The sequence below is a fragment of the Castor canadensis genome, chromosome 6 (genome assembly GCF_047511655.1).
Source record: "Castor canadensis chromosome 6, mCasCan1.hap1v2, whole genome shotgun sequence".
In the NCBI taxonomy this organism is placed as follows: domain Eukaryota; kingdom Metazoa; phylum Chordata; class Mammalia; order Rodentia; family Castoridae; genus Castor; species Castor canadensis.
In genome coordinates this window covers 50,135,855-50,207,943 of record NC_133391.1, presented here as the reverse complement: position 1 = coordinate 50,207,943, position 72,089 = coordinate 50,135,855, and positions in this window count along the sequence as shown.

The window sequence follows — 72,089 nt, the reverse complement described above, 5'->3', positions numbered from 1 at the left end:
CAGCAGAGGTGAATAGGCTTGTTTGGAAAAACATCAGCCTTTCTCCACTTAGAAAATTCTGATTTCCTGAATGTATTCCTTTCAAAAACTAACTCAGTTCTCACAGGGAGACAAGGTGCAAGATGCTGCTAATCTAACACACATGGGTTTCTACCCAGAGATATATGTGTTTCATGAGCTCAGCTGTATATAGCTGGAACAAAGAGAGCCTATCTCCACTTTGGAAAATGCATATAGCAGGAAGTATTCCTTTCAAAAGCTACATCAATTCTCACTGGAAAACAATGTGCTAGATGCTGCAGCTTCTAATATTGATAGATTTCTTTCGAGGCATGCATGGGTTTCTTCAACCTAAATGAATGTACCTATTGGGAGCAAACAGAGCCTAACTCCACCCTGAAAAACCTAAGTTGCAGGACGGATTCCTTTCTAAAACAAGCTCAATTCTCATAAGGAAACAATGTGCTATATGCTACACCTTCTAACATAGATAGTTTTCTTTGGAAAGATACATGTGTTTCTTCAACTCAGCTAAATTGGCCTATTTGGAACAGAGAGAGCTTATCTTCACCTTGAAACATCTAAGTTGCAGGAAGTATTCCTTTTAAAAACTAACTCAATTTTAATAGGAAACAATGTGCAAGAGGCTCCTGCTTCTAACACAGATGATTTTCTCTGGTGAGATAAACGTCTTTCTACAACTCAGCTGAATAGGCCTACTTGGAAAAAAGGAGCATTTCTCCTTTTTTGAAAATGCTTATTGCAAGGATATATTCTCGTCACAAACTAACTCAATAATCAGAAGGAAACAATGTGTTAGATGTTGCAACTATGCGCATAGATGGTTTTCTTTGGAGAGGTACATATGTTTCATCCACTCAACTGAATAGGCCTATTTGGAACAAAATGAGCCTTTCTCCACTGCGAAAATTATGATTAGCTTGGAGTACTAGTTTCAAAAGCTCACTCAATTCTCCAGGGAAACAATATCCTAGATCTTCCTGCTTCTAACACAGATAGATTTCCCTCAAGAGATACATGTGTTTCTTCATCCAATTTGAATACCCTGTTTGCAAGAAAATGACCCTTTCTACATCTTAAAAACTATGATTTGCAGGAAGTATTCATTTCAAAAGTAACTCAATGGTCACGTATAAACCATGTGCTGGATGGTGCAGCTTCTAGCCTGGATAGTTTTCTTTGGATTGGTACATGTGTTTCTTCAACTCAGCTGAATAGGGTTCTTGGAGTAAACAGAGCCTACTCACACCTTGAAACCCTGCTGTTGCAGGATGTATTCCTTCCAAAACTGACACAATCATCGGAGGAAGACAATGTGCTTGGTACTCCTGCTGTTAACATGTGTGGTTTTGTTTGCAAGATACACATGTTCCTTCAGCTTTGATGAAGAGTCCTCTTTGGAACCAAATGAACCTTTCCCCACTCTGAATATTGTGACTTGCAGGAGTTATTCCTTCCAAAAGAGACCCACTGCTCACATGTAAATAATGAGCTAGATGCTTTGCTTCTAGCACAGATGGTGTTCTTTTGACAAATACATAGGTTTCTACAACTTAGCTGAATAGGCCTACTTACAACAAAATGAGCCATTATCTACATTGAAAAGTATGATTAGAAGGAAGGATTTCTGCAAGAACTAAGTCAATTCTCAAAGGGAAACTACGTGCTAGATGCTTCTGCTTCTCACAGGGATTGTGTTCTTTCGAAAAATGCATGTGTTTCTTCTACTTAGATGAATAGACCTATTTGGAACAAAATGAGCCTTTCACCACCTTGAAAAGTGTAATTTACACGAGGTATTCCTACTAAAACATACTCAATTCTCACAGAGAACAAAGTGCCAGATGCTCCTACTTCTAAATAGTTTTTTTCATTCGTGATATACATGTGTTTCACCCTAGCTGAATAGGCCAATTTGGCACAAACGAGCCACTCTCCACCTTTAAAACTTTGATTTGCAGAAAGTACTCCTTTGAAAACTAACTTTATTCTCACAGGGAAAGAATGTTCTAGGTGCTCCTGCTTCTAAGACAGTTGGTTTTCTTGTGAGAGATTCCTGTGTTCCTTCAACTTACTGAAATGGCCTATATAGAACAAAATGAACCTTTCTCCACTTTGAAAATTCTGTTTTGCAAGAAGTATTTCTTTCAAAACCTAACTATAGTCACACAGGTAAACAAAGTGGTAGATGCTAGTGCTTCTAACTCAAATGGCTTTCTTTCAAGAGATACATGTGTTTCATCAACTGAGCTGAATAGGCCTATTTGCAATAAAGTCAGCCTATCTCCACCTTAAAGAACCAAAGGGGCAGAAAGTATTCCTTTCCAAACCTAACTCAGTTTTCCCAGGGAAACAGTGTGCTAGATGCTCCAGCTTCTAACATAGATTTTTTTTGGGGGGGGATATATATGTGTTTCTTCAACTCGGCTGAATAGGTCTATTTGGAAATAAATGAGCCTTTCTCAACCTTGAAAATTCTGATTTGCAGGAAGTATTCCTTTCAAAAATTAACTAAACTCTCAGAGTTAAACAATGAGATAGATTCTGCTGCTTTTTACACCCATGGGTTTCTTTGGAGAGACATGCGTGATTCATCAACTCAGGTGTATAGGCCTACTTGGAAGAAAGAGAGGCTATCTGTACCATGGAAAACCCACCTAGCATGAAGTATTCCTTTCAAAAACTAACTCAATTCTCAAAAGGAAACAATGGGCTTGATGGTGCAGCTTCTAACAAAGATGTTTTTCTTAGAAGAGGTATACTCAGCTGAATATACCTATTTGGAGCAAACAGAGTCTAACTCCACCTTCAAATACCTAAGTTGCAGAAAAGGATTCGATTCAAAAACTAAGTCAATTCTTACATGGAAACAATGTGCTAGAGTGTGCAGCATCTGACATAGATGTTTTTCTAAGGAGAGGTACATGTGTTTCTTCAACTCAGCTGAATTGCCTGTTTGGAACAAAATGAGCCTTTATCCACCTTGAAAATTATGATTGGCAGGAAGCATTCCTTTCAAAAGTAACGCAAATTTACATGGAAGCTATGTGCAAGATGCTTCAGCTCCTAAAACAGATGGCTTACTTTGGATACATACATGTATTTCTTCAACTCAGGTGAAGAAGCCTTTTGGGAGCAAACTGCGCCTATCTCCCCTTGAAACAGCTAAGTTTCCTTTCAAAATCTAACTCAATTCTCACAGGGAAGAAATGTGCTACATGCTGCTGCTTCTAACACAAATGGACTTCTTTTCAAAACTAAATGTGTTTCTTAAACTTAGCTGAATAGGCCAACTTGGAAAATATAAGCCTTTCTGCATGTTCAAAACTGTGATTTGCACTATGTACTGCTTTGGAAACTACCTCAGTTCTCACAGGGTAGTGCTAACACACATGGTTTTCTTTCAAGATATATATGTGTTTCACCAACTCACCTGTACATGCCTATTTCTAACAAAAAGAGCCTGTCAATACCCTTGGATAACCCACATAGCAGGAAGTATTCCTCTCAAATACTAGCTCAAAGCTCACAAGGAAACAATGTGCTTGAACCTGCATCTGCTAACACAGATGGTTTTCTTTGGAGAGATACATGGGTTGCTTGAACTCAGCTGCATATCCCTATTTGGAGCAAAGAGAGCCTATGTCCACCTTGAATCACCTAAGTGGCAGGAAGTCTTCCTTTCAAAAACGAACTCAATTCTCACAGGGAAACAATGTGCTAGATGCTCCTTCTTGTAACACACATGGTTTTCTGTCAAGAGATATATTTGTTTCTTCAACTTAGTTGAACAGGCCTATTTAGAAAAAATGAGCTTTTCTCCACCTTGAAACTTCTGATTTGTAGTGAATATTCATTCAAAAACTAACTCAATATTAACAGGGAAACAATGTGCAGGAGGCTCGAGCTTCTAACAAAGATGATTTTCTTTCGTGAGATACAAGTCTTTCTTCACCTTAGTTGAATTGGTCCATTTGGAACAAAATGAGCCTTTTTCCATCTTGAAAACTGTGATTAGCAGGAATTATTCCTTGCAAAACAAACTCAATTCTGACAGGGACATAATGTACTAGTTGCTACTGCTCATAACACAGTTGGGTTTCTTTCGAGAGGTATACTTGTTTTTTCAACTCTGCTGTATGGGCCTATTTGGAACAAAGAGAGCTTATTATTATCTTGGAAAAGGCTCATAGCAAGCAGTATTCATTTGAAACACGGTATCAATTCTCCCAGTAACCAGTACACTAGATGCTGTAGCTTCCAACATAGATTGTTTTCTTTGGAGAGATGTATGTGTTTCTTCAGCTTAACTGTATTGGCTTACAAAATGAGCCTTTCTCCACCTTGAAATTTCTGACTTGAGGGAAGTATTCGTTCAAAACCTAAATCAATTCTCACAGGAAAACAATGTGTTTGATGCTACTGCTTCTAACAGAGTTGTTCTTTTCAGAGATACATGTGTTTCTTCAAGTTAACTGGATAGTTCAATTTGGAACCAAATGAGACTTTTCCAACTTGAATATTCTGATTTGCAGATAGTAGTCCTTTCAAAAATTAACTCAATTGTCACCGAGAAATAATGTGCTAGATGCTTCAGCTTCTAATACAGATAGTTTCTTTCTGGATATACATGTGTTTTTTCAGCTTAGCCTAATATGCCTGTTTGGAACAAAGTGAGCCTTCTTGACCTTGAAAACGATTTTAAGGAGGAAGTATTCCTTTCAAATAATCACTCAGTTCTTACAGGGAAACAATGTGCTAGATGCTGCAGCTTCTTAACTGGATGATTTTCTTTGAATAGATGCATGTGTTCTTCAACTCAGCCAAATAGGCCAATTTGGAGCAAACAGAGCCCATACACACCTTGAATCACAAAAGTTGCCGGAAGTATTCCTTTGAAAAATGAACTCAGTTCTCACAGGGAAGCAAAGTGCTTGATGCTCCTGCTTCCAACACAGGTGGTTTCCTTTCAAGATATACATGTGTTTCTTCAACTAACCTGAGTTAGGCCCACTTGGAAAAAAATAAACCTTTCTCTACCAGGAAAACTATGTGAAGCAGGAAGAATTCCTTTCAAAAACTAACTCAATTCTTACAGAGAAACAATGTTTCAGATGCTGCCACTTCTAACATAGATGGTTTTCTTTGGAGAGGTGAACATGCGCTTTAACTCAGAAGAATAGGCGTATTTGGAGATAACACAGCCTATCTCCATCTTTACGCACCGAAGTTGGAGGAAGTATTTCTTTGAAAAACTAACTCAATTCTCACAGGGAAACAATGTACTAGACGCTACTGCTTCTAGCACAAATGGATTTCTTTCCAGAGATACATGTGTTTCATCAACTTAGCTGAATACACCTATTTGGAACAAATAGAGCCTATGTGCACCTTGAAAAACACAAGTGGCCGCAAGAATTCCTTTCAGAAATTAATTGAATTGTCCCAGGGAAATAATGTGCTTCTGCTTCTAACACATATGGTTTTCTTTCAAGAGAGAAAGTGTTTCTTCAACTCAACTTAATAGGCCTATTTGTAGCAAACAGAGCCTCTCATCCACCTTGAAAAACCTAAAGCTTGAAGCATTCGATTCAAAAACTAACTGAGTTCTCACAGGGAAAAAACGTGCTATGTGTTCCTGCTTCTAACACAGATGGTTTTCTTTCAAGTGCTACATGTGTTTCTTCAGCAGAGGTGAATAGGCTTGTTTGGAAAAACATCAGCCTTTCTCCACTTAGAAAATTCTGATTTCCTGAATGTATTCCTTTCAAAAACTAACTCAGTTCTCACAGGGAGACAAGGTGCAAGATGCTGCTAATCTAACACACATGGGTTTCTACCCAGAGATATATGTGTTTCATGAGCTCAGCTGTATATAGCTGGAACAAAGAGAGCCTATCTCCACTTTGGAAAATGCATATAGCAGGAAGTATTCCTTTCAAAAGCTACATCAATTCTCACTGGAAAACAATGTGCTAGATGCTGCAGCTTCTAATATTGATAGATTTCTTTCGAGGCATGCATGGGTTTCTTCAACCTAAATGAATGTACCTATTGGGAGCAAACAGAGCCTAACTCCACCCTGAAAAACCTAAGTTGCAGGACGGATTCCTTTCTAAAACAAGCTCAATTCTCATAAGGAAACAATGTGCTATATGCTACACCTTCTAACATAGATAGTTTTCTTTGGAAAGATACATGTGTTTCTTCAACTCAGCTAAATTGGCCTATTTGGAACAGAGAGAGCTTATCTTCACCTTGAAACATCTAAGTTGCAGGAAGTATTCCTTTTAAAAACTAACTCAATTTTAATAGGAAACAATGTGCAAGAGGCTCCTGCTTCTAACACAGATGATTTTCTCTGGTGAGATAAACGTCTTTCTACAACTCAGCTGAATAGGCCTACTTGGAAAAAAGGAGCATTTCTCCTTTTTTGAAAATGCTTATTGCAAGGATATATTCTCGTCACAAACTAACTCAATAATCAGAAGGAAACAATGTGTTAGATGTTGCAACTATGCGCATAGATGGTTTTCTTTGGAGAGGTACATATGTTTCATCCACTCAACTGAATAGGCCTATTTGGAACAAAATGAGCCTTTCTCCACTGCGAAAATTATGATTAGCTTGGAGTACTAGTTTCAAAAGCTCACTCAATTCTCCAGGGAAACAATATCCTAGATCTTCCTGCTTCTAACACAGATAGATTTCCCTCAAGAGATACATGTGTTTCTTCATCCAATTTGAATACCCTGTTTGCAAGAAAATGACCCTTTCTACATCTTAAAAACTATGATTTGCAGGAAGTATTCATTTCAAAAGTAACTCAATGGTCACGTATAAACCATGTGCTGGATGGTGCAGCTGCTAGCCTGGATAGTTTTCTTTGGATTGGTACATGTGTTTCTTCAACTCAGCTGAATAGGGTTCTTGGAGTAAACAGAGCCTACTCACACCTTGAAACCCTGCTGTTGCAGGATGTATTCCTTCCAAAACTGACACAATCATCGGAGGAAGACAATGTGCTTGGTACTCCTGCTGTTAACATGTGTGGTTTTGTTTGCAAGATACACATGTTCCTTCAGCTTTGATGAAGAGTCCTCTTTGGAACCAAATGAACCTTTCCCCACTCTGAATATTGTGACTTGCAGGAGTTATTCCTTCCAAAAGAGACCCACTGCTCACATGTAAATAATGAGCTAGATGCTTTGCTTCTAGCACAGATGGTGTTCTTTTGACAAATACATAGGTTTCTACAACTTAGCTGAATAGGCCTACTTACAACAAAATGAGCCATTATCTACATTGAAAAGTATGATTAGAAGGAAGGATTTCTGCAAGAACTAAGTCAATTCTCAAAGGGAAACTACGTGCTAGATGCTTCTGCTTCTCACAGGGATTGTGTTCTTTCGAAAAATGCATGTGTTTCTTCTACTTAGATGAATAGACCTATTTGGAACAAAATGAGCCTTTCACCACCTTGAAAAGTGTAATTTACACGAGGTATTCCTACTAAAACATACTCAATTCTCACAGAGAACAAAGTGCCAGATGCTCCTACTTCTAAATAGTTTTTTTCATTCGTGATATACATGTGTTTCACCCTAGCTGAATAGGCCAATTTGGCACAAACGAGCCACTCTCCACCTTTAAAACTTTGATTTGCAGAAAGTACTCCTTTGAAAACTAACTTTATTCTCACAGGGAAAGAATGTTCTAGGTGCTCCTGCTTCTAAGACAGTTGGTTTTCTTGTGAGAGATTCCTGTGTTCCTTCAACTTACTGAAATGGCCTATATAGAACAAAATGAACCTTTCTCCACTTTGAAAATTCTGTTTTGCAAGAAGTATTTCTTTCAAAACCTAACTATAGTCACACAGGTAAACAAAGTGGTAGATGCTAGTGCTTCTAACTCAAATGGCTTTCTTTCAAGAGATACATGTGTTTCATCAACTGAGCTGAATAGGCCTATTTGCAATAAAGTCAGCCTATCTCCACCTTAAAGAACCAAAGGGGCAGAAAGTATTCCTTTCCAAACCTAACTCAGTTTTCCCAGGGAAACAGTGTGCTAGATGCTCCAGCTTCTAACATAGATTTTTTTTGGGGGGGGATATATATGTGTTTCTTCAACTCGGCTGAATAGGTCTATTTGGAAATAAATGAGCCTTTCTCAACCTTGAAAATTCTGATTTGCAGGAAGTATTCCTTTCAAAAATTAACTAAACTCTCAGAGTTAAACAATGAGATAGATTCTGCTGCTTTTTACACCCATGGGTTTCTTTGGAGAGACATGCGTGATTCATCAACTCAGGTGTATAGGCCTACTTGGAAGAAAGAGAGGCTATCTGTACCATGGAAAACCCACCTAGCATGAAGTATTCCTTTCAAAAACTAACTCAATTCTCAAAAGGAAACAATGGGCTTGATGGTGCAGCTTCTAACAAAGATGTTTTTCTTAGAAGAGGTATACTCAGCTGAATATACCTATTTGGAGCAAACAGAGTCTAACTCCACCTTCAAATACCTAAGTTGCAGAAAAGGATTCGATTCAAAAACTAAGTCAATTCTTACATGGAAACAATGTGCTAGAGTGTGCAGCATCTGACATAGATGTTTTTCTAAGGAGAGGTACATGTGTTTCTTCAACTCAGCTGAATTGCCTGTTTGGAACAAAATGAGCCTTTATCCACCTTGAAAATTATGATTGGCAGGAAGCATTCCTTTCAAAAGTAACGCAAATTTACATGGAAGCTATGTGCAAGATGCTTCAGCTCCTAAAACAGATGGCTTACTTTGGATACATACATGTATTTCTTCAACTCAGGTGAAGAAGCCTTTTGGGAGCAAACTGCGCCTATCTCCCCTTGAAACAGCTAAGTTTCCTTTCAAAATCTAACTCAATTCTCACAGGGAAGAAATGTGCTACATGCTGCTGCTTCTAACACAAATGGACTTCTTTTCAAAACTAAATGTGTTTCTTAAACTTAGCTGAATAGGCCAACTTGGAAAATATAAGCCTTTCTGCATGTTCAAAACTGTGATTTGCACTATGTACTGCTTTGGAAACTACCTCAGTTCTCACAGGGTAGTGCTAACACACATGGTTTTCTTTCAAGATATATATGTGTTTCACCAACTCACCTGTACATGCCTATTTCTAACAAAAAGAGCCTGTCAATACCCTTGGATAACCCACATAGCAGGAAGTATTCCTCTCAAATACTAGCTCAAAGCTCACAAGGAAACAATGTGCTTGAACCTGCATCTGCTAACACAGATGGTTTTCTTTGGAGAGATACATGGGTTGCTTGAACTCAGCTGCATATCCCTATTTGGAGCAAAGAGAGCCTATGTCCACCTTGAATCACCTAAGTGGCAGGAAGTCTTCCTTTCAAAAACGAACTCAATTCTCACAGGGAAACAATGTGCTAGATGCTCCTTCTTGTAACACACATGGTTTTCTGTCAAGAGATATATTTGTTTCTTCAACTTAGTTGAACAGGCCTATTTAGAAAAAATGAGCTTTTCTCCACCTTGAAACTTCTGATTTGTAGTGAATATTCATTCAAAAACTAACTCAATATTAACAGGGAAACAATGTGCAGGAGGCTCGAGCTTCTAACAAAGATGATTTTCTTTCGTGAGATACAAGTCTTTCTTCACCTTAGTTGAATTGGTCCATTTGGAACAAAATGAGCCTTTTTCCATCTTGAAAACTGTGATTAGCAGGAATTATTCCTTGCAAAACAAACTCAATTCTGACAGGGACATAATGTACTAGTTGCTACTGCTCATAACACAGTTGGGTTTCTTTCGAGAGGTATACTTGTTTTTTCAACTCTGCTGTATGGGCCTATTTGGAACAAAGAGAGCTTATTATTATCTTGGAAAAGGCTCATAGCAAGCAGTATTCATTTGAAACACGGTATCAATTCTCCCAGTAACCAGTACACTAGATGCTGTAGCTTCCAACATAGATTGTTTTCTTTGGAGAGATGTATGTGTTTCTTCAGCTTAACTGTATTGGCTTACAAAATGAGCCTTTCTCCACCTTGAAATTTCTGACTTGAGGGAAGTATTCGTTCAAAACCTAAATCAATTCTCACAGGAAAACAATGTGTTTGATGCTACTGCTTCTAACAGAGTTGTTCTTTTCAGAGATACATGTGTTTCTTCAAGTTAACTGGATAGTTCAATTTGGAACCAAATGAGACTTTTCCAACTTGAATATTCTGATTTGCAGATAGTAGTCCTTTCAAAAATTAACTCAATTGTCACCGAGAAATAATGTGCTAGATGCTTCAGCTTCTAATACAGATAGTTTCTTTCTGGATATACATGTGTTTTTTCAGCTTAGCCTAATATGCCTGTTTGGAACAAAGTGAGCCTTCTTGACCTTGAAAACGATTTTAAGGAGGAAGTATTCCTTTCAAATAATCACTCAGTTCTTACAGGGAAACAATGTGCTAGATGCTGCAGCTTCTTAACTGGATGATTTTCTTTGAAAAGATGCATGTGTTCTTCAACTCAGCCAAATAGGCCAATTTGGAGCAAACAGAGCCCATACACACCTTGAATCACAAAAGTTGCCGGAAGTATTCCTTTGAAAAATGAACTCAGTTCTCACAGGGAAGCAAAGTGCTTGATGCTCCTGCTTCCAACACAGGTGGTTTCCTTTCAAGATATACATGTGTTTCTTCAACTAACCTGAGTTAGGCCCACTTGGAAAAAAATAAACTTTTCTCTACCAGGAAAACTATGTGAAGCAGGAAGAATTCCTTTCAAAAAACTAACTCAATTCTTACAGAGAAACAATGTTTCAGATGCTGCCACTTCTAACATAGATGGTTTTCTTTGGAGAGGTGAACATGCGCTTTAACTCAGAAGAATAGGCGTATTTGGAGATAACACAGCCTATCTCCATCTTTACGCACCGAAGTTGGAGGAAGTATTTCTTTGAAAAACTAACTCAATTCTCACAGGGAAACAATGTACTAGACGCTACTGCTTCTAGCACAAATGGATTTCTTTCCAGAGATACATGTGTTTCATCAACTTAGCTGAATACACCTATTTGGAACAAAGAGAGCCTATGTGCACCTTGAAAAACACAAGTGGCCGCAAGAATTCCTTTCAGAAATTAACTGAATTGTCCCAGGGAAATAATGTGCTTCTGCTTCTAACACATATGGTTTTCTTTCAAGAGAGAAAGTGTTTCTTCAACTCAACTTAATAGGCCTATTTTTAGCAAACAGAGCCTCTCATCCACCTTGAAAAACCTAAAGCTTGAAGTATTCGATTCAAAAACTAACTGAGTTCTCACAGGGAAAAAACGTGCTATGTGTTCCTGCTTCTAACACAGATGGTTTTCTTTCAAGTGCTACATGTGTTTCTTCAGCAGAGGTGAATAGGCTTGTTTGGAAAAACATCAGCCTTTCTCCACTTAGAAAATTCTGATTTCCTGAATGTATTCCTTTCAAAAACTAACTCAGTTCTCACAGGGAGACAAGGTGCAAGATGCTGCTAATCTAACACACATGGGTTTCTACCCAGAGATATATGTGTTTCATGAGCTCAGCTGTATATAGCTGGAACAAAGAGAGCCTATCTCCACTTTGGAAAATGCATATAGCAGGAAGTATTCCTTTCAAAAGCTACATCAATTCTCACTGGAAAACAATGTGCTAGATGCTGCAGCTTCTAATATTGATAGATTTCTTTCGAGGCATGCATGGGTTTCTTCAACCTAAATGAATGTACCTATTGGGAGCAAACAGAGCCTAACTCCACCCTGAAAAACCTAAGTTGCAGGACGGATTCCTTTCTAAAACAAGCTCAATTCTCATAAGGAAACAATGTGCTATATGCTACACCTTCTAACATAGATAGTTTTCTTTGGAAAGATACATGTGTTTCTTCAACTCAGCTAAATTGGCCTATTTGGAACAGAGAGAGCTTATCTTCACCTTGAAACATCTAAGTTGCAGGAAGTATTCCTTTTAAAAACTAACTCAATTTTAATAGGAAACAATGTGCAAGAGGCTCCTGCTTCTAACACAGATGATTTTCTCTGGTGAGATAAACGTCTTTCTACAACTCAGCTGAATAGGCCTACTTGGAAAAAAGGAGCATTTCTCCATCTTGAAAATGCTTATTGCAAGGATATATTCTCGTCACAAACTAACTCAATAATCAGAAGGAAACAATGTGTTAGATGTTGCAACTATGCGCATAGATGGTTTTCTTTGGAGAGGTACATATGTTTCATCCACTCAACTGAATAGGCCTATTTGGAACAAAATGAGCCTTTCTCCACTGTGAAAATTATGATTAGCTTGGAGTACTAGTTTCAAAAGCTCACTCAATTCTCCAGGGAAACAATATCCTAGATCTTCCTGCTTCTAACACAGATAGATTTCCCTCAAGAGATACATGTGTTTCTTCATCCAATTTGAATACCCTGTTTGCAAGAAAATGACCCTTTCTACATCTTAAAAACTATGATTTGCAGGAAGTATTCATTTCAAAAGTAACTCAATGGTCACGTATAAACCATGTGCTGGATGGTGCAGCTGCTAGCCTGGATAGTTTTCTTTGGATTGGTACATGTGTTTCTTCAACTCAGCTGAATAGGGTTCTTGGAGTAAACAGAGCCTACTCACACCTTGAAACCCTGCTGTTGCAGGATGTATTCCTTCCAAAACTGACACAATCATCGGAGGAAGACAATGTGCTTGGTACTCCTGCTGTTAACATGTGTGGTTTTGTTTGCAAGATACACATGTTCCTTCAGCTTTGATGAAGAGTCCTCTTTGGAACCAAATGAACCTTTCCCCACTCTGAATATTGTGACTTGCAGGAGTTATTCCTTCCAAAAGAGACCCACTGCTCACATGTAAATAATGAGCTAGATGCTTTGCTTCTAGCACAGATGGTGTTCTTTTGACAAATACATAGGTTTCTACAACTTAGCTGAATAGGCCTACTTACAACAAAATGAGCCATTATCTACATTGAAAAGTATGATTAGAAGGAAGGATTTCTGCAAGAACTAAGTCAATTCTCAAAGGGAAACTACGTGCTAGATGCTTCTGCTTCTCACAGGGATTGTGTTCTTTCGAAAAATGCATGTGTTTCTTCTACTTAGATGAATAGACCTATTTGGAACAAAATGAGCCTTTCACCACCTTGAAAAGTGTAATTTACACGAGGTATTCCTACTAAAACATACTCAATTCTCACAGAGAACAAAGTGCCAGATGCTCCTACTTCTAAATAGTTTTTTTCATTCGTGATATACATGTGTTTCACCCTAGCTGAATAGGCCAATTTGGCACAAACGAGCCACTCTCCACCTTTAAAACTTTGATTTGCAGAAAGTACTCCTTTGAAAACTAACTTTATTCTCACAGGGAAAGAATGTTCTAGGTGCTCCTGCTTCTAAGACAGTTGGTTTTCTTGTGAGAGATTCCTGTGTTCCTTCAACTTACTGAAATGGCCTATATAGAACAAAATGAACCTTTCTCCACTTTGAAAATTCTGCTTTGCAAGAAGTATTTCTTTCAAAACCTAACTATAGTCACACAGGTAAACAAAGTGGTAGATGCTAGTGCTTCTAACTCAAATGGCTTTCTTTCAAGAGATACATGTGTTTCCTCAACTGAGCTGAATAGGCCTATTTGCAATAAAGTCAGCCTATCTCCACCTTAAAGAACCAAAGGGGCAGAAAGTATTCCTTTCCAAACCTAACTCAGTTTTCCCAGGGAAACAGTGTGCTAGATGCTCCAGCTTCTAACATAGATTTTTTTTGGGGGGGAATATATATGTGTTTCTTCAACTCGGCTGAATAGGTCTATTTGGAAATAAATGAGCCTTTCTCAACCTTGAAAATTCTGATTTGCAGGAAGTATTCCTTTCAAAAATTAACTAAACTCTCAGAGTTAAACAATGAGATAGATTCTGCTGCTTTTTACACCCATGGGTGTCTTTGGGGAGACATGCGTGATTCATCAACTCAGGTGTATAGGCCTACTTGGAAGAAAGAGAGGCTATCTGTACCATGGAAAACCCACCTAGCATGAAGTATTCCTTTCAAAAACTAACTCAATTCTCAAAAGGAAACAATGGGCTTGATGGTGCAGCTTCTAACAAAGATGTTTTTCTTAGAAGAGGTATACTCAGCTGAATATACCTATTTGGAGCAAACAGAGTCTAACTCCACCTTCAAATACCTAAGTTGCAGAAAAGGATTCGATTCAAAAACTAAGTCAATTCTTACATGGAAACAATGTGCTAGAGTGTGCAGCATCTGACGTAGATGTTTTTCTAAGGAGAGGTACATGTGTTTCTTCAACTCAGCTGAATTGCCTGTTTGGAACAAAATGAGCCTTTATCCACCTTGAAAATTATGATTGGCAGGAAGCATTCCTTTCAAAAGTAACGCAAATTTACATGGAAGCTATGTGCAAGATGCTTCAGCTCCTAAAACAGATGGCTTACTTTGGATACATACATGTATTTCTTCAACTCAGGTGAAGAAGCCTTTTGGGAGCAAACTGCGCCTATCTCCCCTTGAAACAGCTAAGTTTCCTTTCAAAATCTAACTCAATTCTCACAGGGAAGAAATGTGCTACATGCTGCTGCTTCTAACACAAATGGACTTCTTTTCAAAACTAAATGTGTTTCTTAAACTTAGCTGAATAGGCCAACTTGGAAAATATAAGCCTTTCTGCATGTTCAAAACTGTGATTTGCACTATGTACTGCTTTGGAAACTACCTCAGTTCTCACAGGGTAGTGCTAACACACATGGTTTTCTTTCAAGATATATATGTGTTTCACCAACTCACCTGTACATGCCTATTTCTAACAAAAAGAGCCTGTCAATACCCTTGGATAACCCACATAGCAGGAAGTATTCCTCTCAAATACTAGCTCAAAGCTCACAAGGAAACAATGTGCTTGAACCTGCATCTGCTAACACAGATGGTTTTCTTTGGAGAGATACATGGGTTGCTTGAACTCAGCTGCATATCCCTATTTGGAGCAAAGAGAGCCTATGTCCACCTTGAATCACCTAAGTGGCAGGAAGTCTTCCTTTCAAAAACCAACTCAATTCTCACAGGGAAACAATGTGCTAGATGCTCCTTCTTGTAACACACATGGTTTTCTGTCAAGAGATATATTTGTTTCTTCAACTTAGTTGAACAGGCCTATTTAGAAAAAATGAGCTTTTCTCCACCTTGAAACTTCTGATTTGTAGTGAATATTCATTCAAAAACTAACTCAATATTAACAGGGAAACAATGTGCAGGAGGCTCGAGCTTCTAACAAAGATGATTTTCTTTCGTGAGATACAAGTCTTTCTTCACCTTAGTTGAATTGGTCCATTTGGAACAAAATGAGCCTTTTTCCATCTTGAAAACTGTGATTAGCAGGAATTATTCCTTGCAAAACAAACTCAATTCTGACAGGGACATAATGTACTAGTTGCTACTGCTCATAACACAGTTGGGTTTCTTTCGAGAGGTATACTTGTTTTTTCAACTCTGCTGTATGGGCCTATTTGGAACAAAGAGAGCTTATTATTATCTTGGAAAAGGCTCATAGCAAGCAGTATTCATTTGAAACACGGTATCAATTCTCCCAGTAACCAGTACACTAGATGCTGTAGCTTCCAACATAGATTGTTTTCTTTGGAGAGATGTATGTGTTTCTTCAGCTTAACTGTATTGGCTTACAAAATGAGCCTTTCTCCACCTTGAAATTTCTGACTTGAGGGAAGTATTCGTTCAAAACCTAAATCAATTCTCACAGGAAAACAATGTGTTTGATGCTACTGCTTCTAACAGAGTTGTTCTTTTCAGAGATACATGTGTTTCTTCAAGTTAACTGGATAGTTCAATTTGGAACCAAATGAGACTTTTCCAACTTGAATATTCTGATTTGCAGATAGTAGTCCTTTCAAAAATTAACTCAATTGTCACCGAGAAATAATGTGCTAGATGCTTCAGCTTCTAATACAGATAGTTTCTTTCTGGATATACATGTGTTTTTTCACCTTAGCCTAATATGCCTGTTTGGAACAAAGTGAGCCTTCTTGACCTTGAAAACGATTTTAAGGAGGAAGTATTCCTTTCAAATAATCACTCAGTTCTTACAGGGAAACAATGTGCTAGATGCTGCAGCTTCTTAACTGGATGATTTTCTTTGAAAAGATGCATGTGTTCTTCAACTCAGCCAAATAGGCCAATTTGGAGCAAACAGAGCCCATACACACCTTGAATCACAAAAGTTGCCGGAAGTATTCCTTTGAAAAATGAACTCAGTTCTCACAGGGAAGCAAAGTGCTTGATGCTCCTGCTTCCAACACAGGTGGTTTCCTTTCAAGATATACATGTGTTTCTTCAACTAACCTGAGTTAGGCCCACTTGGAAAAAAATAAACTTTTCTCTACCAGGAAAACTATGTGAAGCAGGAAGAATTCCTTTCAAAAAACTAACTCAATTCTTACAGAGAAACAATGTTTCAGATGCTGCCACTTCTAACATAGATGGTTTTCTTTGGAGAGGTGAACATGCGCTTTAACTCAGAAGAATAGGCGTATTTGGAGATAACACAGCCTATCTCCATCTTTACACACCGAAGTTGGAGGAAGTATTTCTTTGAAAAACTAACTCAATTCTCACAGGGAAACAATGTACTAGACGCTACTGCTTCTAGCACAAATGGATTTCTTTCCAGAGATACATGTGTTTCATCAACTTAGCTGAATACACCTATTTGGAACAAAGAGAGCCTATGTGCACCTTGAAAAACACAAGTGGCCGCAAGAATTCCTTTCAGAAATTAACTGAATTGTCCCAGGGAAATAATGTGCTTCTGCTTCTAACACATATGGTTTTCTTTCAAGAGAGAAAGTGTTTCTTCAACTCAACTTAATAGGCCTATTTTTAGCAAACAGAGCCTCTCATCCACCTTGAAAAACCTAAAGCTTGAAGTATTCGATTCAAAAACTAACTGAGTTCTCACAGGGAAAAAACGTGCTATGTGTTCCTGCTTCTAACACAGATGGTTTTCTTTCAAGTGCTACATGTGTTTCTTCAGCAGAGGTGAATAGGCTTGTTTGGAAAAACATCAGCCTTTCTCCACTTAGAAAATTCTGATTTCCTGAATGTATTCCTTTCAAAAACTAACTCAGTTCTCACAGGGAGACAAGGTGCAAGATGCTGCTAATCTAACACACATGGGTTTCTACCCAGAGATATATGTGTTTCATGAGCTCAGCTGTATATAGCTGGAACAAAGAGAGCCTATCTCCACTTTGGAAAATGCATATAGCAGGAAGTATTCCTTTCAAAAGCTACATCAATTCTCACTGGAAAACAATGTGCTAGATGCTGCAGCTTCTAATATTGATAGATTTCTTTCGAGGCATGCATGGGTTTCTTCAACCTAAATGAATGTACCTATTGGGAGCAAACAGAGCCTAACTCCACCCTGAAAAACCTAAGTTGCAGGACGGATTCCTTTCTAAAACAAGCTCAATTCTCATAAGGAAACAATGTGCTATATGCTACACCTTCTAACATAGATAGTTTTCTTTGGAAAGATACATGTGTTTCTTCAACTCAGCTAAATTGGCCTATTTGGAACAGAGAGAGCTTATCTTCACCTTGAAACATCTAAGTTGCAGGAAGTATTCCTTTTAAAAACTAACTCAATTTTAATAGGAAACAATGTGCAAGAGGCTCCTGCTTCTAACAGATGATTTTCTCTGGTGAGATAAACGTCTTTCTACAACTCAGCTGAATAGGCCTACTTGGAAAAAAGGAGCATTTCTCCATCTTGAAAATGCTTATTGCAAGGATATATTCTCGTCACAAACTAACTCAATAATCAGAAGGAAACAATGTGTTAGATGTTGCAACTATGCGCATAGATGGTTTTCTTTGGAGAGGTACATATGTTTCATCCACTCAACTGAATAGGCCTATTTGGAACAAAATGAGCCTTTCTCCACTGTGAAAATTATGATTAGCTTGGAGTACTAGTTTCAAAAGCTCACTCAATTCTCCAGGGAAACAATATCCTAGATCTTCCTGCTTCTAACACAGATAGATTTCCCTCAAGAGATACATGTGTTTCTTCATCCAATTTGAATACCCTGTTTGCAAGAAAATGACCCTTTCTACATCTTAAAAACTATGATTTGCAGGAAGTATTCATTTCAAAAGTAACTCAATGGTCACGTATAAACCATGTGCTGGATGGTGCAGCTGCTAGCCTGGATAGTTTTCTTTGGATTGGTACATGTGTTTCTTCAACTCAGCTGAATAGGGTTCTTGGAGTAAACAGAGCCTACTCACACCTTGAAACCCTGCTGTTGCAGGATGTATTCCTTCCAAAACTGACACAATCATCGGAGGAAGACAATGTGCTTGGTACTCCTGCTGTTAACATGTGTGGTTTTGTTTGCAAGATACACATGTTCCTTCAGCTTTGATGAAGAGTCCTCTTTGGAACCAAATGAACCTTTCCCCACTCTGAATATTGTGACTTGCAGGAGTTATTCCTTCCAAAAGAGACCCACTGCTCACATGTAAATAATGAGCTAGATGCTTTGCTTCTAGCACAGATGGTGTTCTTTTGACAAATACATAGGTTTCTACAACTTAGCTGAATAGGCCTACTTACAACAAAATGAGCCATTATCTACATTGAAAAGTATGATTAGAAGGAAGGATTTCTGCAAGAACTAAGTCAATTCTCAAAGGGAAACTACGTGCTAGATGCTTCTGCTTCTCACAGGGATTGTGTTCTTTCGAAAAATGCATGTGTTTCTTCTACTTAGATGAATAGACCTATTTGGAACAAAATGAGCCTTTCACCACCTTGAAAAGTGTAATTTACACGAGGTATTCCTACTAAAACATACTCAATTCTCACAGAGAACAAAGTGCCAGATGCTCCTACTTCTAAATAGTGGTTTTCATTCGTGATATACATGTGTTTCACCCTAGCTGAATAGGCCAATTTGGCACAAACGAGCCACTCTCCACCTTTAAAACTTTGATTTGCAGAAAGTACTCCTTTGAAAACTAACTTTATTCTCACAGGGAAAGAATGTTCTAGGTGCTCCTGCTTCTAAGACAGTTGGTTTTCTTGTGAGAGATTCCTGTGTTCCTTCAACTTACTGAAATGGCCTATATAGAACAAAATGAACCTTTCTCCACTTTGAAAATTCTGTTTTGCAAGAAGTATTTCTTTCAAAACCTAACTATAGTCACACAGGTAAACAAAGTGGTAGATGCTAGTGCTTCTAACTCAAATGGCTTTCTTTCAAGAGATACATGTGTTTCCTCAACTGAGCTGAATAGGCCTATTTGCAATAAAGTCAGCCTATCTCCACCTTAAAGAACCAAAGGGGCAGAAAGTATTCCTTTCCAAACCTAACTCAGTTTTCCCAGGGAAACAGTGTGCTAGATGCTCCAGCTTCTAACATAGATTTTTTTTGGGGGGGGATATATATGTGTTTCTTCAACTCGGCTGAATAGGTCTATTTGGAAATAAATGAGCCTTTCTCAACCTTGAAAATTCTGATTTGCAGGAAGTATTCCTTTCAAAAATTAACTAAACTCTCAGAGTTAAACAATGAGATAGATTCTGCTGCTTTTTACACCCATGGGTGTCTTTGGAGAGACATGCGTGATTCATCAACTCAGGTGTATAGGCCTACTTGGAAGAAAGAGAGGCTATCTGTACCATGGAAAACCCACCTAGCATGAAGTATTCCTTTCAAAAACTAACTCAATTCTCAAAAGGAAACAATGGGCTTGATGGTGCAGCTTCTAACAAAGATGTTTTTCTTAGAAGAGGTATACTCAGCTGAATATACCTATTTGGAGCAAACAGAGTCTAACTCCACCTTCAAATACCTAAGTTGCAGAAAAGGATTCGATTCAAAAACTAAGTCAATTCTTACATGGAAACAATGTGCTAGAGTGTGCAGCATCTGACATAGATGTTTTTCTAAGGAGAGGTACATGTGTTTCTTCAACTCAGCTGAATTGCCTGTTTGGAACAAAATGAGCCTTTATCCACCTTGAAAATTATGATTGGCAGGAAGCATTCCTTTCAAAAGTAACGCAAATTTACATGGAAGCTATGTGCAAGATGCTTCAGCTCCTAAAACAGATGGCTTACTTTGGATACATACATGTATTTCTTCAACTCAGGTGAAGAAGCCTTTTGGGAGCAAACTGCGCCTATCTCCCCTTGAAACAGCTAAGTTTCCTTTCAAAATCTAACTCAATTCTCACAGGGAAGAAATGTGCTACATGCTGCTGCTTCTAACACAAATGGACTTCTTTTCAAAACTAAATGTGTTTCTTAAACTTAGCTGAATAGGCCAACTTGGAAAATATAAGCCTTTCTGCATGTTCAAAACTGTGATTTGCACTATGTACTGCTTTGGAAACTACCTCAGTTCTCACAGGGTAGTGCTAACACACATGGTTTTCTTTCAAGATATATATGTGTTTCACCAACTCACCTGTACATGCCTATTTCTAACAAAAAGAGCCTGTCAATACCCTTGGATAACCCACATAGCAGGAAGTATTCCTCTCAAATACTAGCTCAAAGCTCACAAGGAAACAATGTGCTTGAACCTGCATCTGCTAACACAGATGGTTTTCTTTGGAGAGATACATGGGTTGCTTGAACTCAGCTGCATATCCCTATTTGGAGCAAAGAGAGCCTATGTCCACCTTGAATCACCTAAGTGGCAGGAAGTCTTCCTTTCAAAAACCAACTCAATTCTCACAGGGAAACAATGTGCTAGATGCTCCTTCTTGTAACACACATGGTTTTCTGTCAAGAGATATATTTGTTTCTTCAACTTAGTTGAACAGGCCTATTTAGAAAAAATGAGCTTTTCTCCACCTTGAAACTTCTGATTTGTAGTGAATATTCATTCAAAAACTAACTCAATATTAACAGGGAAACAATGTGCAGGAGGCTCGAGCTTCTAACAAAGATGATTTTCTTTCGTGAGATACAAGTCTTTCTTCACCTTAGTTGAATTGGTCCATTTGGAACAAAATGAGCCTTTTTCCATCTTGAAAACTGTGATTAGCAGGAATTATTCCTTGCAAAACAAACTCAATTCTGACAGGGACATAATGTACTAGTTGCTACTGCTCATAACACAGTTGGGTTTCTTTCGAGAGGTATACTTGTTTTTTCAACTCTGCTGTATGGGCCTATTTGGAACAAAGAGAGCTTATTATTATCTTGGAAAAGGCTCATAGCAAGCAGTATTCATTTGAAACACGGTATCAATTCTCCCAGTAACCAGTACACTAGATGCTGTAGCTTCCAACATAGATTGTTTTCTTTGGAGAGATGTATGTGTTTCTTCAGCTTAACTGTATTGGCTTACAAAATGAGCCTTTCTCCACCTTGAAATTTCTGACTTGAGGGAAGTATTCGTTCAAAACCTAAATCAATTCTCACAGGAAAACAATGTGTTTGATGCTACTGCTTCTAACAGAGTTGTTCTTTTCAGAGATACATGTGTTTCTTCAAGTTAACTGGATAGTTCAATTTGGAACCAAATGAGACTTTTCCAACTTGAATATTCTGATTTGCAGATAGTAGTCCTTTCAAAAATTAACTCAATTGTCACCGAGAAATAATGTGCTAGATGCTTCAGCTTCTAATACAGATAGTTTCTTTCTGGATATACATGTGTTTTTTCAGCTTAGCCTAATATGCCTGTTTGGAACAAAGTGAGCCTTCTTGACCTTGAAAACGATTTTAAGGAGGAAGTATTCCTTTCAAATAATCACTCAGTTCTTACAGGGAAACAATGTGCTAGATGCTGCAGCTTCTTAACTGGATGATTTTCTTTGAAAAGATGCATGTGTTCTTCAACTCAGCCAAATAGGCCAATTTGGAGCAAACAGAGCCCATACACACCTTGAATCACAAAAGTTGCCGGAAGTATTCCTTTGAAAAATGAACTCAGTTCTCACAGGGAAGCAAAGTGCTTGATGCTCCTGCTTCCAACACAGGTGGTTTCCTTTCAAGATATACATGTGTTTCTTCAACTAACCTGAGTTAGGCCCACTTGGAAAAAAATAAACTTTTCTCTACCAGGAAAACTATGTGAAGCAGGAAGAATTCCTTTCAAAAAACTAACTCAATTCTTACAGAGAAACAATGTTTCAGATGCTGCCACTTCTAACATAGATGGTTTTCTTTGGAGAGGTGAACATGCGCTTTAACTCAGAAGAATAGGCGTATTTGGAGATAACACAGCCTATCTCCATCTTTACACACCGAAGTTGGAGGAAGTATTTCTTTGAAAAACTAACTCAATTCTCACAGGGAAACAATGTACTAGACGCTACTGCTTCTAGCACAAATGGATTTCTTTCCAGAGATACATGTGTTTCATCAACTTAGCTGAATACACCTATTTGGAACAAAGAGAGCCTATGTGCACCTTGAAAAACACAAGTGGCCGCAAGAATTCCTTTCAGAAATTAACTGAATTGTCCCAGGGAAATAATGTGCTTCTGCTTCTAACACATATGGTTTTCTTTCAAGAGAGAAAGTGTTTCTTCAACTCAACTTAATAGGCCTATTTTTAGCAAACAGAGCCTCTCATCCACCTTGAAAAACCTAAAGCTTGAAGTATTCGATTCAAAAACTAACTGAGTTCTCACAGGGAAAAAACGTGCTATGTGTTCCTGCTTCTAACACAGATGGTTTTCTTTCAAGTGCTACATGTGTTTCTTCAGCAGAGGTGAATAGGCTTGTTTGGAAAAACATCAGCCTTTCTCCACTTAGAAAATTCTGATTTCCTGAATGTATTCCTTTCAAAAACTAACTCAGTTCTCACAGGGAGACAAGGTGCAAGATGCTGCTAATCTAACACACATGGGTTTCTACCCAGAGATATATGTGTTTCATGAGCTCAGCTGTATATAGCTGGAACAAAGAGAGCCTATCTCCACTTTGGAAAATGCATATAGCAGGAAGTATTCCTTTCAAAAGCTACATCAATTCTCACTGGAAAACAATGTGCTAGATGCTGCAGCTTCTAATATTGATAGATTTCTTTCGAGGCATGCATGGGTTTCTTCAACCTAAATGAATGTACCTATTGGGAGCAAACAGAGCCTAACTCCACCCTGAAAAACCTAAGTTGCAGGACGGATTCCTTTCTAAAACAAGCTCAATTCTCATAAGGAAACAATGTGCTATATGCTACACCTTCTAACATAGATAGTTTTCTTTGGAAAGATACATGTGTTTCTTCAACTCAGCTAAATTGGCCTATTTGGAACAGAGAGAGCTTATCTTCACCTTGAAACATCTAAGTTGCAGGAAGTATTCCTTTTAAAAACTAACTCAATTTTAATAGGAAACAATGTGCAAGAGGCTCCTGCTTCTAACACAGATGATTTTCTCTGGTGAGATAAACGTCTTTCTACAACTCAGCTGAATAGGCCTACTTGGAAAAAAGGAGCATTTCTACATCTTGAAAATGCTTATTGCAAGGATATATTCTCGTCACAAACTAACTCAATAATCAGAAGGAAACAATGTGTTAGATGTTGCAACTATGCGCATAGATGGTTTTCTTTGGAGAGGTACATATGTTTCATCCACTCAACTGAATAGGCCTATTTGGAACAAAATGAGCCTTTCTCCACTGCGAAAATTATGATTAGCTTGGAGTACTAGTTTCAAAAGCTCACTCAATTCTCCAGGGAAACAATATCCTAGATCTTCCTGCTTCTAACACAGATAGATTTCCCTCAAGAGATACATGTGTTTCTTCATCCAATTTGAATACCCTGTTTGCAAGAAAATGACCCTTTCTACATCTTAAAAACTATGATTTGCAGGAAGTATTCATTTCAAAATTAACTCAATGGTCACGTATAAACCATGTGCTGGATGGTGCAGCTGCTAGCCTGGATAGTTTTCTTTGGATTGGTACATGTGTTTCTTCAACTCAGCTGAATAGGGTTCTTGGAGTAAACAGAGCCTACTCACACCTTGAAACCCTGCTGTTGCAGGATGTATTCCTTCCAAAACTGACACAATCATCGGAGGAAGACAATGTGCTTGGTACTCCTGCTGTTAACATGTGTGGTTTTGTTTGCAAGATACACATGTTCCTTCAGCTTTGATGAAGAGTCCTCTTTGGAACCAAATGAACCTTTCCCCACTCTGAATATTGTGACTTGCAGGAATTATTCCTTCCAAAAGAGACCCACTGCTCACATGTAAATAATGAGCTAGATGCTTTGCTTCTAGCACAGATGGTGTTCTTTTGACAAATACATAGGTTTCTACAACTTAGCTGAATAGGCCTACTTACAACAAAATGAGCCATTATCTACATTGAAAAGTATGATTAGAAGGAAGGATTTCTGCAAGAACTAAGTCAATTCTCAAAGGGAAACTACGTGCTAGATGCTTCTGCTTCTCACAGGGATTGTGTTCTTTCGAAAAATGCATGTGTTTCTTCTACTTAGATGAATAGACCTATTTGGAGCAAAATGAGCCTTTCACCACCTTGAAAAGTGTAATTTACACGAGGTATTCCTACTAAAACATACTCAATTCTCACAGAGAACAAAGTGCCAGATGCTCCTACTTCTAAATAGTTTTTTTCATTCGTGATATACATGTGTTTCACCCTAGTTGAATAGGCCAATTTGGCACAAACGAGCCACTCTCCACCTTTAAAACTTTGATTTGCAGAAAGTACTCCTTTGAAAACTAACTTTATTCTCACAGGGAAAGAATGTTCTAGGTGCTCCTGCTTCTAAGACAGTTGGTTTTCTTGTGAGAGATTCCTGTGTTCCTTCAACTTACTGAAATGGCCTATATAGAACAAAATGAACCTTTCTCCACTTTGAAAATTCTGTTTTGCAAGAAGTATTTCTTTCAAAACCTAACTATAGTCACACAGGTAAACAAAGTGGTAGATGCTAGTGCTTCTAACTCAAATGGCTTTCTTTCAAGAGATACATGTGTTTCATCAACTGAGCTGAATAGGCCTATTTGCAATAAAGTCAGCCTATCTCCACCTTAAAGAACCAAAGGGGCAGAAAGTATTCCTTTCCAAACCTAACTCAGTTTTCCCAGGGAAACAGTGTGCTAGATGCTCCAGCTTCTAACATAGATTTTTTTTTGGGGGGGATATATATGTGTTTCTTCAACTCGGCTGAATAGGTCTATTTGGAAATAAATGAGCCTTTCTCAACCTTGAAAATTCTGATTTGCAGGAAGTATTCCTTTCAAAAATTAACTAAACTCTCAGAGTTAAACAATGAGATAGATTCTGCTGCTTTTTACACCCATGGGTTTCTTTGGAGAGACATGCGTGATTCATCAACTCAGGTGTATAGGCCTACTTGGAAGAAAGAGAGGCTATCTGTACCATGGAAAACCCACCTAGCATGAAGTATTCCTTTCAAAAACTAACTCAATTCTCAAAAGGAAACAATGGGCTTGATGGTGCAGCTTCTAACAAAGATGTTTTTCTTAGAAGAGGTATACTCAGCTGAATATACCTATTTGGAGCAAACAGAGTCTAACTCCACCTTCAAATACCTAAGTTGCAGAAAAGGATTCGATTCAAAAACTAAGTCAATTCTTACATGGAAACAATGTGCTAGAGTGTGCAGCATCTGACGTAGATGTTTTTCTAAGGAGAGGTACATGTGTTTCTTCAACTCAGCTGAATTGCCTGTTTGGAACAAAATGAGCCTTTATCCACCTTGAAAATTATGATTGGCAGGAAGCATTCCTTTCAAAAGTAACGCAAATTTACATGGAAGCTATGTGCAAGATGCTTCAGCTCCTAAAACAGATGGCTTACTTTGGATACATACATGTATTTCTTCAACTCAGGTGAAGAAGCCTTTTGGGAGCAAACTGCGCCTATCTCCCCTTGAAACAGCTAAGTTTCCTTTCAAAATCTAACTCAATTCTCACAGGGAAGAAATGTGCTACATGCTGCTGCTTCTAACACAAATGGACTTCTTTTCAAAACTAAATGTGTTTCTTAAACTTAGCTGAATAGGCCAACTTGGAAAATATAAGCCTTTCTGCATGTTCAAAACTGTGATTTGCACTATGTACTGCTTTGGAAACTACCTCAGTTCTCACAGGGTAGTGCTAACACACATGGTTTTCTTTCAAGATATATATGTGTTTCACCAACTCACCTGTACATGCCTATTTCTAACAAAAAGAGCCTGTCAATACCCTTGGATAACCCACATAGCAGGAAGTATTCCTCTCAAATACTAGCTCAAAGCTCACAAGGAAACAATGTGCTTGAACCTGCATCTGCTAACACAGATGGTTTTCTTTGGAGAGATACATGGGTTGCTTGAACTCAGCTGCATATCCCTATTTGGAGCAAAGAGAGCCTATGTCCACCTTGAATCACCTAAGTGGCAGGAAGTCTTCCTTTCAAAAACGAACTCAATTCTCACAGGGAAACAATGTGCTAGATGCTCCTTCTTGTAACACACATGGTTTTCTGTCAAGAGATATATTTGTTTCTTCAACTTAGTTGAACAGGCCTATTTAGAAAAAATGAGCTTTTCTCCACCTTGAAACTTCTGATTTGTAGTGAATATTCATTCAAAAACTAACTCAATATTAACAGGGAAACAATGTGCAGGAGGCTCGAGCTTCTAACAAAGATGATTTTCTTTCGTGAGATACAAGTCTTTCTTCACCTTAGTTGAATTGGTCCATTTGGAACAAAATGAGCCTTTTTCCATCTTGAAAACTGTGATTAGCAGGAATTATTCCTTGCAAAACAAACTCAATTCTGACAGGGACATAATGTACTAGTTGCTACTGCTCATAACACAGTTGGGTTTCTTTCGAGAGGTATACTTGTTTTTTCAACTCTGCTGTATGGGCCTATTTGGAACAAAGAGAGCTTATTATTATCTTGGAAAAGGCTCATAGCAAGCAGTATTCATTTGAAACACGGTATCAATTCTCCCAGTAACCAGTACACTAGATGCTGTAGCTTCCAACATAGATTGTTTTCTTTGGAGAGATGTATGTGTTTCTTCAGCTTAACTGTATTGGCTTACAAAATGAGCCTTTCTCCACCTTGAAATTTCTGACTTGAGGGAAGTATTCGTTCAAAACCTAAATCAATTCTCACAGGAAAACAATGTGTTTGATGCTACTGCTTCTAACAGAGTTGTTCTTTTCAGAGATACATGTGTTTCTTCAAGTTAACTGGATAGTTCAATTTGGAACCAAATGAGACTTTTCCAACGTGAATATTCTGATTTGCAGATAGTAGTCCTTTCAAAAATTAACTCAATTGTCACCGAGAAATAATGTGCTAGATGCTTCAGCTTCTAATACAGATAGTTTCTTTCTGGATATACATGTGTTTTTTCAGCTTAGCCTAATATGCCTGTTTGGAACAAAGTGAGCCTTCTTGACCTTGAAAACGATTTTAAGGAGGAAGTATTCCTTTCAAATAATCACTCAGTTCTTACAGGGAAACAATGTGCTAGATGCTGCAGCTTCTTAACTGGATGATTTTCTTTGAATAGATGCATGTGTTCTTCAACTCAGCCAAATAGGCCAATTTGGAGCAAACAGAGCCCATACACACCTTGAATCACAAAAGTTGCCGGAAGTATTCCTTTGAAAAATGAACTCAGTTCTCACAGGGAAGCAAAGTGCTTGATGCTCCTGCTTCCAACACAGGTGGTTTCCTTTCAAGATATACATGTGTTTCTTCAACTAACCTGAGTTAGGCCCACTTGGAAAAAAATAAACCTTTCTCTACCAGGAAAACTATGTGAAGCAGGAAGAATTCCTTTCAAAAACTAACTCAATTCTTACAGAGAAACAATGTTTCAGATGCTGCCACTTCTAACATAGATGGTTTTCTTTGGAGAGGTGAACATGCGCTTTAACTCAGAAGAATAGGCGTATTTGGAGATAACACAGCCTATCTCCATCTTTACGCACCGAAGTTGGAGGAAGTATTTCTTTGAAAAACTAACTCAATTCTCACAGGGAAACAATGTACTAGACGCTACTGCTTCTAGCACAAATGGATTTCTTTCCAGAGATACATGTGTTTCATCAACTTAGCTGAATACACCTATTTGGAACAAAGAGAGCCTATGTGCACCTTGAAAAACACAAGTGGCCGCAAGAATTCCTTTCAGAAATTAATTGAATTGTCCCAGGGAAATAATGTGCTTCTGCTTCTAACACATATGGTTTTCTTTCAAGAGAGAAAGTGTTTCTTCAACTCAACTTAATAGGCCTATTTGTAGCAAACAGAGCCTATAATCCACCTTGAAAAACCTAAAGCTTGAAGCATTCGATTCAAAAACTAACTGAGTTCTCACAGGGAAAAAACGTGCTATGTGTTCCTGCTTCTAACACAGATGGTTTTCTTTCAAGTGCTACATGTGTTTCTTCAGCAGAGGTGAATAGGCTTGTTTGGAAAAACATCAGCCTTTCTCCACTTAGAAAATTCTGATTTCCTGAATGTATTCCTTTCAAAAACTAACTCAGTTCTCACAGGGAGACAAGGTGCAAGATGCTGCTAATCTAACACACATGGGTTTCTACCCAGAGATATATGTGTTTCATGAGCTCAGCTGTATATAGCTGGAACAAAGAGAGCCTATCTCCACTTTGGAAAATGCATATAGCAGGAAGTATTCCTTTCAAAAGCTACATCAATTCTCACTGGAAAACAATGTGCTAGATGCTGCAGCTTCTAATATTGATAGATTTCTTTCGAGGCATGCATGGGTTTCTTCAACCTAAATGAATGTACCTATTGGGAGCAAACAGAGCCTAACTCCACCCTGAAAAACCTAAGTTGCAGGACGGATTCCTTTCTAAAACAAGCTCAATTCTCATAAGGAAACAATGTGCTATATGCTACACCTTCTAACATAGATAGTTTTCTTTGGAAAGATACATGTGTTTCTTCAACTCAGCTAAATTGGCCTATTTGGAACAGAGAGAGCTTATCTTCACCTTGAAACATCTAAGTTGCAGGAAGTATTCCTTTTAAAAACTAACTCAATTTTAATAGGAAACAATGTGCAAGAGGCTCCTGCTTCTAACACAGATGATTTTCTCTGGTGAGATAAACGTCTTTCTACAACTCAGCTGAATAGGCCTACTTGGAAAAAAGGAGCATTTCTCCTTTTTTGAAAATGCTTATTGCAAGGATATATTCTCGTCACAAACTAACTCAATAATCAGAAGGAAACAATGTGTTAGATGTTGCAACTATGCGCATAGATGGTTTTCTTTGGAGAGGTACATATGTTTCATCCACTCAACTGAATAGGCCTATTTGGAACAAAATGAGCCTTTCTCCACTGCGAAAATTATGATTAGCTTGGAGTACTAGTTTCAAAAGCTCACTCAATTCTCCAGGGAAACAATATCCTAGATCTTCCTGCTTCTAACACAGATAGATTTCCCTCAAGAGATACATGTGTTTCTTCATCCAATTTGAATACCCTGTTTGCAAGAAAATGACCCTTTCTACATCTTAAAAACTATGATTTGCAGGAAGTATTCATTTCAAAAGTAACTCAATGGTCACGTATAAACCATGTGCTGGATGGTGCAGCTGCTAGCCTGGATAGTTTTCTTTGGATTGGTACATGTGTTTCTTCAACTCAGCTGAATAGGGTTCTTGGAGTAAACAGAGCCTACTCACACCTTGAAACCCTGCTGTTGCAGGATGTATTCCTTCCAAAAGTGACACAATCATCGGAGGAAGACAATGTGCTTGGTACTCCTGCTGTTAACATGTGTGGTTTTGTTTGCAAGATACACATGTTCCTTCAGCTTTGATGAAGAGTCCTCTTTGGAACCAAATGAACCTTTCCCCACTCTGAATATTGTGACTTGCAGGAGTTATTCCTTCCAAAAGAGACCCACTGCTCACATGTAAATAATGAGCTAGATGCTTTGCTTCTAGCACAGATGGTGTTCTTTTGACAAATACATAGGTTTCTACAACTTAGCTGAATAGGCCTACTTACAACAAAATGAGCCATTATCTACATTGAAAAGTATGATTAGAAGGAAGGATTTCTGCAAGAACTAAGTCAATTCTCAAAGGGAAACTACGTGCTAGATGCTTCTGCTTCTCACAGGGATTGTGTTCTTTCGAAAAATGCATGTGTTTCTTCTACTTAGATGAATAGACCTATTTGGAACAAAATGAGCCTTTCACCACCTTGAAAAGTGTAATTTACACGAGGTATTCCTACTAAAACATACTCAATTCTCACAGAGAACAAAGTGCCAGATGCTCCTACTTCTAAATAGTTTTTTTCATTCGTGATATACATGTGTTTCACCCTAGCTGAATAGGCCAATTTGGCACAAACGAGCCACTCTCCACCTTTAAAACTTTGATTTGCAGAAAGTACTCCTTTGAAAACTAACTTTATTCTCACAGGGAAAGAATGTTCTAGGTGCTCCTGCTTCTAAGACAGTTGGTTTTCTTGTGAGAGATTCCTGTGTTCCTTCAACTTACTGAAATGGCCTATATAGAACAAAATGAACCTTTCTCCACTTTGAAAATTCTGTTTTGCAAGAAGTATTTCTTTCAAAACCTAACTATAGTCACACAGGTAAACAAAGTGGTAGATGCTAGTGCTTCTAACTCAAATGGCTTTCTTTCAAGAGATACATGTGTTTCATCAACTGAGCTGAATAGGCCTATTTGCAATAAAGTCAGCCTATCTCCACCTTAAAGAACCAAAGGGGCAGAAAGTATTCCTTTCCAAACCTAACTCAGTTTTCCCAGGGAAACAGTGTGCTAGATGCTCCAGCTTCTAACATAGATTTTTTTTGGGGGGGGATATATATGTGTTTCTTCAACTCGGCTGAATAGGTCTATTTGGAAATAAATGAGCCTTTCTCAACCTTGAAAATTCTGATTTGCAGGAAGTATTCCTTTCAAAAATTAACTAAACTCTCAGAGTTAAACAATGAGATAGATTCTGCTGCTTTTTACACCCATGGGTGTCTTTGGAGAGACATGCGTGATTCATCAACTCAGGTGTATAGGCCTACTTGGAAGAAAGAGAGGCTATCTGTACCATGGAAAACCCACCTAGCATGAAGTATTCCTTTCAAAAACTAACTCAATTCTCAAAAGGAAACAATGGGCTTGATGGTGCAGCTTCTAACAAAGATGTTTTTCTTAGAAGAGGTATACTCAGCTGAATATACCTATTTGGAGCAAACAGAGTCTAACTCCACCTTCAAATACCTAAGTTGCAGAAAAGGATTCGATTCAAAAACTAAGTCAATTCTTACATGGAAACAATGTGATAGAGTGTGCAGCATCTGACATAGATGTTTTTCTAAGGAGAGGTACATGTGTTTCTTCAACTCAGCTGAATTGCCTGTTTGGAACAAAATGAGCCTTTATCCACCTTGAAAATTATGATTGGCAGGAAGCATTCCTTTCAAAAGTAACGCAAATTTACATGGAAGCTATGTGCAAGATGCTTCAGCTCCTAAAACAGATGGCTTACTTTGGATACATACATGTATTTCTTCAACTCAGGTGAAGAAGCCTTTTGGGAGCAAACTGCGCCTATCTCCCCTTGAAACAGCTAAGTTTCCTTTCAAAATCTAACTCAATTCTCACAGGGAAGAAATGTGCTACATGCTGCTGCTTCTAACACAAATGGACTTCTTTTCAAAACTAAATGTGTTTCTTAAACTTAGCTGAATAGGCCAACTTGGAAAATATAAGCCTTTCTGCATGTTCAAAACTGTGATTTGCACTATGTACTGCTTTGGAAACTACCTCAGTTCTCACAGGGTAGTGCTAACACACATGGTTTTCTTTCAAGATATATATGTGTTTCACCAACTCACCTGTACATGCCTATTTCTAACAAAAAGAGCCTGTCAATACCCTTGGATAACCCACATAGCAGGAAGTATTCCTCTCAAATACTAGCTCAAAGCTCACAAGGAAACAATGTGCTTGAACCTGCATCTGCTAACACAGATGGTTTTCTTTGGAGAGATACATGGGTTGCTTGAACTCAGCTGCATATCCCTATTTGGAGCAAAGAGAGCCTATGTCCACCTTGAATCACCTAAGTGGCAGGAAGTCTTCCTTTCAAAAACGAACTCAATTCTCACAGGGAAACAATGTGCTAGATGCTCCTTCTTGTAACACACATGGTTTTCTGTCAAGAGATATATTTGTTTCTTCAACTTAGTTGAACAGGCCTATTTAGAAAAAATGGGCTTTTCTCCACCTTGAAACTTCTGATTTGTAGTGAATATTCATTCAAAAACTAACTCAATATTAACAGGGAAACAATGTGCAGGAGGCTCGAGCTTCTAACAAAGATGATTTTCTTTCGTGAGATACAAGTCTTTCTTCACCTTAGTTGAATTGGTCCATTTGGAACAAAATGAGCCTTTTTCCATCTTGAAAACTGTGATTAGCAGGAATTATTCCTTGCAAAACAAACTCAATTCTGACAGGGACATAATGTACTAGTTGCTACTGCTCATAACACAGTTGGGTTTCTTTCGAGAGGTATACTTGTTTTTTCAACTCTGCTGTATGGGCCTATTTGGAACAAAGAGAGCTTATTATTATCTTGGAAAAGGCTCATAGCAAGCAGTATTCATTTGAAACACGGTATCAATTCTCCCAGTAACCAGTACACTAGATGCTGTAGCTTCCAACATAGATTGTTTTCTTTGGAGAGATGTATGTGTTTCTTCAGCTTAACTGTATTGGCTTACAAAATGAGCCTTTCTCCACCTTGAAATTTCTGACTTGAGGGAAGTATTCGTTCAAAACCTAAATCAATTCTCACAGGAAAACAATGTGTTTGATGCTACTGCTTCTAACAGAGTTGTTCTTTTCAGAGATACATGTGTTTCTTCAAGTTAACTGGATAGTTCAATTTGGAACCAAATGAGACTTTTCCAACTTGAATATTCTGATTTGCAGATAGTAGTCCTTTCAAAAATTAACTCAATTGTCACCGAGAAATAATGTGCTAGATGCTTCAGCTTCTAATACAGATAGTTTCTTTCTGGATATACATGTGTTTTTTCAGCTTAGCCTAATATGCCTGTTTGGAACAAAGTGAGCCTTCTTGACCTTGAAAACGATTTTAAGGAGGAAGTATTCCTTTCAAATAATCACTCAGTTCTTACAGGGAAACAATGTGCTAGATGCTGCAGCTTCTTAACTGGATGATTTTCTTTGAAAAGATGCATGTGTTCTTCAACTCAGCCAAATAGGCCAATTTGGAGCAAACAGAGCCCATACACACCTTGAATCACAAAAGTTGCCGGAAGTATTCCTTTGAAAAATGAACTCAGTTCTCACAGGGAAGCAAAGTGCTTGATGCTCCTGCTTCCAACACAGGTGGTTTCCTTTCAAGATATACATGTGTTTCTTCAACTAACCTGAGTTAGGCCCACTTGGAAAAAAATAAACTTTTCTCTACCAGGAAAACTATGTGAAGCAGGAAGAATTCCTTTCAAAAAACTAACTCAATTCTTACAGAGAAACAATGTTTCAGATGCTGCCACTTCTAACATAGATGGTTTTCTTTGGAGAGGTGAACATGCGCTTTAACTCAGAAGAATAGGCGTATTTGGAGATAACACAGCCTATCTCCATCTTTACGCACCGAAGTTGGAGGAAGTATTTCTTTGAAAAACTAACTCAATTCTCACAGGGAAACAATGTACTAGACGCTACTGCTTCTAGCACAAATGGATTTCTTTCCAGAGATACATGTGTTTCATCAACTTAGCTGAATACACCTATTTGGAACAAAGAGAGCCTATGTGCACCTTGAAAAACACAAGTGGCCGCAAGAATTCCTTTCAGAAATTAACTGAATTGTCCCAGGGAAATAATGTGCTTCTGCTTCTAACACATATGGTTTTCTTTCAAGAGAGAAAGTGTTTCTTCAACTCAACTTAATAGGCCTATTTTTAGCAAACAGAGCCTCTCATCCACCTTGAAAAACCTAAAGCTTGAAGTATTCGATTCAAAAACTAACTGAGTTCTCACAGGGAAAAAACGTGCTATGTGTTCCTGCTTCTAACACAGATGGTTTTCTTTCAAGTGCTACATGTGTTTCTTCAGCAGAGGTGAATAGGCTTGTTTGGAAAAACATCAGCCTTTCTCCACTTAGAAAATTCTGATTTCCTGAATGTATTCCTTTCAAAAACTAACTCAGTTCTCACAGGGAGACAAGGTGCAAGATGCTGCTAATCTAACACACATGGGTTTCTACCCAGAGATATATGTGTTTCATGAGCTCAGCTGTATATAGCTGGAACAAAGAGAGCCTATCTCCACTTTGGAAAATGCATATAGCAGGAAGTATTCCTTTCAAAAGCTACATCAATTCTCACTGGAAAACAATGTGCTAGATGCTGCAGCTTCTAATATTGACAGATTTCTTTCGAGGCATGCATGGGTTTCTTCAACCTAAATGAATGTACCTATTGGGAGCAAACAGAGCCTAACTCCACCCTGAAAAACCTAAGTTGCAGGACGGATTCCTTTCTAAAACAAGCTCAATTCTCATAAGGAAACAATGTGCTATATGCTACACCTTCTAACATAGATAGTTTTCTTTGGAAAGATACATGTGTTTCTTCAACTCAGCTAAATTGGCCTATTTGGAACAGAGAGAGCTTATCTTCACCTTGAAACATCTAAGTTGCAGGAAGTATTCCTTTTAAAAACTAACTCAATTTTAATAGGAAACAATGTGCAAGAGGCTCCTGCTTCTAACAGATGATTTTCTCTGGTGAGATAAACGTCTTTCTACAACTCAGCTGAATAGGCCTACTTGGAAAAAAGGAGCATTTCTCCATCTTGAAAATGCTTATTGCAAGGATATATTCTCGTCACAAACTAACTCAATAATCAGAAGGAAACAATGTGTTAGATGTTGCAACTATGCGCATAGATGGTTTTCTTTGGAGAGGTACATATGTTTCATCCACTCAACTAAATAGGCCTATTTGGAACAAAATGAGCCTTTCTCCACTGTGAAAATTATGATTAGCTTGGAGTACTAGTTTCAAAAGCTCACTCAATTCTCCAGGGAAACAATATCCTAGATCTTCCTGCTTCTAACACAGATAGATTTCCCTCAAGAGATACATGTGTTTCTTCATCCAATTTGAATACCCTGTTAGCAAGAAAATGACCCTTTCTACATCTTAAAAACTATGATTTGCAGGAAGTATTCATTTCAAAAGTAACTCAATGGTCACGTATAAACCATGTGCTGGATGGTGCAGCTGCTAGCCTGGATAGTTTTCTTTGGATTGGTACATGTGTTTCTTCAACTCAGCTGAATAGGGTTCTTGGAGTAAACAGAGCCTACTCACACCTTGAAACCCTGCTGTTGCAGGATGTATTCCTTCCAAAACTGACACAATCATCGGAGGAAGACAATGTGCTTGGTACTCCTGCTGTTAACATGTGTGGTTTTGTTTGCAAGATACACATGTTCCTTCAGCTTTGATGAAGAGTCCTCTTTGGAACCAAATGAACCTTTCCCCACTCTGAATATTGTGACTTGCAGGAGTTATTCCTTCCAAAAGAGACCCACTGCTCACATGTAAATAATGAGCTAGATGCTTTGCTTCTAGCACAGATGGTGTTCTTTTGACAAATACATAGGTTTCTACAACTTAGCTGAATAGGCCTACTTACAACAAAATGAGCCATTATCTACATTGAAAAGTATGATTAGAAGGAAGGATTTCTGCAAGAACTAAGTCAATTCTCAAAGGGAAACTACGTGCTAGATGCTTCTGCTTCTCACAGGGATTGTGTTCTTTCGAAAAATGCATGTGTTTCTTCTACTTAGATGAATAGACCTATTTGGAACAAAATGAGCCTTTCACCACCTTGAAAAGTGTAATTTACACGAGGTATTCCTACTAAAACATACTCAATTCTCACAGAGAACAAAGTGCCAGATGCTCCTACTTCTAAATAGTTTTTTTCATTCGTGATATACATGTGTTTCACCCTAGCTGAATAGGCCAATTTGGCACAAACGAGCCACTCTCCACCTTTAAAACTTTGATTTGCAGAAAGTACTCCTTTGAAAACTAACTTTATTCTCACAGGGAAAGAATGTTCTAGGTGCTCCTGCTTCTAAGACAGTTGGTTTTCTTGTGAGAGATTCCTGTGTTCCTTCAACTTACTGAAATGGCCTATATAGAACAAAATGAACCTTTCTCCACTTTGAAAATTCTGTTTTGCAAGAAGTATTTCTTTCAAAACCTAACTATAGTCACACAGGTAAACAAAGTGGTAGATGCTAGTGCTTCTAACTCAAATGGCTTTCTTTCAAGAGATACATGTGTTTCCTCAACTGAGCTGAATAGGCCTATTTGCAATAAAGTCAGCCTATCTCCACCTTAAAGAACCAAAGGGGCAGAAAGTATTCCTTTCCAAACCTAACTCAGTTTTCCCAGGGAAACAGTGTGCTAGATGCTCCAGCTTCTAACATAGATTTTTTTTGGGGGGGGATATATATGTGTTTCTTCAACTCGGCTGAATAGGTCTATTTGGAAATAAATGAGCCTTTCTCAACCTTGAAAATTCTGATTTGCAGGAAGTATTCCTTTCAAAAATTAACTAAACTCTCAGAGTTAAACAATGAGATAGATTCTGCTGCTTTTTACACCCATGGGTGTCTTTGGAGAGACATGCGTGATTCATCAACTCAGGTGTATAGGCCTACTTGGAAGAAAGAGAGGCTATCTGTACCATGGAAAACCCACCTAGCATGAAGTATTCCTTTCAAAAACTAACTCAATTCTCAAAAGGAAACAATGGGCTTGATGGTGCAGCTTCTAACAAAGATGTTTTTCTTAGAAGAGGTATACTCAGCTGAATATACCTATTTGGAGCAAACAGAGTCTAACTCCACCTTCAAATACCTAAGTTGCAGAAAAGGATTCGATTCAAAAACTAAGTCAATTCTTACATGGAAACAATGTGCTAGAGTGTGCAGCATCTGACATAGATGTTTTTCTAAGGAGAGGTACATGTGTTTCTTCAACTCAGCTGAATTGCCTGTTTGGAACAAAATGAGCCTTTATCCACCTTGAAAATTATGATTGGCAGGAAGCATTCCTTTCAAAAGTAACGCAAATTTACATGGAAGCTATGTGCAAGATGCTTCAGCTCCTAAAACAGATGGCTTACTTTGGATACATACATGTATTTCTTCAACTCAGGTGAAGAAGCCTTTTGGGAGCAAACTGCGCCTATCTCCCCTTGAAACAGCTAAGTTTCCTTTCAAAATCTAACTTAATTCTCACAGGGAAGAAATGTGCTACATGCTGCTGCTTTTAACACAAATGGACTTCTTTTCAAAACTAAATGTGTTTCTTAAACTTAGCTGAATAGGCCAACTTGGAAAATATAAGCCTTTCTGCATGTTCAAAACTGTGATTTGCACTATGTACTGCTTTGGAAACTACCTCAGTTCTCACAGGGTAGTGCTAACACACATGGTTTTCTTTCAAGATATATATGTGTTTCACCAACTCACCTGTACATGCCTATTTCTAACAAAAAGAGCCTGTCAATACCCTTGGATAACCCACATAGCAGGAAGTATTCCTCTCAAATACTAGCTCAAAGCTCACAAGGAAACAATGTGCTTGAACCTGCATCTGCTAACACAGATGGTTTTCTTTGGAGAGATACATGGGTTGCTTGAACTCAGCTGCATATCCCTATTTGGAGCAAAGAGAGCCTATGTCCACCTTGAATCACCTAAGTGGCAGGAAGTCTTCCTTTCAAAAACGAACTCAATTCTCACAGGGAAACAATGTGCTAGATGCTCCTTCTTGTAACACACATGGTTTTCTGTCAAGAGATATATTTGTTTCTTCAACTTAGTTGAACAGGCCTATTTAGAAAAAATGGGCTTTTCTCCACCTTGAAACTTCTGATTTGTAGTGAATATTCATTCAAAAACTAACTCAATATTAACAGGGAAACAATGTGCAGGAGGCTCGAGCTTCTAACAAAGATGATTTTCTTTCGTGAGATACAAGTCTTTCTTCACCTTAGTTGAATTGGTCCATTTGGAACAAAATGAGCCTTTTTCCATCTTGAAAACTGTGATTAGCAGGAATTATTCCTTGCAAAACAAACTCAATTCTGACAGGGACATAATGTACTAGTTGCTACTGCTCATAACACAGTTGGGTTTCTTTCGAGAGGTATACTTGTTTTTTCAACTCTGCTGTATGGGCCTATTTGGAACAAAGAGAGCTTATTATTATCTTGGAAAAGGCTCATAGCAAGCAGTATTCATTTGAAACACGGTATCAATTCTCCCAGTAACCAGTACACTAGATGCTGTAGCTTCCAACATAGATTGTTTTCTTTGGAGAGATGTATGTGTTTCTTCAGCTTAACTGTATTGGCTTACAAAATGAGCCTTTCTCCACCTTGAAATTTCTGACTTGAGGGAAGTATTCGTTCAAAACCTAAATCAATTCTCACAGGAAAACAATGTGTTTGATGCTACTGCTTCTAACAGAGTTGTTCTTTTCAGAGATACATGTGTTTCTTCAAGTTAACTGGATAGTTCAATTTGGAACCAAATGAGACTTTTCCCACTTGAATATTCTGATTTGCAGATAGTAGTCCTTTCAAAAATTAACTCAATTGTCACCGAGAAATAATGTGCTAGATGCTTCAGCTTCTAATACAGATAGTTTCTTTCTGGATATACATGTGTTTTTTCAGCTTAGCCTAATATGCCTGTTTGGAACAAAGTGAGCCTTCTTGACCTTGAAAACGATTTTAAGGAGGAAGTATTCCTTTCAAATAATCACTCAGTTCTTACAGGGAAACAATGTGCTAGATGCTGCAGCTTCTTAACTGGATGATTTTCTTTGAAAAGATGCATGTGTTCTTCAACTCAGCCAAATAGGCCAATTTGGAGCAAACAGAGCCCATACACACCTTGAATCACAAAAGTTGCCGGAAGTATTCCTTTGAAAAATGAACTCAGTTCTCACAGGGAAGCAAAGTGCTTGATGCTCCTGCTTCCAACACAGGTGGTTTCCTTTCAAGATATACATGTGTTTCTTCAACTAACCTGAGTTAGGCCCACTTGGAAAAAAATAAACTTTTCTCTACCAGGAAAACTATGTGAAGCAGGAAGAATTCCTTTCAAAAAACTAACTCAATTCTTACAGAGAAACAATGTTTCAGATGCTGCCACTTCTAACATAGATGGTTTTCTTTGGAGAGGTGAACATGCGCTTTAACTCAGAAGAATAGGCGTATTTGGAGATAACACAGCCTATCTCCATCTTTACACACCGAAGTTGGAGGAAGTATTTCTTTGAAAAACTAACTCAATTCTCACAGGGAAACAATGTACTAGACGCTACTGCTTCTAGCACAAATGGATTTCTTTCCAGAGATACATGTGTTTCATCAACTTAGCTGAATACACCTATTTGGAACAAAGAGAGCCTATGTGCACCTTGAAAAACACAAGTGGCCGCAAGAATTCCTTTCAGAAATTAACTGAATTGTCCCAGGGAAATAATGTGCTTCTGCTTCTAACACATATGGTTTTCTTTCAAGAGAGAAAGTGTTTCTTCAACTCAACTTAATAGGCCTATTTTTAGCAAACAGAGCCTCTCATCCACCTTGAAAAACCTAAAGCTTGAAGTATTCGATTCAAAAACTAACTGAGTTCTCACAGGGAAAAAACGTGCTATGTGTTCCTGCTTCTAACACAGATGGTTTTCTTTCAAGTGCTACATGTGTTTCTTCAGCAGAGGTGAATAGGCTTGTTTGGAAAAACATCAGCCTTTCTCCACTTAGAAAATTCTGATTTCCTGAATGTATTCCTTTCAAAAACTAACTCAGTTCTCACAGGGAGACAAGGTGCAAGATGCTGCTAATCTAACACACATGGGTTTCTACCCAGAGATATATGTGTTTCATGAGCTCAGCTGTATATAGCTGGAACAAAGAGAGCCTATCTCCACTTTGGAAAATGCATATAGCAGGAAGTATTCCTTTCAAAAGCTACATCAATTCTCACTGGAAAACAATGTGCTAGATGCTGCAGCTTCTAATATTGATAGATTTCTTTCGAGGCATGCATGGGTTTCTTCAACCTAAATGAATGTACCTATTGGGAGCAAACAGAGCCTAACTCCACCCTGAAAAACCTAAGTTGCAGGACGGATTCCTTTCTAAAACAAGCTCAATTCTCATAAGGAAACAATGTGCTATATGCTACACCTTCTAACATAGATAGTTTTCTTTGGAAAGATACATGTGTTTCTTCAACTCAGCTAAATTGGCCTATTTGGAACAGAGAGAGCTTATCTTCACCTTGAAACATCTAAGTTGCAGGAAGTATTCCTTTTAAAAACTAACTCAATTTTAATAGGAAACAATGTGCAAGAGGCTCCTGCTTCTAACACAGATGATTTTCTCTGGTGAGATAAACGTCTTTCTACAACTCAGCTGAATAGGCCTACTTGGAAAAAAGGAGCATTTCTCCATCTTGAAAATGCTTATTGCAAGGATATATTCTCGTCACAAACTAACTCAATAATCAGAAGGAAACAATGTGTTAGATGTTGCAACTATGCGCATAGATGGTTTTCTTTGGAGAGGTACATATGTTTCATCCACTCAACTGAATAGGCCTATTTGGAACAAAATGAGCCTTTCTCCACTGCGAAAATTATGATTAGCTTGGAGTACTAGTTTCAAAAGCTCACTCAATTCTCCAGGGAAACAATATCCTAGATCTTCCTGCTTCTAACACAGATAGATTTCCCTCAAGAGATACATGTGTTTCTTCATCCAATTTGAATACCCTGTTTGCAAGAAAATGACCCTTTCTACATCTTAAAAACTATGATTTGCAGGAAGTATTCATTTCAAAAGTAACTCAATGGTCACGTATAAACCATGTGCTGGATGGTGCAGCTGCTAGCCTGGATAGTTTTCTTTGGATTGGTACATGTGTTTCTTCAACTCAGCTGAATAGGGTTCTTGGAGTAAACAGAGCCTACTCACACCTTGAAACCCTGCTGTTGCAGGATGTATTCCTTCCAAAACTGACACAATCATCGGAGGAAGACAATGTGCTTGGTACTCCTGCTGTTAACATGTGTGGTTTTGTTTGCAAGATACACATGTTCCTTCAGCTTTGATGAAGAGTCCTCTTTGGAACCAAATGAACCTTTCCCCACTCTGAATATTGTGACTTGCAGGAATTATTCCTTCCAAAAGAGACCCACTGCTCACATGTAAATAATGAGCTAGATGCTTTGCTTCTAGCACAGATGGTGTTCTTTTGACAAATACATAGGTTTCTACAACTTAGCTGAATAGGCCTACTTACAACAAAATGAGCCATTATCTACATTGAAAAGTATGATTAGAAGGAAGGATTTCTGCAAGAACTAAGTCAATTCTCAAAGGGAAACTACGTGCTAGATGCTTCTGCTTCTCACAGGGATTGTGTTCTTTCGAAAAATGCATGTGTTTCTTCTACTTAGATGAATAGACCTATTTGGAGCAAAATGAGCCTTTCACCACCTTGAAAAGTGTAATTTACACGAGGTATTCCTACTAAAACATACTCAATTCTCACAGAGAACAAAGTGCCAGATGCTCCTACTTCTAAATAGTTTTTTTCATTCGTGATATACATGTGTTTCACCCTAGTTGAATAGGCCAATTTGGCACAAACGAGCCACTCTCCACCTTTAAAACTTTGATTTGCAGAAAGTACTCCTTTGAAAACTAACTTTATTCTCACAGGGAAAGAATGTTCTAGGTGCTCCTGCTTCTAAGACAGTTGGTTTTCTTGTGAGAGATTCCTGTGTTCCTTCAACTTACTGAAATGGCCTATATAGAACAAAATGAACCTTTCTCCACTTTGAAAATTCTGTTTTGCAAGAAGTATTTCTTTCAAAACCTAACTATAGTCACACAGGTAAACAAAGTGGTAGATGCTAGTGCTTCTAACTCAAATGGCTTTCTTTCAAGAGATACATGTGTTTCATCAACTGAGCTGAATAGGCCTATTTGCAATAAAGTCAGCCTATCTCCACCTTAAAGAACCAAAGGGGCAGAAAGTATTCCTTTCCAAACCTAACTCAGTTTTCCCAGGGAAACAGTGTGCTAGATGCTCCAGCTTCTAACATAGATTTTTTTTTGGGGGGGATATATATGTGTTTCTTCAACTCGGCTGAATAGGTCTATTTGGAAATAAATGAGCCTTTCTCAACCTTGAAAATTCTGATTTGCAGGAAGTATTCCTTTCAAAAATTAACTAAACTCTCAGAGTTAAACAATGAGATAGATTCTGCTGCTTTTTACACCCATGGGTTTCTTTGGAGAGACATGCGTGATTCATCAACTCAGGTGTATAGGCCTACTTGGAAGAAAGAGAGGCTATCTGTACCATGGAAAACCCACCTAGCATGAAGTATTCCTTTCAAAAACTAACTCAATTCTCAAAAGGAAACAATGGGCTTGATGGTGCAGCTTCTAACAAAGATGTTTTTCTTAGAAGAGGTATACTCAGCTGAATATACCTATTTGGAGCAAACAGAGTCTAACTCCACCTTCAAATACCTAAGTTGCAGAAAAGGATTCGATTCAAAAACTAAGTCAATTCTTACATGGAAACAATGTGCTAGAGTGTGCAGCATCTGACGTAGATGTTTTTCTAAGGAGAGGTACATGTGTTTCTTCAACTCAGCTGAATTGCCTGTTTGGAACAAAATGAGCCTTTATCCACCTTGAAAATTATGATTGGCAGGAAGCATTCCTTTCAAAAGTAACGCAAATTTACATGGAAGCTATGTGCAAGATGCTTCAGCTCCTAAAACAGATGGCTTACTTTGGATACATACATGTATTTCTTCAACTCAGGTGAAGAAGCCTTTTGGGAGCAAACTGCGCCTATCTCCCCTTGAAACAGCTAAGTTTCCTTTCAAAATCTAACTCAATTCTCACAGGGAAGAAATGTGCTACATGCTGCTGCTTCTAACACAAATGGACTTCTTTTCAAAACTAAATGTGTTTCTTAAACTTAGCTGAATAGGCCAACTTGGAAAATATAAGCCTTTCTGCATGTTCAAAACTGTGATTTGCACTATGTACTGCTTTGGAAACTACCTCAGTTCTCACAGGGTAGTGCTAACACACATGGTTTTCTTTCAAGATATATATGTGTTTCACCAACTCACCTGTACACGCCTATTTCTAACAAAAAGAGCCTGTCAATACCCTTGGATAACCCACATAGCAGGAAGTATTCCTCTCAAATACTAGCTCAAATCTCACAAGGAAACAATGTGCTTGATCCTGCATCTGCTAACACAGATGGTTTTCTTTGGAGAGATACATGGGTTGCTTGAACTCAGCTGCATATCCCTATTTGGAGCAAAGAGAGCCTATGTCCACCTTGAATCACCTAAGTGGCAGGAAGTCTTCCTTTCAAAAACGAACTCAATTCTCACAGGGAAACAATGTGCTAGATGCTCCTTCTTTTAACACACATGGTTTTCTGTCAAGAGATATATTTGTTTCTTCAACTTAGTTGAACAGGCCTATTTAGAAAAAATGAGCTTTTCTCCACCTTGAAACTTCTGATTTGTAGTGAATATTCATTCAAAAACTAACTCAATATTAACAGGGAAACAATGTGCAGGAGGCTCGAGCTTCTAACAAAGATGATTTTCTTTCGTGAGATACAAGTCTTTCTTCACCTTAGTTGAATTGGTCCATTTGGAACAAAATGAGCCTTTTTCCATCTTGAAAACTGTGATTAGCAGGAATTATTCCTTGCAAAACAAACTCAATTCTGACAGGGACATAATGTACTAGTTGCTACTGCTCATAACACAGATGGGTTTCTTTCGAGAGGTATACTTGTTTTTTCAACTCTGCTGTATGGGCCTATTTGGAACAAAGAGAGCTTATTATTATCTTGGAAAAGGCTCATAGCAAGCAGTATTCATTTGAAACACGGTATCAATTCTCCCAGTAACCAGTACACTAGATGCTGTAGCTTCCAACATAGATTGTTTTCTTTGGAGAGATGTATGTGTTTCTTCAGCTTAACCGTATTGGCTTACAAAATGAGCCTTTCTCCACCTTGAAATTTCTGACTTGAGGGAAGTATTCGTTCAAAACCTAAATCAATTCTCACAGGAAAACAATGTGTTTGATGCTACTGCTTCTAACAGAGTTGTTCTTTTCAGAGATACATGTGTTTCTTCAAGTTAACTGGATAGTTCAATTTGGAACCAAATGAGACTTTTCCAACTTGAATATTCTGATTTGCAGATAGTATTCCTTTCAAAAATTAACTCAATTGTCACCGAGAAATAATGTGCTAGATGCTTCAGCTTCTAATACAGATAGTTTCTTTCTGGATATACATGTGTTTTTTCAGCTTAGCCTAATATGCCTGTTTGGAACCAAGTGAGCCTTCTTGACCTTGAAAACGATTTTAAGGAGGAAGTATTCCTTTCAAATAATCACTCAGTTCTTACAGGGAAACAATGTGCTAGATGCTGCAGCTTCTTAAGTGGATGATTTTCTTTGAATAGATGCATGTGTTCTTCAACTCAGCCAAATAGGCCAATTTGGAGCAAACAGAGCCCATACACACCTTGAATCACAAAAGTTGCCGGAAGTATTCCTTTGAAAAATGAACTCAGTTCTCACAGGGAAGCAAAGTGCTTGATGCTCCTGCTTCCAACACAGGTGGTTTCCTTTCAAGATATACATGTGTTTCTTCAACTAACCTGAGTTAGGCCCACTTGGAAAAAAATAAACCTTTCTCTACCAGGAAAACTATGTGAAGCAGGAAGAATTCCTTTCAAAAACTAACTCAATTCTTACAGAGAAACAATGTTTCAGATGCTGCCACTTCTAACATAGATGGTTTTCTTTGGAGAGGTGAACATGCGCTTTAACTCAGAAGAATAGGCGTATTTGGAGATAACACAGCCTATCTCCATCTTTACGCACCGAAGTTGGAGGAAGTATTTCTTTGAAAAACTAACTCAATTCTCACAGGGAAACAATGTACTAGACGCTACTGCTTCTAGCACAAATGGATTTCTTTCCAGAGATACATGTGTTTCATCAACTTAGCTGAATACACCTATTTGGAACAAAGAGAGCCTATGTGCACCTTGAAAAACACAAGTGGCCGCAAGAATTCCTTTCAGAAATTAATTGAATTGTCCCAGGGAAATAATGTGCTTCTGCTTCTAACACATATGGTTTTCTTTCAAGAGAGAAAGTGTTTCTTCAACTCAACTTAATAGGCCTATTTGTAGCAAACAGAGCCTATAATCCACCTTGAAAAACCTAAAGCTTGAAGCATTCGATTCAAAAACTAACTGAGTTCTCACAGGGAAAAAACGTGCTATGTGTTCCTGCTTCTAACACAGATGGTTTTCTTTCAAGTGCTACATGTGTTTCTTCAGCAGAGGTGAATAGGCTTGTTTGGAAAAACATCAGCCTTTCTCCACTTAGAAAATTCTGATTTCCTGAATGTATTCCTTTCAAAAACTAACTCAGTTCTCACAGGGAGACAAGGTGCAAGATGCTGCTAATCTAACACACATGGGTTTCTACCCAGAGATATATGTGTTTCATGAGCTCAGCTGTATATAGCTGGAACAAAGAGAGCCTATCTCCACTTTGGAAAATGCATATAGCAGGAAGTATTCCTTTCAAAAGCTACATCAATTCTCACTGGAAAACAATGTGCTAGATGCTGCAGCTTCTAATATTGATAGATTTCTTTCGAGACATGCATGGGTTTCTTCAACCTAAATGAATGTACCTATTGGGAGCAAACAGAGCCTAACTCCACCCTGAAAAACCTAAGTTGCAGGACGGATTCCTTTCTAAAACAAGCTCAATTCTCATAAGGAAACAATGTGCTATATGCTACACCTTCTAACATAGATAGTTTTCTTTGGAAAGATACATGTGTTTCTTCAACTCAGCTAAATTGGCCTATTTGGAACAGAGAGAGCTTATCTTCACCTTGAAACATCTAAGTTGCAGGAAGTATTCCTTTTAAAAACTAACTCAATTTTAATAGGAAACAATGTGCAAGAGGCTCCTGCTTCTAACACAGATGATTTTCTCTGGTGAGATAAACGTCTTTCTACAACTCAGCTGAATAGGCCTACTTGTAAAAAAGGAGCATTTCTCCATCTTGAAAATGCTTATTGCAAGGATATATTCTCTTCACAAACTAACTCAATAATCAGAAGGAAACAATGTGTTAGATGTTGCAACTATGCGCATAGATGGTTTTCTTTGGAGAGGTACATATGTTTCATCCACTCAACTGAATAGGCCTATTTGGAACAAAATGAGCCTTTCTCCACTGCGAAAACTATGATTAGCTTGGAGTACTAGTTTCAAAAGCTCACTCAATTCTCCAGGGAAAAAATATCCTAGATCTTCCTGCTTCTAACACAGATAGTTTTCCCTCAAGAGATACATGTGTTTCTTCATCCAATTTGAATGCCCTGTTTGCAAGAAAATGACCCTTTCTACATCTTAAAAACTATGATTTGCAGGAAGTATTCATTTCAAAAGTAACTCAATGGTCACGTATAAACCATGTGCTAGATGCTGCAGCTGCTAGCCTGGATAGTTTTCTTTGGATTGGTACATGTGTTTCTTCAACTCAGCTGAATAGGGTTCATGGAGTAAACAGAGCCTACTCACACCTTGAAACCCTGCTGTTGCAGGATGTATTCCTTCCAACACTGACACAATCATCGGAGGAAGACAATGTGCTTGGTACTCCTGCTGTTAACATGTGTGGTTTTGTTTGCAAGATACACATGTTCCTTCAGCTTTGATGAAGAGTCCTCTTTGGAACCAAATGAACCTTTCCCCACTCTGAATATTGTGACTTTCAGGAGTTATTCCTTCCAAAAGAGACCCACTGCTCACATGTAAATAATGAGCAAGATGCTTTGCTTCTAGCACAGGTGGTGTTCTTTTGACAAATACATAGGTTTCTACAACTTAGCTGAATAGGCCTACTTACAACAAAATGAGCCATTATCTACATTGAAAAGTATGATTAGAAGGAAGGATTTCTGCAAGAACTAAGTCAATTCTCAAAGGGAAACTACGTGCTAGATGCTTCTGCTTCTCACAGGGATTGTGTTCTTTCGAAAAATGCATGTGTTTCTTCTACTTAGATGAATAGACGTATTTGGAACAAAATGAGCCTTTCACCACCTTGAAAAGTGTAATTTACACGAGGTATTCCTACTAAAACATACTCAATTCTCACAGAGAACAAAGTGCCAGATGCTCCTACTTCTAAATAGTGGTTTTCATTCGTGATATACATGTGTTTCACCCTAGCTGAATAGGCCAATTTGGCACAAACGAGCCACTCTCCACCTTTAAAACTTTGATTTGCAGAAAGTACTCCTTTGAAAACTAACTTTATTCTCACAGGGAAAGAATGTTCTAGGTGCTCCTGCTTCTAAGACAGTTGGTTTTCTTGCGAGAGATTCTTGTGTTCCTTCAACTTACTGAAATGGCCTATATGGAACAAAATGAACCTTTCTCCACTTTGAAAATTCTGTTTTGCAAGAAGTATTTTTTTCAAAACCTAACTATAGTCACACAGGTAAACAAAGTGGTGGATGCTAGTGCTTCTAACTCAAATGGCTTTCTTTCAAGAGATACATGTGTTTCCTCAACTGAGCTGAATAGGCCTATTTGCAATAAAGTCAGCCTATCTCCACCTTAAAGAACCAAAGGGGCAGAAAGTATTCCTTTCCAAACCTAACTCAGTTTTCCCAGGGAAACAGTGTGCTAGATGCTCCAGCTTCTAACACAGATTTTTTTTAGGGGGGATATATATGTGTTTCTTCAACTCGGCTGAATAGGTCTATTTGGAAATAAATGAGCCTTTCTCAACCTTGAAAATTCTGATTTGCAGGAAGTATTCCTTTGAAAAATTAACTAAACTCTCAGAGTTAAGCAATGAGATAGATTCTGATGCTTTTTACATCCATGGGTTTCTTTGGAGAGACATGCGTGATTCATCAACTCAGGTGTATAGGCCTACTTGGAAGAAAGAGAGGCTATCTGTACCATGGAAAACCCACCTAGCATGAAGTATTCCTTTCAAAAACTAACTCAATTCTCAAAAGGAAACAATGGGCTTGATGGTGCAGCTTCTAACAAAGATGTTTTTCTTAGAAGAGGTATACTCAGCTGAATATACCTATTTGGAGCAAACAGAGTCTAACTCCACCTTCAAATACCTAAGTTGCAGAAAAGGATTCGATTCAAAAACTAAGTCAATTCTTACATGGAAACAATGTGCTAGAGTGTGCAGCATCTGACGTAGATGTTTTTCTAAGGAGAGGTACATGTGTTTCTTCAACTCAGCTGAATTGCCTGTTTGGAACAAAATGAGCCTTTATCCACCTTGAAAATTATGATTGCAGGAAGCATTCCTTTCAAAAGTAACGCAAATTTACATGGAAGCTATGTGCAAGATGCTTCAGCTCCTAAAACAGATGGCTTACTTTGGATACATACATGTATTTCTTCAACTCAGGTGAAGAAGCCTTTTGGGAGCAAACTGCGCCTATCTCCCCTTGAAACAGCTAAGTTTCCTTTCAAAATCTAACTCAATTCTCACAGGGAAGAAATGTGCTACATGCTGCTGCTTCTAACACAAATGGACTTCTTTTCAAAACTAAATGTGTTTCTTAAACTTAGCTGAATAGGCCAACTTGGAAAATATAAGCCTTTCTGCATGTTCAAAACTGTGATTTGCACTATGTACTGCTTTGGAAACTACCTCAGTTCTCACAGGGTAGTGCTAACACACATGGTTTTCTTTCAAGATATATATGTGTTTCACCAACTCACCTGTACACGCCTATTTCTAACAAAAAGAGCCTGTCAATACCCTTGGATAACCCACATAGCAGGAAGTATTCCTCTCAAATACTAGCTCAAATCTCACAAGGAAACAATGTGCTTGAACCTGCATCTGCTAACACAGATGGTTTTCTTTGGAGAGATACATGGGTTGCTTGAACTCAGCTGCATATCCCTATTTGGAGCAAAGAGAGCCTATGTCCACCTTGAATCACCTAAGTGGCAGGAAGTCTTCCTTTCAAAAACGAACTCAATTCTCACAGGGAAACAATGTGCTAGATGCTCCTTCTTGTAACACACATGGTTTTCTGTCAAGAGATATATTTGTTTCTTCAACTTAGTTGAACAGGCCTATTTAGAAAAAATGAGCTTTTCTCCACCTTGAAACTTCTGATTTGTAGTGAATATTCATTCAAAAACTAACTCAATATTAACAGGGAAACAATGTGCAGGAGGCTCGAGCTTCTAACAAAGATGATTTTCTTTCGTGAGATACAAGTCTTTCTTCACCTTAGTTGAATTGGTCCATTTGGAACAAAATGAGCCTTTTTCCATCTTGAAAACTGTGATTAGCAGGAATTATTCCTTGCAAAACAAACTCAATTCTGACAGGGACATAATGTACTAGTTGCTACTGCTCATAACACAGTTGGGTTTCTTTCGAGAGGTATACTTGTTTTTTCAACTCTGCTGTATGGGCCTATTTGGAACAAAGAGAGCTTATTATTATCTTGGAAAAGGCTCATAGCAAGCAGTATTCATTTGAAACACGGTATCAATTCTCCCAGTAACCAGTACACTAGATGCTGTAGCTTCCAACATAGATTGTTTTCTTTGGAGAGATGTATGTGTTTCTTCAGCTTAACTGTATTGGCTTACAAAATGAGCCTTTCTCCACCTTGAAATTTCTGACTTGAGGGAAGTATTCGTTCAAAACCTAAATCAATTCTCACAGGAAAACAATGTGTTTGATGCTACTGCTTCTAACAGAGTTGTTCTTTTCAGAGATACATGTGTTTCTTCAAGTTAACTGGAGAGTTCAATTTGGAACCAAATGAGACTTTTCCAACTTGAATATTCTGATTTGCAGATAGTAGTCCTTTCAAAAATTAACTCAATTGTCACCGAGAAATAATGTGCTAGATGCTTCAGCTTCTAATACAGATAGTTTCTTTCTGGATATACATGTGTTTTTTCAGCTTAGCCTAATATGCCTGTTTGGAACAAAGTGAGCCTTCTTGACCTTGAAAACGATTTTAAGGAGGAAGTATTCCTTTCAAATAATCACTCAGTTCTTACAGGGAAACAATGTGCTAGATGCTGCAGCTTCTTAAGTGGATGATTTTCTTTGAACAGATGCATGTGTTCTTCAACTCAGCCAAATAGGCCTATTTGGAGCAAACAGAGCCCATACACACCTTGAATCACAAAAGTTGCCGGAAGTATTCCTTTGAAAAATGAACACAGTTCTCACAGGGAAGCAAAGTGCTTGATGCTCCTGCTTCCAACACAGGTGGTTTCCTTTCAAGATATACATGTGTTTCTTCAACTAACCTGAGTTAGGCCCACTTGGAAAAAAATAAACCTTTCTCTACCAGGAAAACTATGTGAAGCAGGAAGAATTCCTTTCAAAAACTAACTCAATTCTTACAGAGAAACAATGTTTCAGATGCTGCCACTTCTAACATAGATGGTTTTCTTTGGAGAGGTGAACATGCGCTTTAACTCAGAAGAATAGGCGTATTTGGAGATAACACAGCCTATCTCCATCTTTACGCACCGAAGTTGGAGGAAGTATTTCTTTGAAAAACTAACTCAATTCTCACAGGGAAACAATGTACTAGACGCTACTGCTTCTAGCACAAATGGATTTCTTTCCAGAGATACATGTGTTTCATCAACTTAGCTGAATACACCTATTTGGAACAAAGAGAGCCTATGTGCACCTTGAAAAACACAAGTGGCCGCAAGAATTCCTTTCAGAAATTAATTGAATTGTCCCAGGGAAATAATGTGCTTCTGCTTCTAACACATATGGTTTTCTTTCAAGAGAGAAAGTGTTTCTTCAACTCAACTTAATAGGCCTATTTGTAGCAAACAGAGCCTATAATCCACCTTGAAAAACCTAAAGCTTGAAGCATTCGATTCAAAAACTAACTGAGTTCTCACAGGGAAAAAACGTGCTATGTGTTCCTGCTTCTAACACAGATGGTTTTCTTTCAAGTGCTACATGTGTTTCTTCAGCAGAGGTGAATAGGCTTGTTTGGAAAAACATCAGCCTTTCTCCACTTAGAAAATTCTGATTTCCTGAATGTATTCCTTTCAAAAACTAACTCAGTTCTCACAGGGAGACAAGGTGCAAGATGCTGCTAATCTAACACACATGGGTTTCTACCCAGAGATATATGTGTTTCATGAGCTCAGCTGTATATAGCTGGAACAAAGAGAGCCTATCTCCACTTTGGAAAATGCATATAGCAGGAAGTATTCCTTTCAAAAGCTACATCAATTCTCACTGGAAAACAATGTGCTAGATGCTGCAGCTTCTAATATTGATAGATTTCTTTCGAGACATGCATGGGTTTCTTCAACCTAAATGAATGTACCTATTGGGAGCAAACAGAGCCTAACTCCACCCTGAAAAACCTAAGTTGCAGGACGGATTCCTTTCTAAAACAAGCTCAATTCTCATAAGGAAACAATGTGCTATATGCTACACCTTCTAACATAGATAGTTTTCTTTGGAAAGATACATGTGTTTCTTCAACTCAGCTAAATTGGCCTATTTGGAACAGAGAGAGCTTATCTTCACCTTGAAACATCTAAGTTGCAGGAAGTATTCCTTTTAAAAACTAACTCAATTTTAATAGGAAACAATGTGCAAGAGGCTCCTGCTTCTAACACAGATGATTTTCTCTGGTGAGATAAACGTCTTTCTACAACTCAGCTGAATAGGCCTACTTGGAAAAAAGGAGCATTTCTCCATCTTGAAAATGCTTATTGCAAGGATATATTCTCTTCACAAACTAACTCAATAATCAGAAGGAAACAATGTGTTAGATGTTGCAACTATGCGCATAGATGGTTTTCTTTGGAGAGGTACATATGTTTCATCCACTCAACTGAATAGGCCTATTTGGAACAAAATGAGCCTTTCTCCACTGCGAAAACTATGATTAGCTTGGAGTACTAGTTTCAAAAGCTCACTCAATTCTCCAGGGAAAAAATATCCTAGATCTTCCTGCTTCTAACACAGATAGTTTTCCCTCAAGAGATACATGTGTTTCTTCATCCAATTTGAATGCCCTGTTTGCAAGAAAATGACCCTTTCTACATCTTAAAAACTATGATTTGCAGGAAGTATTCATTTCAAAAGTAACTCAATGGTCACGTATAAACCATGTTCTAGATGCTGCAGCTGCTAGCCTGGATACTTTTCTTTGGATTGGTACATGTGTTTCTTCAACTCAGCTGAATAGGGTTCATGGAGTAAACAGAGCCTACTCACACCTTGAAACCCTGCTGTTGCAGGATGTATTCCTTCCAACACTGACACAATCATCGGAGGAAGACAATGTGCTTGGTACTCCTGCTGTTAACATGTGTGGTTTTGTTTGCAAGATACACATGTTCCTTCAGCTTTGATGAAGAGTCCTCTTTGGAACCAAATGAACCTTTCCCCACTCTGAATATTGTGACTTGCAGGAGTTATTCCTTCCAAAAGAGACCCACTGCTCACATGTAAATAATGAGCAAGATGCTTTGCTTCTAGCACAGGTGGTGTTCTTTTGACAAATACATAGGTTTCTACAACTTAGCTGAATAGGCCTACTTACAACAAAATGAGCCATTATCTACATTGAAAAGTATGATTAGAAGGAAGGATTTCTGCAAGAACTAAGTCAATTCTCAAAGGGAAACTACGTGCTAGATGCTTCTGCTTCTCACAGGGATTGTGTTCTTTCGAAAAATGCATGTGTTTCTTCTACTTAGATGAATAGACGTATTTGGAACAAAATGAGCCTTTCACCACCTTGAAAAGTGTAATTTACACGAGGTATTCCTACTAAAACATACTCAATTCTCACAGAGAACAAAGTGCCAGATGCTCCTACTTCTAAATAGTGGTTTTCATTCGTGATATACATGTGTTTCACCCTAGCTGAATAGGCCAATTTGGCACAAACGAGCCACTCTCCACCTTTAAAACTTTGATTTGCAGAAAGTACTCCTTTGAAAACTAACTTTATTCTCACAGGGAAAGAATGTTCTAGGTGCTCCTGCTTCTAAGACAGTTGGTTTTCTTGCGAGAGATTCTTGTGTTCCTTCAACTTACTGAAATGGCCTATATGGAACAAAATGAACCTTTCTCCACTTTGAAAATTCTGTTTTGCAAGAAGTATTTCTTTCAAAACCTAACTATAGTCACACAGGTAAACAAAGTGGTGGATGCTAGTGCTTCTAACTCAAATGGCTTTCTTTCAAGAGATACATGTGTTTCCTCAACTGAGCTGAATAGGCCTATTTGCAATAAAGTCAGCCTATCTCCACCTTAAAGAACCAAAGGGGCAGAAAGTATTCCTTTCCAAACCTAACTCAGTTTTCCCAGGGAAACAGTGTGCTAGATGCTCCAGCTTCTAACACAGATTTTTTTTAGGGGGGATATATATGTGTTTCTTCAACTCGGCTGAATAGGTCTATTTGGAAATAAATGAGCCTTTCTCAACCTTGAAAATTCTGATTTGCAGGAAGTATTCCTTTGAAAAATTAACTAAACTCTCAGAGTTAAGCAATGAGATAGATTCTGATGCTTTTTACATCCATGGGTTTCTTTGGAGAGACATGCGTGATTCATCAACTCAGGTGTATAGGCCTACTTGGAAGAAAGAGAGGCTATCTGTACCATGGAAAACCCACCTAGCATGAAGTATTCCTTTCAAAAACTAACTCAATTCTCAAAAGGAAACAATGGGCTTGATGGTGCAGCTTCTAACAAAGATGTTTTTCTTAGAAGAGGTATACTCAGCTGAATATACCTATTTGGAGCAAACAGAGTCTAACTCCACCTTCAAATACCTAAGTTGCAGAAAAGGATTCGATTCAAAAACTAAGTCAATTCTTACATGGAAACAATGTGCTAGAGTGTGCAGCATCTGACGTAGATGTTTTTCTAAGGAGAGGTACATGTGTTTCTTCAACTCAGCTGAATTGCCTGTTTGGAACAAAATGAGCCTTTATCCACCTTGAAAATTATGATTGGCAGGAAGCATTCCTTTCAAAAGTAACGCAAATTTACATGGAAGCTATGTGCAAGATGCTTCAGCTCCTAAAACAGATGGCTTACTTTGGATACATACATGTATTTCTTCAACTCAGGTGAAGAAGCCTTTTGGGAGCAAACTGCGCCTATCTCCCCTTGAAACAGCTAAGTTTCCTTTCAAAATCTAACTCAATTCTCACAGGGAAGAAATGTGCTACATGCTGCTGCTTCTAACACAAATGGACTTATTTTCAAAACTAAATGTGTTTCTTAAACTTAGCTGAATAGGCCAACATGGAAAATATAAGCCTTTCTGCATGTTCAAAACTGTGATTAGCACTATGTACTGCTTTGGAAACTACCTCAGTTCTCACAGGGTAGTGCTAACACACATGGTTTTCTTTCAAGATATATATGTGTTTCACCAACTCACCTGTACATGCCTATTTCTAACAAAAAGAGCCTGTCAATACCCTTGGATAACCCACATAGCAGGAAGTATTCCTCTCAAATACTAGCTCAAATCTCACAAGGAAACAATGTGCTTGAACCTGCATCTGCTAACACAGATGGTTTTCTTTGGAGAGATACATGGGTTGCTTGAACTCAGCTGCATATCCCTATTTGGAGCAAAGAGAGCCTATGTCCACCTTGAATCACCTAAGTGGCAGGAAGTCTTCCTTTCAAAAACGAACTCAATTCTCACAGGGAAACAAGGTGCTAGATGCTCCTTCTTTTAAGACACATGGTTTTCTGTCAAGAGATATATTTGTTTCTTCAACTTAGTTGAACAGGCCTATTTAGAAAAAATGAGCTTTTCTCCACCTTGAAACTTCTGATTTGTAGTGAATATTCATTCAAAAACTAACTCAATATTAACAGGGAAACAATGTGCAGGAGGCTCGAGCTTCTAACAAAGATGATTTTCTTTCGTGAGATACAAGTCTTTCTTCACCTTAGTTGAATTGGTCCATTTGGAACAAAATGAGCCTTTTTCCATCTTGAAAACTGTGATTAGCAGGAATTATTCCTTGCAAAACAAACTCAATTCTGACAGGGACATAATGTACTAGCTGCTACTGCTCATAACACAGTTGGGTTTCTTTCGAGAGGTATACTTGTTTTTTCAACTCTGCTGTATGGGCCTATTTGGAACAAAGAGAGCTTATTATTATCTTGGAAAAGGCTCATAGCAAGCAGTATTCATTTGAAACACGGTATCAATTCTCCCAGTAACCAGTACACTAGATGCTGTAGCTTCCAACATAGATTGTTTTCTTTGGAGAGATGTATGTGTTTCTTCAGCTTAACTGTATTGGCTTACAAAATGAGCCTTTCTCCACCTTGAAATTTCTGACTTGAGGGAAGTATTCGTTCAAAACCTAAATCAATTCTCACAGGAAAACAATGTGTTTGATGCTACTGCTTCTAACAGAGTTGTTCTTTTCAGAGATACATGTGTTTCTTCAAGTTAACTGGATAGTTCAATTTGGAACCAAATGAGACTTTTCCAACTTGAATATTCTGATTTGCAGATAGTAGTCCTTTCAAAAATTAACTCAATTGTCACCGAGAAATAATGTGCTAGATGCTTCAGCTTCTAATACAGATAGTTTCTTTCTGGATATACATGTGTTTTTTCAGCTTAGCCTAATATGCCTGTTTGGAACCAAGTGAGCCTTCTTGACCTTGAAAACGATTTTAAGGAGGAAGTATTCCTTTCAAATAATCACTCAGTTCTTACAGGGAAACAATGTGCTAGATGCTGCAGCTTCTTAAGTGGATGATTTTCTTTGAATAGATGCATGTGTTCTTCAACTCAGCCAAATAGGCCAATTTGGAGCAAACAGAGCCCATACACACCTTGAATCACAAAAGTTGCCGGAAGTATTCCTTTGAAAAATGAACTCAGTTCTCACAGGGAAGCAAAGTGCTTGATGCTCCTGCTTCCAACACAGGTGGTTTCCTTTCAAGATATACATGTGTTTCTTCAACTAACCTGAGTTAGGCCCACTTGGAAAAAAATAAACCTTTCTCTACCAGGAAAACTATGTGAAGCAGGAAGAATTCCTTTCAAAAACTAACTCAATTCTTACAGAGAAACAATGTTTCAGATGCTGCCACTTCTAACATAGATGGTTTTCTTTGGAGAGGTGAACATGCGCTTTAACTCAGAAGAATAGGCGTATTTGGAGATAACACAGCCTATCTCCATCTTTACGCACCGAAGTTGGAGGAAGTATTTCTTTGAAAAACTAACTCAATTCTCACAGGGAAACAATGTACTAGACGCTACTGCTTCTAGCACAAATGGATTTCTTTCCAGAGATACATGTGTTTCATCAACTTAGCTGAATACACCTATTTGGAACAAAGAGAGCCTATGTGCACCTTGAAAAACACAAGTGGCCGCAAGAATTCCTTTCAGAAATTAATTGAATTGTCCCAGGGAAATAATGTGCTTCTGCTTCTAACACATATGGTTTTCTTTCAAGAGAGAAAGTGTTTCTTCAACTCAACTTAATAGGCCTATTTGTAGCAAACAGAGCCTATAATCCACCTTGAAAAACCTAAAGCTTGAAGCATTCGATTCAAAAACTAACTGAGTTCTCACAGGGAAAAAACGTGCTATGTGTTCCTGCTTCTAACACAGATGGTTTTCTTTCAAGTGCTACATGTGTTTCTTCAGCAGAGGTGAATAGGCTTGTTTGGAAAAACATCAGCCTTTCTCCACTTAGAAAATTCTGATTTCCTGAATGTATTCCTTTCAAAAACTAACTCAGTTCTCACAGGGAGACAAGGTGCAAGATGCTGCTAATCTAACACACATGGGTTTCTACCCAGAGATATATGTGTTTCATGAGCTCAGCTGTATATAGCTGGAACAAAGAGAGCCTATCTCCACTTTGGAAAATGCATATAGCAGGAAGTATTCCTTTCAAAAGCTACATCAATTCTCACTGGAAAACAATGTGCTAGATGCTGCAGCTTCTAATATTGATAGATTTCTTTCGAGACATGCATGGGTTTCTTCAACCTAAATGAATGTACCTATTGGGAGCAAACAGAGCCTAACTCCACCCTGAAAAACCTAAGTTGCAGGACGGATTCCTTTCTAAAACAAGCTCAATTCTCATAAGGAAACAATGTGCTATATGCTACACCTTCTAACATAGATAGTTTTCTTTGGAAAGATACATGTGTTTCTTCAACTCAGCTAAATTGGCCTATTTGGAACAGAGAGAGCTTATCTTCACCTTGAAACATCTAAGTTGCAGGAAGTATTCCTTTTAAAAACTAACTCAATTTTAATAGGAAACAATGTGCAAGAGGCTCCTGCTTCTAACACAGATGATTTTCTCTGGTGAGATAAACGTCTTTCTACAACTCAGCTGAATAGGCCTACTTGGAAAAAAGGAGCATTTCTCCATCTTGAAAATGCTTATTGCAAGGATATATTCTCTTCACAAACTAACTCAATAATCAGAAGGAAACAATGTGTTAGATGTTGCAACTATGCGCATAGATGGTTTTCTTTGGAGAGGTACATATGTTTCATCCACTCAACTGAATAGGCCTATTTGGAACAAAATGAGCCTTTCTCCACTGCGAAAACTATGATTAGCTTGGAGTACTAGTTTCAAAAGCTCACTCAATTCTCCAGGGAAAAAATATCCTAGATCTTCCTGCTTCTAACACAGATAGTTTTCCCTCAAGAGATACATGTGTTTCTTCATCCAATTTGAATGCCCTGTTTGCAAGAAAATGACCCTTTCTACATCTTAAAAACTATGATTTGCAGGAAGTATTCATTTCAAAAGTAACTCAATGGTCACGTATAAACCATGTGCTAGATGCTGCAGCTGCTACCTGGATACTTTTCTTTGGATTGGTACATGTGTTTCTTCAACTCAGCTGAATAGGGTTCATGGAGTAAACAGAGCCTACTCACACCTTGAAACCCTGCTGTTGCAGGATGTATTCCTTCCAACACTGACACAATCATCGGAGGAAGACAATGTGCTTGGTACTCCTGCTGTTAACATGTGTGGTTTTGTTTGCAAGATACACATGTTCCTTCAGCTTTGATGAAGAGTCCTCTTTGGAACCAAATGAACCTTTCCCCACTCTGAATATTGTGACTTGCAGGAGTTATTCCTTCCAAAAGAGACCCACTGCTCACATGTAAATAATGAGCAAGATGCTTTGCTTCTAGCACAGGTGGTGTTCTTTTGACAAATACATAGGTTTCTACAACTTAGCTGAATAGGCCTACTTACAACAAAATGAGCCATTATCTACATTGAAAAGTATGATTAGAAGGAAGGATTTCTGCAAGAACTAAGTCAATTCTCAAAGGGAAACTACGTGCTAGATGCTTCTGCTTCTCACAGGGATTGTGTTCTTTCGAAAAATGCATGTGTTTCTTCTACTTAGATGAATAGACGTATTTGGAACAAAATGAGCCTTTCACCACCTTGAAAAGTGTAATTTACACGAGGTATTCCTACTAAAACATACTCAATTCTCACAGAGAACAAAGTGCCAGATGCTCCTACTTCTAAATAGTGGTTTTCATTCGTGATATACATGTGTTTCACCCTAGCTGAATAGGCCAATTTGGCACAAACGAGCCACTCTCCACCTTTAAAACTTTGATTTGCAGAAAGTACTCCTTTGAAAACTAACTTTATTCTCACAGGGAAAGAATGTTCTAGGTGCTCCTGCTTCTAAGACAGTTGGTTTTCTTGCGAGAGATTCTTGTGTTCCTTCAACTTACTGAAATGGCCTATATGGAACAAAATGAACCTTTCTCCACTTTGAAAATTCTGTTTTGCAAGAAGTATTTCTTTCAAAACCTAACTATAGTCACACAGGTAAACAAAGTGGTGGATGCTAGTGCTTCTAACTCAAATGGCTTTCTTTCAAGAGATACATGTGTTTCCTCAACTGAGCTGAATAGGCCTATTTGCAATAAAGTCAGCCTATCTCCACCTTAAAGAACCAAAGGGGCAGAAAGTATTCCTTTCCAAACCTAACTCAGTTTTCCCAGGGAAACAGTGTGCTAGATGCTCCAGCTTCTAACACAGATTTTTTTTAGGGGGGATATATATGTGTTTCTTCAACTCGGCTGAATAGGTCTATTTGGAAATAAATGAGCCTTTCTCAACCTTGAAAATTCTGATTTGCAGGAAGTATTCCTTTCAAAAATTAACTAAACTCTCAGAGTTAAGCAATGAGATAGATTCTGCTGCTTTTTACATCCATGGGTTTCTTTGGAGAGACATGCGTGATTCATCAACTCAGGTGTATAGGCCTACTTGGAAGAAAGAGAGGCTATCTGTACCATGGAAAACCCACCTAGCATGAAGTATTCCTTTCAAAAACTAACTCAATTCTCAAAAGGAAACAATGGGCTTGATGGTGCAGCTTCTAACAAAGATGTTTTTCTTAGAAGAGGTATACTCAGCTGAATATACCTATTTGGAGCAAACAGAGTCTAACTCCACCTTCAAATACCTAAGTTGCAGAAAAGGATTCGATTCAAAAACTAAGTCAATTCTTATATGGAAACAATGTGCTAGAGTGTGCAGCATCTGACGTAGATGTTTTTCTAAGGAGAGGTACATGTGTTTCTTCAACTCAGCTGAATTGCCTGTTTGGAACAAAATGAGCCTTTATCCACCTTGAAAATTATGATTGGCAGGAAGCATTCCTTTCAAAAGTAACGCAAATTTACATGGAAGCTATGTGCAAGATGCTTCAGCTCCTAAAACAGATGGCTTACTTTGGATACATACATGTATTTCTTCAACTCAGGTGAAGAAGCCTTTTGGGAGCAAACTGCGCCTATCTCCCCTTGAAACAGCTAAGTTTCCTTTCAAAATCTAACTCAATTCTCACAGGGAAGAAATGTGCTACATGCTGCTGCTTCTAACACAAATGGACTTCTTTTCAAAACTAAATGTGTTTCTTAAACTTAGCTGAATAGGCCAACTTGGAAAATATAAGCCTTTCTGCATGTTCAAAACTGTGATTAGCACTATGTACTGCTTTGGAAACTACCTCAGTTCTCACAGGGTAGTGCTAACACACATGGTTTTCTTTCAAGATATATATGTGTTTCACCAACTCACCTGTACACGCCTATTTCTAACAAAAAGAGCCTGTCAATACCCTTGGATAACCCACATAGCAGGAAGTATTCCTCTCAAATACTAGCTCAAATCTCACAAGGAAACAATGTGCTTGAACCTGCATCTGCTAACACAGATGGTTTTCTTTGGAGAGATACATGGGTTGCTTGAACTCAGCTGCATATCCCTATTTGGAGCAAAGAGAGCCTATGTCCACCTTGAATCACCTAAGTGGCAGGAAGTCTTCCTTTCAAAAACGAACTCAATTCTCACAGGGAAACAATGTGCTAGATGCTCCTTCTTTTAACACACATGGTTTTCTGTCAAGAGATATATTTGTTTCTTCAACTTAGTTGAACAGGCCTATTTAGAAAAAATGAGCTTTTCTCCACCTTGAAACTTCTGATTTGTAGTGAATATTCATTCAAAAACTAACTCAATATTAACAGGGAAACAATGTGCAGGAGGCTCGAGCTTCTAACAAAGATGATTTTCTTTCGTGAGATACAAGTCTTTCTTCACCTTAGTTGAATTGGTCCATTTGGAACAAAATGAGCCTTTTTCCATCTTGAAAACTGTGATTAGCAGGAATTATTCCTTGCAAAAGAAACTCAATTCTGACAGGGACATAATGTACTAGCTGCTACTGCTCATAACACAGTTGGGTTTCTTTCGAGAGGTATACTTGTTTTTTCAACTCTGCTGTATGGGCCTATTTGGAACAAAGAGAGCTTATTATTATCTTGGAAAAGGCTCATAGCAAGCAGTATTCATTTGAAACACGGTATCAATTCTCCCAGTAACCAGTACACTAGATGCTGTAGCTTCCAACATAGATTGTTTTCTTTGGAGAGATGTATGTGTTTCTTCAGCTTAACTGTATTGGCTTACAAAATGAGCCTTTCTCCACCTTGAAATTTCTGACTTGAGGGAAGTATTCGTTCAAAACCTAAATCAATTCTCACAGGAAAACAATGTGTTTGATGCTACTGCTTCTAACAGAGTTGTTCTTTTCAGAGATACATGTGTTTCTTCAAGTTAACTGGATAGTTCAATTTGGAACCAAATGAGACTTTTCCAACTTGAATATTCTGATTTGCAGATAGTAGTCCTTTCAAAAATTAACTCAATTGTCACCGAGAAATAATGTGCTAGATGCTTCAGCTTCTAATACAGATAGTTTCTTTCTGGATATACATGTGTTTTTTCAGCTTAGCCTAATATGCCTGTTTGGAACAAAGTGAGCCTTCTTGACCTTGAAAACGATTTTAAGGAGGAAGTATTCCTTTCAAATAATCACTCAGTTCTTACAGGGAAACAATGTGCTAGATGCTGCAGCTTCTTAACTGGATGATTTTCTTTGAATAGATGCATGTGTTCTTCAACTCAGCCAAATAGGCCAATTTGGAGCAAACAGAGCCCATACACACCTTGAATCACAAAAGTTGCCGGAAGTATTCCTTTGAAAAATGAACTCAGTTCTCACAGGGAAGCAAAGTGCTTGATGCTCCTGCTTCCAACACAGGTGGTTTCCTTTCAAGATATACATGTGTTTCTTCAACTAACCTGAGTTAGGCCCACTTGGAAAAAAATAAACCTTTCTCTACCAGGAAAACTATGTGAAGCAGGAAGAATTCCTTTCAAAAACTAACTCAATTCTTACAGAGAAACAATGTTTCAGATGCTGCCACTTCTAACATAGATGGTTTTCTTTGGAGAGGTGAACATGCGCTTTAACTCAGAAGAATAGGCGTATTTGGAGATAACACAGCCTATCTCCATCTTTACGCACCGAAGTTGGAGGAAGTATTTCTTTGAAAAACTAACTCAATTCTCACAGGGAAACAATGTACTAGACGCTACTGCTTCTAGCACAAATGGATTTCTTTCCAGAGATACATGTGTTTCATCAACTTAGCTGAATACACCTATTTGGAACAAAGAGAGCCTATGTGCACCTTGAAAAACACAAGTGGCCGCAAGAATTCCTTTCAGAAATTAATTGAATTGTCCCAGGGAAATAATGTGCTTCTGCTTCTAACACATATGGTTTTCTTTCAAGAGAGAAAGTGTTTCTTCAACTCAACTTAATAGGCCTATTTGTAGCAAACAGAGCCTATAATCCACCTTGAAAAACCTAAAGCTTGAAGCATTCGATTCAAAAACTAACTGAGTTCTCACAGGGAAAAAACGTGCTATGTGTTCCTGCTTCTAACACAGATGGTTTTCTTTCAAGTGCTACATGTGTTTCTTCAGCAGAGGTGAATAGGCTTGTTTGGAAAAACATCAGCCTTTCTCCACTTAGAAAATTCTGATTTCCTGAATGTATTCCTTTCAAAAACTAACTCAGTTCTCACAGGGAGACAAGGTGCAAGATGCTGCTAATCTAACACACATGGGTTTCTACCCAGAGATATATGTGTTTCATGAGCTCAGCTGTATATAGCTGGAACAAAGAGAGCCTATCTCCACTTTGGAAAATGCATATAGCAGGAAGTATTCCTTTCAAAAGCTACATCAATTCTCACTGGAAAACAATGTGCTAGATGCTGCAGCTTCTAATATTGATAGATTTCTTTCGAGACATGCATGGGTTTCTTCAACCTAAATGAATGTACCTATTGGGAGCAAACAGAGCCTAACTCCACCCTGAAAAACCTAAGTTGCAGGACGGATTCCTTTCTAAAACAAGCTCAATTCTCATAAGGAAACAATGTGCTATATGCTACACCTTCTAACATAGATAGTTTTCTTTGGAAAGATACATGTGTTTCTTCAACTCAGCTAAATTGGCCTATTTGGAACAGAGAGAGCTTATCTTCACCTTGAAACATCTAAGTTGCAGGAAGTATTCCTTTTAAAAACTAACTCAATTTTAATAGGAAACAATGTGCAAGAGGCTCCTGCTTCTAACACAGATGATTTTCTCTGGTGAGATAAACGTCTTTCTACAACTCAGCTGAATAGGCCTACTTGGAAAAAAGGAGCATTTCTCCATCTTGAAAATGCTTATTGCAAGGATATATTCTCTTCACAAACTAACTCAATAATCAGAAGGAAACAATGTGTTAGATGTTGCAACTATGCGCATAGATGGTTTTCTTTGGAGAGGTACATATGTTTCATCCACTCAACTGAATAGGCCTATTTGGAACAAAATGAGCCTTTCTCCACTGCGAAAACTATGATTAGCTTGGAGTACTAGTTTCAAAAGCTCACTCAATTCTCCAGGGAAAAAATATCCTAGATCTTCCTGCTTCTAACACAGATAGTTTTCCCTCAAGAGATACATGTGTTTCTTCATCCAATTTGAATGCCCTGTTTGCAAGAAAATGACCCTTTCTACATCTTAAAAACTATGATTTGCAGGAAGTATTCATTTCAAAAGTAACTCAATGGTCACGTATAAACCATGTGCTAGATGCTGCAGCTGCTAGCCTGGATACTTTTCTTTGGATTGGTACATGTGTTTCTTCAACTCAGCTGAATAGGGTTCATGGAGTAAACAGAGCCTACTCACACCTTGAAACCCTGCTGTTGCAGGATGTATTCCTTCCAACACTGACACAATCATCGGAGGAAGACAATGTGCTTGGTACTCCTGCTGTTAACATGTGTGGTTTTGTTTGCAAGATACACATGTTCCTTCAGCTTTGATGAAGAGTCCTCTTTGGAACCAAATGAACCTTTCCCCACTCTGAATATTGTGACTTGCAGGAGTTATTCCTTCCAAAAGAGACCCACTGCTCACATGTAAATAATGAGCAAGATGCTTTGCTTCTAGCACAGGTGGTGTTCTTTTGACAAATACATAGGTTTCTACAACTTAGCTGAATAGGCCTACTTACAACAAAATGAGCCATTATCTACATTGAAAAGTATGATTAGAAGGAAGGATTTCTGCAAGAACTAAGTCAATTCTCAAAGGGAAACTACGTGCTAGATGCTTCTGCTTCTCACAGGGATTGTGTTCTTTCGAAAAATGCATGTGTTTCTTCTACTTAGATGAATAGACCTATTTGGAACAAAATGAGCCTTTCACCACCTTGAAAAGTGTAATTTACACGAGGTATTCCTACTAAAACATACTCAATTCTCACAGAGAACAAAGTGCCAGATGCTCCTACTTCTAAATAGTGGTTTTCATTCGTGATATACATGTGTTTCACCCTAGCTGAATAGGCCAATTTGGCACAAACGAGCCACTCTCCACCTTTAAAACTTTGATTTGCAGAAAGTACTCCTTTGAAAACTAACTTTATTCTCACAGGGAAAGAATGTTCTAGGTGCTCCTGCTTCTAAGACAGTTGGTTTTCTTGCGAGAGATTCTTGTGTTCCTTCAACTTACTGAAATGGCCTATATGGAACAAAATGAACCTTTCTCCACTTTGAAAATTCTGTTTTGCAAGAAGTATTTCTTTCAAAACCTAACTATAGTCACACAGGTAAACAAAGTGGTGGATGCTAGTGCTTCTAACTCAAATGGCTTTCTTTCAAGAGATACATGTGTTTCCTCAACTGAGCTGAATAGGCCTATTTGCAATAAAGTCAGCCTATCTCCACCTTAAAGAACCAAAGGGGCAGAAAGTATTCCTTTCCAAACCTAACTCAGTTTTCCCAGGGAAACAGTGTGCTAGATGCTCCAGCTTCTAACACAGATTTTTTTTAGGGGGGATATATATGTGTTTCTTCAACTCGGCTGAATAGGTCTATTTGGAAATAAATGAGCCTTTCTCAACCTTGAAAATTCTGATTTGCAGGAAGTATTCCTTTGAAAAATTAACTAAACTCTCAGAGTTAAGCAATGAGATAGATTCTGCTGCTTTTTACATCCATGGGTTTCTTTGGAGAGACATGCGTGATTCATCAACTCAGGTGTATAGGCCTACTTGGAAGAAAGAGAGGCTATCTGTACCATGGAAAACCCACCTAGCATGAAGTATTCCTTTCAAAAACTAACTCAATTCTCAAAAGGAAAAATGGGCTTGATGGTGCAGCTTCTAACAAAGATGTTTTTCTTAGAAGAGGTATACTCAGCTGAATATACCTATTTGGAGCAAACAGAGTCTAACTCCACCTTCAAATACCTAAGTTGCAGAAAAGGATTCGATTCAAAAACTAAGTCAATTCTTACATGGAAACAATGTGCTAGAGTGTGCAGCATCTGACATAGATGTTTTTCTAAGGAGAGGTACATGTGTTTCTTCAACTCAGCTGAATTGCCTGTTTGGAACAAAATGAGCCTTTATCCACCTTGAAAATTATGATTGGCAGGAAGCATTCCTTTCAAAAGTAACGCAAATTTACATGGAAGCTATGTGCAAGATGCTTCAGCTCCTAAAACAGATGGCTTACTTTGGATACATACATGTATTTCTTCAACTCAGGTGAAGAAGCCTTTTGGGAGCAAACTGCGCCTATCTCCCCTTGAAACAGCTAAGTTTCCTTTCAAAATCTAACTCAATTCTCACAGGGAAGAAATGTGCTACATGCTGCTGCTTCTAACACAAATGGACTTCTTTTCAAAACTAAATGTGTTTCTTAAACTTAGCTGAATAGGCCAACTTGGAAAATATAAGCCTTTCTGCATGTTCAAAACTGTGATTTGCACTATGTACTGCTTTGGAAACTACCTCAGTTCTCACAGGGTAGTGCTAACACACATGGTTTTCTTTCAAGATATATATGTGTTTCACCAACTCACCAGTACACGCCTATTTCTAACAAAAAGAGCCTGTCAATACCCTTGGATAACCCACATAGCAGGAAGTATTCCTCTCAAATACTAGCTCAAATCTCACAAGGTAACAATGTGCTTGAACCTGCATCTGCTAACACAGATGGTTTTCTTTGGAGAGATACATGGGTTGCTTGAACTCAGCTGCATATCCCTATTTGGAGCAAAGAGAGCCTATGTCCACCTTGAATCACCTAAGTGGCAGGAAGTCTTCCTTTCAAAAACGAACTCAATTCTCACAGGGAAACAATGTGCTAGATGCTCCTTCTTGTAACACACATGGTTTTCTGTCAAGAGATATATTTGTTTCTTCAACTTAGTTGAACAGGCCTATTTAGAAAAAATGAGCTTTTCTCCACCTTGAAACTTCTGATTTGTAGTGAATATTCATTCAAAAACTAACTCAATATTAACAGGGAAACAATGTGCAGGAGGCTCGAGCTTCTAACAAAGATGATTTTCTTTCGTGAGATACAAGTCTTTCTTCACCTTAGTTGAATTGGTCCATTTGGAACAAAATGAGCCTTTTTCCATCTTGAAAACTGTGATTAGCAGGAATTATTCCTTGCAAAAGAAACTCAATTCTGACAGGGACATAATGTACTAGCTGCTACTGCTCATAACACAGTTGGGTTTCTTTCGAGAGGTATACTTGTTTTTTCAACTCTGCTGTATGGGCCTATTTGGAACAAAGAGAGCTTATTATTATCTTGGAAAAGGCTCATAGCAAGCAGTATTCATTTGAAACACGGTATCAATTCTCCCAGTAACCAGTACACTAGATGCTGTAGCTTCCAACATAGATTGTTTTCTTTGGAGAGATGTATGTGTTTCTTCAGCTTAACTGTATTGGCTTACAAAATGAGCCTTTCTCCACCTTGAAATTTCTGACTTGAGGGAAGTATTCGTTCAAAACCTAAATCAATTCTCACAGGAAAACAATGTGTTTGATGCTACTGCTTCTAACAGAGTTGTTCTTTTCAGAGATACATGTGTTTCTTCAAGTTAACTGGATAGTTCAATTTGGAACCAAATGAGACTTTTCCAACTTGAATATTCTGATTTGCAGATAGTAGTCCTTTCAAAAATTAACTCAATTGTCACCGAGAAATAATGTGCTAGATGCTTCAGCTTCTAATACAGATAGTTTCTTTCTGGATATACATGTGTTTTTTCAGCTTAGCCTAATATGCCTGTTTGGAACAAAGTGAGCCTTCTTGACCTTGAAAACGATTTTAAGGAGGAAGTATTCCTTTCAAATAATCACTCAGTTCTTACAGGGAAACAATGTGCTAGATGCTGCAGCTTCTTAACTGGATGATTTTCTTTGAATAGATGCATGTGTTCTTCAACTCAGCCAAATAGGCCAATTTGGAGCAAACAGAGCCCATACACACCTTGAATCACAAAAGTTGCCGGAAGTATTCCTTTGAAAAATGAACTCAGTTCTCACAGGGAAGCAAAGTGCTTGATGCTCCTGCTTCCAACACAGGTGGTTTCCTTTCAAGATATACATGTGTTTCTTCAACTAACCTGAGTTAGGCCCACTTGGAAAAAAATAAACCTTTCTCTACCAGGAAAACTATGTGAAGCAGGAAGAATTCCTTTCAAAAACTAACTCAATTCTTACAGAGAAACAATGTTTCAGATGCTGCCACTTCTAACATAGATGGTTTTCTTTGGAGAGGTGAACATGCGCTTTAACTCAGAAGAATAGGCGTATTTGGAGATAACACAGCCTATCTCCATCTTTACGCACCGAAGTTGGAGGAAGTATTTCTTTGAAAAACTAACTCAATTCTCACAGGGAAACAATGTACTAGACGCTACTGCTTCTAGCACAAATGGATTTCTTTCCAGAGATACATGTGTTTCATCAACTTAGCTGAATACACCTATTTGGAACAAAGAGAGCCTATGTGCACCTTGAAAAACACAAGTGGCCGCAAGAATTCCTTTCAGAAATTAATTGAATTGTCCCAGGGAAATAATGTGCTTCTGCTTCTAACACATATGGTTTTCTTTCAAGAGAGAAAGTGTTTCTTCAACTCAACTTAATAGGCCTATTTGTAGCAAACAGAGCCTATAATCCACCTTGAAAAACCTAAAGCTTGAAGCATTCGATTCAAAAACTAACTGAGTTCTCACAGGGAAAAAACGTGCTATGTGTTCCTGCTTCTAACACAGATGGTTTTCTTTCAAGTGCTACATGTGTTTCTTCAGCAGAGGTGAATAGGCTTGTTTGGAAAAACATCAGCCTTTCTACACTTAGAAAATTCTGATTTCCTGAATGTATTCCTTTCAAAAACTAACTCAGTTCTCACAGGGAGACAAGGTGCAAGATGCTGCTAATCTAACACACATGGGTTTCTACCCAGAGATATATGTGTTTCATGAGCTCAGCTGTATATAGCTGGAACAAAGAGAGCCTATCTCCACTTTGGAAAATGCATATAGCAGGAAGTATTCCTTTCAAAAGCTACATCAATTCTCACTGGAAAACAATGTGCTAGATGCTGCAGCTTCTAATATTGATAGATTTCTTTCGAGGCATGCATGGGTTTCTTCAACCTAAATGAATGTACCTATTGGGAGCAAACAGAGCCTAACTCCACCCTGAAAAACCTAAGTTGCAGGACGGATTCCTTTCTAAAACAAGCTCAATTCTCATAAGGAAACAATGTGCTATATGCTACACCTTCTAACATAGATAGTTTTCTTTGGAAAGATACATGTGTTTCTTCAACTCAGCTAAATTGGCCTATTTGGAACAGAGAGAGCTTATCTTCACCTTGAAACATCTAAGTTGCAGGAAGTATTCCTTTTAAAAACTAACTCAATTTTAATAGGAAACAATGTGCAAGAGGCTCCTGCTTCTAACACAGATGATTTTCTCTGGTGAGATAAACGTCTTTCTACAACTCAGCTGAATAGGCCTACTTGGAAAAAAGGAGCATTTCTCCATCTTGAAAATGCTTATTGCAAGGATATATTCTCTTCACAAACTAACTCAATAATCAGAAGGAAACAATGTGTTAGATGTTGCAACTATGCGCATAGATGGTTTTCTTTGGAGAGGTACATATGTTTCATCCACTCAACTGAATAGGCCTATTTGGAACAAAATGAGCCTTTCTCCACTGCGAAAACTATGATTAGCTTGGAGTACTAGTTTCAAAAGCTCACTCAATTCTCCAGGGAAAAAATATCCTAGATCTTCCTGCTTCTAACACAGATAGTTTTCCCTCAAGAGATACATGTGTTTCTTCATCCAATTTGAATACCCTGTTTGCAAGAAAATGACCCTTTCTACATCTTAAAAACTATGATTTGCAGGAAGTATTCATTTCAAAAGTAACTCAATGGTCACGTATAAACCATGTGCTAGATGCTGCAGCTGCTAGCCTGGATACTTTTCTTTGGATTGGTACATGTGTTTCTTCAACTCAGCTGAATAGGGTTCATGGAGTAAACAGAGCCTACTCACACCTTGAAACCCTGCTGTTGCAGGATGTATTCCTTCCAACACTGACACAATCATCGGAGGAAGACAATGTGCTTGGTACTCCTGCTGTTAACATGTGTGGTTTTGTTTGCAAGATACACATGTTCCTTCAGCTTTGATGAAGAGTCCTCTTTGGAACCAAATGAACCTTTCCCCACTCTGAATATTGTGACTTGCAGGAGTTATTCCTTCCAAAAGAGACCCACTGCTCACATGTAAATAATGAGCAAGATGCTTTGCTTCTAGCACAGGTGGTGTTCTTTTGACAAATACATAGGTTTCTACAACTTAGCTGAATAGGCCTACTTACAACAAAATGAGCCATTATCTACATTGAAAAGTATGATTAGAAGGAAGGATTTCTGCAAGAACTAAGTCAATTCTCAAAGGGAAACTACGTGCTAGATGCTTCTGCTTCTCACAGGGATTGTGTTCTTTCGAAAAATGCATGTGTTTCTTCTACTTAGATGAATAGACCTATTTGGAACAAAATGAGCCTTTCACCACCTTGAAAAGTGTAATTTACACGAGGTATTCCTACTAAAACATACTCAATTCTCACAGAGAACAAAGTGCCAGATGCTCCTACTTCTAAATAGTGGTTTTCATTCGTGATATACATGTGTTTCACCCTAGCTGAATAGGCCAATTTGGCACAAACGAGCCACTCTCCACCTTTAAAACTTTGATTTGCAGAAAGTACTCAATGGAAACTAACTTTATTCTCACAGGGAAAGAATGTTCTAGGTGCTCCTGCTTCTAAGACAGTTGGTTTTCTTGCGAGAGATTCTTGTGTTCCTTCAACTTACTGAAATGGCCTATATGGAACAAAATGAACCTTTCTCCACTTTGAAAATTCTGTTTTGCAAGAAGTATTTCTTTCAAAACCTAACTATAGTCACACAGGTAAACAAAGTGGTGGATGCTAGTGCTTCTAACTCAAATGGCTTTCTTTCAAGAGATACATGTGTTTCCTCAACTGAGCTGAATAGGCCTATTTGCAATAAAGTCAGCCTATCTCCACCTTAAAGAACCAAAGGGGCAGAAAGTATTCCTTTCCAAACCTAACTCAGTTTTCCCAGGGAAACAGTGTGCTAGATGCTCCAGCTTCTAACACAGATTTTTTTTAGGGGGGATATATATGTGTTTCTTCAACTCGGCTGAATAGGTCTATTTGGAAATAAATGAGCCTTTCTCAACCTTGAAAATTCTGATTTGCAGGAAGTATTCCTTTGAAAAATTAACTAAACTCTCAGAGTTAAGCAATGAGATAGATTCTGCTGCTTTTTACATCCATGGGTTTCTTTGGAGAGACATGCGTGATTCATCAACTCAGGTGTATAGGCCTACTTGGAAGAAAGAGAGGCTATCTGTACCATGGAAAACCCAAATAGCATGAAGTATTCCTTTCAAAAACTAACTCAATTCTCAAAAGGAAACAATGGGCTTGATGGTGCAGCTTCTAACAAAGATGTTTTTCTTAGAAGAGGTATACTCAGCTGAATATACCTATTTGGAGCAAACAGAGTCTAACTCCACCTTCAAATACCTAAGTTGCAGAAAAGGATTCGATTCAAAAACTAAGTCAATTCTTACATGGAAACAATGTGCTAGAGTGTGCAGCATCTGACATAGATGTTTTTCTAAGGAGAGGTACATGTGTTTCTTCAACTCAGCTGAATTGCCTGTTTGGAACAAAATGAGCCTTTATCCACCTTGAAAATTATGATTGGCAGGAAGCATTCCTTTCAAAAGTAACGCAAATTTACATGGAAGCTATGTGCAAGATGCTTCAGCTCCTAAAACAGATGGCTTACTTTGGATACATACATGTATTTCTTCAACTCAGGTGAAGAAGCCTTTTGGGAGCAAACTGCGCCTATCTCCCCTTGAAACAGCTAAGTTTCCTTTCAAAATCTAACTCAATTCTCACAGGGAAGAAATGTGCTACATGCTGCTGCTTCTAACACAAATGGACTTCTTTTCAAAACTAAATGTGTTTCTTAAACTTAGCTGAATAGGCCAACTTGGAAAATATAAGCCTTTCTGCATGTTCAAAACTGTGATTTGCACTATGTACTGCTTTGGAAACTACCTCAGTTCTCACAGGGTAGTGCTAACACACATGGTTTTCTTTCAAGATATATATGTGTTTCACCAACTCACCTGTAGACGCCTATTTCTAACAAAAAGAGCCTGTCAATACCCTTGGATAACCCACATAGCAGGAAGTATTCCTCTCAAATACTAGCTCAAATCTCACAAGGAAACAATGTGCTTGAACCTGCATCTGCTAACACAGATGGTTTACTTTGGAGAGATACATGGGTTCCTT